A 72,089-nucleotide genomic window follows, 5' to 3' on the forward strand; every position below is an offset into this window, starting at 1 on the left:
GTTCTATGTCAAACACCAAAAGAAACTGTCCCTTTTCTTAAATTAATTCCAATAGAATTCTCAGATTGAATTAAACAGATAAATGTAATGCACAGGGATGGCCTGGTCAACCAGCTGCTCTTGCTTTCTGCTCAAAGACAAGAGTATCTGGGACTTTTCTCACAGCCAATCATTCAACACATTTTATAAATCGATCCAATCAGAGACGCCCGTTTGTAAATGAAGACTCTCAAATCACATCGCATTCAGAACAAACTTTATCACTTCTGTTACCTGTAATTAAAATAATTAAGCGTTTTTCCTGATTTGACACAAGATGAGTGCAATATTTGACAATTAAGTGTAGTGGGATGGGTCGGCAATGGCATGTTCTCCAGATTACATGTTTCTCCCATCCTGCGAACAATCTACACATTTGTGTGTGAATTGGAGAAGCGCGTTAGCTAGCTGGCTCAAGTTCCAGTGCAAGCAGGAAAAAGAGGCAAAAGAAACCCCAAAACACAACAAACAGATCTCAGAATCGATTTGATTCTACATTATCTTAAAAAGGGACCATTGTACTCGTTTATATTCCATCCTTTAAGGCCCATACAAAGCAGTTTTATACTGTTTATTTTGGATCAGCACTTTTACTCAAAGATCATTTTAGAATCATTTATTGCTTAAGCCCTAAGAAGTATCACGGAGTTAAATTCTCAAAACTCTGCCTGTTTGCGCCTCAGCACAGACGGAGGGGGGCAGGGGCGGGCGGAGCGTCTCGGTGCTGGTGTTACGTTGAGGGGCAGACAGCGTTTAGGATTTATGGAGACAATGCTGAAAACAGCGATATTAACGTTACTTGCACTTTACAGAGGCTAATTGCGTGCATATTTAATTAGGTCCTCGCGGTCATTTGTAAGGATTTTTCTTGTAAGACTCGGGCGGATGTGCGTCACGGTCGCCGTTTTAAAAAATGAGCGGGAAAGGTCAGACGCTACGCTTTATCGACTAACAGTACAGTCTGAAGCATAAATAATTCTCCTGGGTCAAACTACCTGCAAACTGAAGTCAGAAATATCATTTCGTTGGATATTAATGAAGTATATTACCTTATTTCGGTGGCTTAGGTGGTCTACGTTGCTTCACTTCAGCTCCCACAGCAGCGCACTGCGGCTGCGCAGAACCAAAACGTAACTCCATCCGAGGTACGCAAGCGTCATGACGTCATGACGCTCTCGTCCACAGACTCCACACCGCGCTGAAGAGCGTAGATCTGCAGTCTGAATAAGGTACTATGCTTTATTAATATCCAACGAAATGACATGTCTGACTTCAGTTTGCAGGTAGTTTGACCCAGGAGAATTATTTATGCTTCAGACTGTACTGCGTAGCGTCTGACCTTTCCCGCTCATTTTTTAAAACGGCGACCGTGACGCACATCCGCCCGAGTCTTACAAGAAAAATCCTTACAAATGACCGCGAGGACCTAATTAAATATGCACGCAATTAGCCTCTGTAAAGTGCAAGTAACGTTAATATCGCTGTTTTCAGCATTGTCTCCATAAATCCTAAACGCTGTCTGCCCCTCAACGTAACACCAGCACCGAGACGCTCCGCCCGCCCCTGCCCCCCTCCGTCTGTGCTGAGGCGCAAACAGGCAGAGTTTTGAGAATTTAACTCCGTGATACTTCTTAGGGCTTAAGCAATAAATGATTCTAAAATGATCTTTGAGTAAAAGTGCTGATCCAAAATAAACAGTATAAAACTGCTTTGTATGGGCCTTAAAGGATGGAATATAAACGAGTACAATGGTCCCTTTTTAAGATAATGTAGAATCAAATCGATTCTGAGATCTGTTTGTTGTGTTTTGGGGTTTCTTTTGCCTCTTTTTCCTGCTTGCACTGGAACTTGAGCCAGCTAGCTAACGCGCTTCTCCAATTCACACACAAATGTGTAGATTGTTCGCAGGATGGGAGAAACATGTAATCTGGAGAACATGCCATTGCCGACCCATCCCACTACACTTAATTGTCAAATATTGCACTCATCTTGTGTCAAATCAGGAAAAACGCTTAATTATTTTAATTACAGGTAACAGAAGTGATAAAGTTTGTTCTGAATGCGATGTGATTTGAGAGTCTTCATTTACAAACGGGCGTCTCTGATTGGATCGATTTATAAAATGTGTTGAATGATTGGCTGTGAGAAAAGTCCCAGATACTCTTGTCTTTGAGCAGAAAGCAAGAGCAGCTGGTTGACCAGGCCATCCCTGTGCATTACATTTATCTGTTTAATTCAATCTGAGAATTCTATTGGAATTAATTTAAGAAAAGGGACAGTTTCTTTTGGTGTTTGACATAGAACTGTCACAAATGGGAATGGGGCTAATTCTTTACTCTCTCCTTTTTACCTAGATGACCCCAGCTCCCACAGGTACATGCTGCTGTTGTGCCCTTGGGAAAGACACTTCCCCCACATTGTCTCCAGGGTCTGCACAACTAGAGAATCATCTCTAGCAACAACATCTTACTACATTGGAATTCAGTGATATGCACAAAGAAGAAGGTAAAGTGACTTGTGCAATAGTTGTGGGAAGGTTAAGTGTCCTCACCTCAGTATCCTGTTTGTCCATTTTACAAATACCAGAGAAGGTACTGTGATCTAAAGGCCTGTGAGGATGAAGACATGAAGGCTTTCCAGTATCCACCAGTATGTCGTGCATTATGCAGGGAAATGAAGCACACACTTTGACAAAGACTCAGTCAGAATGTAAGTAGATTTGAGTAAGGTTTAATTTGTTTACCTCTCATCTATGACTAAAGTATTTACACATGTGCATGTTGTTAAAAGTTTTGTTACAGTAGACCTGAGGCCGCTCGTGCACTGACATTAGAAGCGCCGTGTAGATTTGGACCATTTTCCATGTGACGATGAGAAGCATTCCCTGAAAGATTCTCAGCTCTTCACTTTAAAAGTGAGTAAATGTAATGCACTTGCTAAAGCTGTTTGTTATTTTAATTTCACTGAAGCATTTAGCTGGCTCTAGACAAACTTATTTGGGGGTTATTTTCTTTCATGTGGTCGCATTTACATGGACTAAGGCACACGTGTATACAAATTGGATCCTAATAATTTGTGAGTGTGTGACACAGAGGGACTAAATGTATAGTAGGAAGCACAAACTGTTGCCTAAAGCAGTGGTTCCTAACCTGGAGCTTTGCATTGCCATAGTTCAGGTGTGCACACGTTAGGAACACTCTCCTTATAGTTCACAGAAGATACATTTACGTAATGAAGCAGGATTAAATGTGATCAATTGCGATTACAATTGCAAGACCCCCCAACACACACACACACACACACACACACACACACACAAAATCCACTGAACAGAAATAAATTTGATAAGCTCAGCCATAAATAAAAAATAGTCTATGTATTTATGTGAACTTCATTACAAGTTTAAAATATAGAAACCTTTGCAACTAAAATTACATCTTCCACTTACATGTTTTAGGTCCTGCTTCCAAGAAGAGGCACACCGATGGGTCAAAACAAATGTAAGTGATAATGCTATCCACCTGCTGTTAGAACAGAATAATGTTCAACACGCAATTACTTTATAAACATTATGTATTGCAGAGGTAACCTTCACCTGTATCTACCCCGCCAGTGTGAGGACAACTGACGACTGAATGAAGTTCTAAAGTCCACAGTCCATTCGGTGGAATCGCAGGCTCCTCTCCTTGGCTACCAAAGAAAATAAGAAGCCTCAGAACCAGAAGAAGAATTGCTGTTTTTTGTTGATGGAAACCAGGCTTATGGACCCGCAGGCAGGATCTTGAGAACACGTTGTTCAGAGACTCCTGTTGAAAACTTAACCTTACTGTTAATTGCCCGTTATTTCTGGCTAAATACAGGTGTTGCAACTGGTAAGTCTTCGGACTTGCCATCTTTGTCTCGCGTGAGGTGGCCCGTGAGGTCCGTTAATTACCTGGTAATTACAAGTGTTGTAACTGGTAAATCTTGGAACTTTTCAGCTTTGTCTCGATATAGAATATGGCCCCTGAGTTCTGTTTAAGGGATTTTTCAGGATTTTTGACATAGGGCATAATTTCCTAATTTTCCAGAGTGCTGTTGATTTTAGCCCAGCACTAGCCTAGCACTACTAAACTCTTAAAATATAAGGACTGCTTGAATTAAAAAGTAAATATATCTCCAGAAATCAACAACACTCTGGATAACTAGGAGATGAGGCCCCATGTCAAAAATCCTGAAATGTCCCTGGTAATTACAAGTGATGTAACTGGTAAGTAATGCAACTTAACAGCTTACAAACTTACCTGCTAATTACCTGGTAATTACAAGTGTTGTAACTGGTAAGTCCTTGGTAGTTACCAGCTTTGTCTCGCTTTAGAATACGGCCCGTGAGTTGTGTTAATTACCTGGTAATTACAAGTGTTGTAACTGGTAAGTCCTTGGTAGTTACCAGCTTTGTCTCACTTTAGAATACGGCCCGTGAGTTGTGTTAATTACCTGGTAATTACAAGTGTTGTAACTGGTAAATCCTTGGTAGTTACCAGCTTTGTCTCACTTTAGAATACGGCCCGTGAGTTGTGTTAATTACCTGGTAATTACAAGTGTTGTAACTGGTAAGTCCTTGGTAGTTACCAGCTTTGTCTCGCTTTAGAATACGGCCCGTGAGTTGTGTTAATTACCTGGTAATTACAAGTGTTGTAACTGGTAAGTCCTTGGTAGTTACCAGCTTTGTCTCGCTTTAGAATACGGCCCGTGAGTTGTGTTGATTACCTGGTAATTACAAGTGTTGTAACTGGTAAGTCTTGGTAGTTACCAGCTTTGTCTCACTTTAGAATACGGCCCGTGAGTTGTGTTAATTACCTGGTAATTACAAGTGTTGTAACTGGTAAGTCCTTGGTAGTTACCAGCTTTGTCTCACTTTAGAATACGGCCCGTGAGTTGTGTTAATTACCTGGTAATTACAAGTGTTGTAACTGGTAAGTCCTTGGTAGTTACCAGCTTTGTCTCGCTTTAGAATACGGCCCGTGAGTTGTGTTAATTACCTGGTAATTACAAGTGTTGTAACTGGTAAGTCCTTGGTAGTTACCAGCTTTGTCTCACTTTAGAATACGGCCCGTGAGTTGTGTTAATTACCTGGTAATTACAAGTGTTGTCACTGGTAAGTCCTTGGTAGTTACCAGCTTTGTCTCGCTTTAGAATACGGCCCGTGAGTTGTGTTGATTACCTGGTAATTACAAGTGTTGTAACTGGTAAGTCCTTGGTAGTTACCAGCTTTGTCTCACTTTAGAATACGGCCCGTGAGTTGTGTTAATTACCTGGTAATTACAAGTGTTGTAACTGGTAAGTCTTGGTAGTTACCAGCTTTGTCTCGCTTTAGAATGCGGCCCGTGAGTTGTGTTAATTACCTGGTAATTACAAGTGTTGTAACTGGTAAGTCCTTGGTAGTTACCAGCTTTGTCTCGCTTTAGAATACGGCCCGTGAGTTGTGTTAATTACCTGGTAATTACAAGTGTTGTAACTGGTAAGTCTTGGTAGTTACCAGCTTTGTCTCGCTTTAGAATACGGCCCGTGAGTTGTGTTAATTACCTGGTAATTACAAGTGTTGTAACTGGTAAGTCCTTGGTAGTTACCAGCTTTGTCTCACTTTAGAATACGGCCCGTGAGTTGTGTTAATTACCTGGTAATTACAAGTGTTGTAACTGGTAAGTCCTTGGTAGTTACCAGCTTTGTCTCGCTTTAGAATACGGCCCGTGAGTTGTGTTAATTACCTGGTAATTACAAGTGTTGTCACTGGTAAGTCCTTGGTAGTTACCAGCTTTGTCTCGCTTTAGAATACGGCCCGTGAGTTGTGTTAATTACCTGGTAATTACAAGTGTTGTAACTGGTAAGTCCTTGGTAGTTACCAGCTTTGTCTCGCTTTAGAATACGGCCCGTGAGTTGTGTTAATTACCTGGTAATTACAAGTGTTGTCACTGGTAAGTCCTTGGTAGTTACCAGCTTTGTCTCACTTTAGAATACGGCCCGTGAGTTGTGTTAATTACCTGGTAATTACAAGTGTTGTAACTGGTAAGTCCTTGGTAGTTACCAGCTTTGTCTCGCTTTAGAATACGGCCCGTGAGTTGTGTTAATTACCTGGTAATTACAAGTGTTGTAACTGGTAAGTCTGTGGGGTTGCTGTATTAATTACTGGTTAACTACAGTCATTTGTACATGAAAGTCCAGGGATGTAAATACAGCTTATTTGCCTGTATGGGAAAACCTATTTAGGAGAATGTATACCAAAATGTAATAAATGTATAAATGTTTTTCTTGCTTTCTCTGTGTTTTCATCAAAATAAAGACACTCATGTGTTATTACATGTATTACTTTTTGTTTATTCACAAAGTCATCATAATCATAAGCAACCATCATATCAGTACCTGCTATCATAACCTACATAAGCCCATTCTTACTATATATCACTGATGGTCTAGGTCTTACCACTAAAAGTACCTAGTTGCTACCACTTAAGTTACCTAAACACACCTCTGTAATTACCAGGAATGTACCACTGCAACTACATAGTAATTACCTCTGTAAGTACCAGGGATGTACCACCGTAATTACCTGGTAATTACCTCTGTAAGTACCAGAGATTTACCACCGTAATTACCTGTTAATTACCTCTGTAAGTACCAGGGATGTACCACCGTAATTACCTGTTAATTACCTCTGTAAGTACCAGGGATGTACCATTGTAATTACCTGTTAATTACCTCTGTAAGTACCAGGGATGTACCACCGTAATTACCTGTTAATTACCTCTGTAAGTACCAGGGATGTACCACCGTAATTACCTGTTAATTACCTCTGTAAGTACCAGGGATGTACCACCGTAATTACCTGTTAATTACCGGGCCGTATTCTAAAGCGTTACCCATTTTTTTGTCATTATTTTGTCACATTTTTTTGTCAAATTTTTATCACATTTTTGCCATTTTTTTGTCACATTTTTATCACATTTTTGTAATTTTTTGGTCATTATTTTGTCACATTTTTGTCATTTTTTTGTCAAATTTTTGTCAATTTCTTGTGACATTTTTATCACATTTTTGCCACTTTTTCATCAATTTTTCGTCCCTTTTTTGTCATTTTTTTAATCACATTTTTGTAATTTTCTAGTCACATTTTTGCCATTTTTTTGTCACATTTTTTTATCACATTTTTGTAATTTTTTGGTCATGTTGTGACATTTTTGTGACATTTTTGCCACTTTTCCATCATTGTCTTCGTCGAGAAAACGTGCTCGGTTCAGGTGGGAGTTAAGCGGTTAATGCATTACACAACTTGAAATAGTGCCTTTATATATATTTTTATAGCACGTTAGCCTTTAGCTTCAAGACAAACTCTCAATCCTTCATGATCACAGGCGTCTCTGATCTGAACTTCATGATTTGAACACAGTAAATGATCGTCTACCGGGAACTCACCGCCCACAACATAATCTTTAGAAAATATGATTATTATTCCAGGAAATGAAAACAGACAGGAAGTCCAGGCGCTCACACCTTCAGGTCAGAGGAGCTAGCATAGCCGCACCGTGCAACAAGCCAATTGCCCAGTCCTAATGGAACTGCAGTATGGAGGACCGTGGCTGCAAAAGCAATAAATATATCTATAAATAAATATATAAACCAATGAATGCACTTATTATAATAAATGCATGCATTTCTTTGCCAATTTGATCTTTATTTTATTTATTTATTTATATATTTATTTATAGATATATTTATTGTTTTGGCAGCCACGGTCCTCCATACTGCAGTGACCAACACGCTCACTTCAATGAGGTTTAATAAGCACCTGGTTAATGTTTAATATCCCTGTAATAACTGAGCCGTCCATGCAAATAAAAAACGACACAAGGTTCCTCGTCTCTCCTATCAAACAGCGGCGGCGTTGTTGAATTACACGGGCGCGTTTGTTGTTGTCGGTTGAAAAGAGCGCAGGAGGGAAAATGGTTCTTATCTGATTTGTGCTTTTCGCAGACAGCCAAAGCTTGAAAGAACTTGAAGTAGGGCTGTGCAATTAATCGAAATTCGACTACGATTTCGATTACAACAGTAAACGATTACAAAATTAGCATAATCGCAAAAAATCGATTCTATATTTTGTTTTTCAATATTTTATTTTATTTTTTTTCAATTTTTTTTCATTTTATTTTATTTTTTTTCAATTTTTTTTTTTAACATTTTTTTTCTAATTTTCAATTTTTGGATTTTTGTCTTTTTTTTAAATGGATTTTTGTCTTTTTTTGATGGATTTTTGTCATTTTTCTGCTGGATTTTTGTCTTTTTTGATGGATTTTTGTCACTTTTTTGATGGATTTTTGTCTTTTTTTGATGGATTTTTGTCATTTTTTTGATGGATTTTTGTCACTTTTTTGATTGATTTTTGTCACTTTTTTAATGGATTTTTGTCATTTTTCTGCTGGATTTTTGTCTTTTTTGATGGATTTTTGTCACTTTTTTGATGGATTTGTGTATTTTTTTGATGGATTTTTGTCACTTTTTTGATTGATTTTTGTCACTTTTTTGATGGATTTGTGTATTTTTTTGATGGATTTTTGTCACTTTTTTGATTGATTTTTGTCACTTTTTTGATGGATATTTGTCACTTTTTTGATGGATTTTTGTCATTTTTTTTGATGGATTTTTGTCATTTTTTTGATGGATTTTTGTCTTTTTTCTGCTGGATTTTTGTCACTTTTTTGATGGATTTTTGTCACTTTTTTGATGGATTTTTGTCACTTTTTTAATGGATTTTTGTATTTTTTTGATGGATTTTTGTCATTTTTTTGATGGATTTTTGTCACTTTTTTGATGGATTTTTTTAAAGGCAACAAATAATCCTTTGAATAATCGTGATTTCAGTTATGACAAAAATAATCGTGATTATTATTTTTTCAATAATCGAGCAGCCCTACCTTGAAGTGGGACGGCACTTTGGACTCGTTTGACCTGCGTGAATTGGATGTGCCTATACTGACTTTGCAATGAAGGACTTGTTCTCACCTCTGAGTTTGAATTATTGTAAAAATTGAGTCAGTTACTTCACTTCTTCTTCTTTTTTGAGGTGCTGTGGCTTTGACGGGTTATTTTGGTTTTCTGGTCCCGCACCCAAAGCTTTGTAAATGGTCACGTAACCCGGAGACCCTGGAATGTTCTGTGTGCTTGTGTCCATCCTAAATTCACTTCTCCGTGGCTCTGGGAAAACACTTGTCATGGGGATAACAAGTGTTTTCCTAACAACAAGATCATAACTGGAAAAATAGCACTCATTTGAAAGTCTAAATACATTTGTCTTATTATCACATTTCCTTACTCGTTTCTGTTTCAGCTGATTTGTTTTTCTTATGCTCTATTGGCAAAATGCTTTTTATTTTAGGACTGCGAGGTTTGTGGATTCCGAATCACAATCAAGGGTTTGACTACTGCAATAAGCTAACCTCAAGAGGCTGATTTGTTTGTTTTGTTCTGTCTCTGGCATTTTGGTGATAGATGTTTGCCGGTCAGACTTGTGGTCTCAGGTTCAGCAGCAACAGATAAAAGTTTGTCTGAGTCTCCATGAAGCAGATTCTAAAGCCGAGGTCCCCAACTGGGTCCAGATCCGGACCTCCAGAGGCTTTTGTCCGGACCCCAAGGCCTTATTATTCAATATACTTAATTTCTAAGGCTGAATTAAACATTATATGAATAGCATGGAAATAAAATGTCCAAATTATTACTTCATTGATCAGTTCTGCTTTGTAAATTGAAGATCTGTGCCCATGTTTTAAAGGAATAGGCCACCGTTTTTACATACCGAGATATGTTCTTACCTCACTTTAGACGAGTTAATATATCCCCGTCTGGTCTTTGTCCGTGCGCTCTGTCAGGCAAACGGAGCACATAAAAAGGGGGACTATATTGTGAGGCGTAATGATACGAGGAGCAAAACGTCCGCGCAGTAACTCCTAAAGACTTCCCCGCTCACTTCCATCAATAACCTTTAGGAGTTACTGCGCGGACGTTTTGCTCGACTTAAGTGAGGTAAGAACATATAGAAACACATAGAGATGGTAATACAGTTGGAGATGTCAATGCAGCCACCAAAAGGCACTTTGCATGGGGATTAAATCATGGTGGCGTTTGGAGGCAGGAGGAGATCTTTGTATGTTGAGGAGACGGGCCATGCAGGCCTATTGTCTTTTAGGTGCGAAACGACCTTGCCCAGGATCTTTTGTGATGCTTCAGAGGACGGCCCACCTTGGCCTATCTTTCGTCTGGGGTACAGGAAGAAACCAGTCTGGTCACCCAGCAGGGAGCCAGGCCCTATAGGTTACTAGCTTAACTTTTGTCATAACAAAACTCAACAAAAATGTGACAAAAAGTGACAAAAATTAAACATAAATGTGACAAAAATGTGACAAAAATTCAATAAAAATGTGACAAAAATTCAACAAAAATGTGACAAAAGTTCAACAAAAATGTGACAAAAATTCAACAAAAATGTGACAAAAGTTCAACAAAAATGTGACAAAAGTTCAACAAAAATGTGACAAAAACGCAACTAAAAAGTGACAAAATTTCAACATAAATATGACAAAAGTTCAACAAAAATGTGACAAAAGTTCAACAAAAATGTGACAAAAACGCAACTAAAAAGTGACAAAATTTCAACATAAATATGACAAAAGTTCAACAAAAATGTGACAAAAGTTCAACAAAAATGTGACAAAAACTCAACAAAAATGTGACAAAAACGCAACTAAAAAGTGACAAAATTTCAACATAAATATGACAAAAGTTCAACAAAAATGTGACAAAAGTTCAACAAAAATGTGACAAAAACTCAACAAAAATGTGACAAAATTTCAACAAAAATGTGACAAAAATTCACCAAAAATGTGACAAGAATTCAATAAAAATGTGACAAAAATTCAACAAAAATGTGACAAAAATGTGACAAAAGTTCAACAAAAATGTGACAAAATTTCACCAAAAATGTGACAAAAATTCAACAAAAATGTGACAAAATTTCAACAAAATTGTGACAAAATTTCAACAAAAATGTGACAAAAATTCAACAAAAATTCAACAAAAATTCACAAAAATGTGACAAAAATGTGACAAAAATGTGACAAAAGTTCAACAAAAATGTGACAAAATTTCAACAAAAATGTGACAAAATTTCAACAAAAATGTGACAAAAACGCAACTAAAAAGTGACAAAAATTCAACAATAAAATGACAAAAAATAAAAAATAATAATAACAAAAAAGGTGAGACAACACAGCAACAACGGGGATATATTAACTCGACTAAAGTGAGGTAAGGACATATCTCAGTATGTAAAAACGGTGGCCTGTTCCTTTAACGTTTTCAAGAGCAATGACTGCATTATGTCTGGACCCTGGACACATGTCGGAAAAGTTTGCGGACCTCGAACGGATTTAGTTGGGGACCCCTGTCTAAAGTGTCACGTGGCTGTCCCCCAGAGGTACACTGAATGTCGGGGAAACTCCTCCAGAAGAGGGCGCTGTTCACATAAAACCAAACATTTTTGAAAGTAGATTATTGTGTGTTGTTGAAATTGATCCAAAATCCAACCCCAATCTGCACCAATGTGAAGAATCCCACTTTGATATTTGTCCAAACGCCTTCATACCCAGTAGAGGCATCACATAATTGGTGCAAACAGGAACAGGGTGCCCTGCCAGACTGGCCTGATTATAGGACTGGGAGTTGTAGTGCGACTGTAGCTCCATGCTCAGAGGTGCTAATGTGTTGGATAAAAGCTCTCTGGCTCTGGGTTTAGCTCATTCACAAAGCACGCTGTAACACTGGCTGCTTTGTTCTGTCTCTAATAAGTACTTTTCTGTTGTTCTATTAGAGATTTTGCTATGGCCAGCCAAAGAATAGAACTGAAACAGACGGCAGCTGTGGCACGCACTCAGCCGGACGTCCTGTCAGTGACTTTATTTATGCCACAACACCACAATATGAAAACAAGCCTGTTTACGGATCAACAGCACTATGCGTACATGCAAACAAAGAAGACACAATTACAGCAGATTTTTTAGATTGCATGTCAATCCTGGTCATCTGGACGGGTCGAAGGCAGAGGACAAGTTTCCCTGGAGGTCAATGTAGAGTCTAAAAATTCAAATATATCCAATTTTCGGACTTAAAAAATTAAGAAATGGGATTTGTTTGTCAGCAACATGATTAGTCTTTAATCAAGTTAGGCGTACTTGCTTTTATTTATGATATTACTGTAACATACCGCTGGGTAAATGTATTAGTCGGCTGCGGTTCTCTGCAGATCCTCACAGCCAAACCATCGCTACAGATTATATAATTACAGAAATATCGCTAAAAATAATCTGAGGTCACTTCTTCCCGCTCTGAGGCCACGCAAACTTATTCCCCATGAGCTTTATCCATGAGTTTTCCATTCATTTTAATTTTGTTATTCTCTTTGATGGACAACAATTGAAATCCCCGCTCACAGGAAATGCTATCGCTAACCAGAAATGCTTGTAGGCTAATGTAAAAGTGGGCGGGGCTGGGAATAAAGTGGCTAGAGCTCAACAGTCCCGCCCACCTCTGATGTGGCTGGTTCAGGAAGAAAAAAAAAATCTAATCTTTGTAAACTTAAAGGCACAACAAAGGGGAAATTATGCTAACGTTGCTAAAAAATATGTTAACTACTGATCAAAACCTGGATACGGTAGAATACGCCAACACATACTCTTACTTTTTACAGAGTTTTATGTTAATTATTTTCCCTAAAGGTCTGAACTGACTGTTCCCATGTAATTTGCTTCCAGAGAAATTATGTCAAAGTGTTGTCATTTATTTATTAATAAACTATTAGCATGTGTGTTAGCTGAATATTTTAGCATTTTGAGCTACAAAGTTTAAGTGCTATTGCTAATTTCCTTCATCCCCGGATCTATTGTGGGCCCTGTTCCCATGAAATGTCTCTCTCACAAAAAAAAACCAAGTTATTACCACTCACCTAATCATGAACCAGTGCCCGCTTTAAATCCCCCAATTTTTTATTTTTTTTAGTTATCTCAAGTTCAGCTCGGATGTTGCATAAGCAAGGGGAGTCTGATCTCTATGGAGACTTGATCAGCAATAGGATAGAAATCAACACACAAGCTCAGCGTCAGCAATTGATTGAAAGGAAGAAATGATCTCAAGGTTGGTGGACAACCTCGGAGTGAGACCTGCGGAAACACGCAAAACATCAAAATCATGCATACGTCACTCAACATTTCATAACTTCCCGTGCACCAGCGCGTTGTGCCGTGCTCAGCTGCAGACGTGACTCGGAGCAGGCTGGTTTGTGATTCCTTTTTCCCCACATCTATATTTCGATCATAATGCTGCTGAGGTCTTGTCTGTCGCTGGGTAGAGCACGAGGTCACAGGGGTCACAGGTCAATTCTTCTTGGTCACAGCAGGTCGTTGCTAGGGAGATTTGGCACATCTCCAGTTTCATTAACAGTAAGTTACAACAATTTCAACAAAGTGAAGTTATTGTAGCTTATTTATTAGCAAAACGATGATATTATGTAAGCTAGCCTCTTTTATTAGCATTTAGAGGTCCACATTTGTATTGCTATTGGCTAATTCCTGAACATACGCTAGCCCTTGCTTTCCAAAATCATAATTAATTTCAATTTTTTACTTGTATTTAGTGGCAACATTTTGATTACGTACAATAGCCACATTCATTAGCATTTGTTATAGTGCCAAATATGGTCAGTTTCCCACACATCCTGAACACACCATAGGCTGTAGGTCAGTTGTTTGGCTTCTGGCCTGCGTATAGATTCAGGACAAATGCAGCCTGAGCAGCTCTCTGGAGAAATCAGACTGTAATTGATTGTACCTTCAGCTTAATGGTCAGCCAGCCATGTTACTGCTGACCCCTCAGGACAACTGCATGATGGACAGGACTTTTAGTCATTTTAAGTAAAAGTATGTGTAAACAAACCTGAACCAGAACGCCCACACGAAAGTCCAATCTGTAAGCAGTGTATTAAAAGACATTAATGATATTATTGCCCATGAGCACATGCACAGGCGGCGGTGGTCATTGATTTCCAATAAGGCTGAGCTGACCCTATTTCGGTCACTGTTATTGACCGGACAAGGAAGAGACTGCTCTGTTGGGCCGAGGTCACACCAGGAAATACAAGAGAAGACCATATTATTATGACCAATATTAGAGTTATCGAAACAAATACGGTGTGATTGAAAATAGTGTTTGTCAAATCCCATTCGTGTTTTTCATTATTTAAAAATGTTTTTCAATCTATCATCTTGTAGAATTGAGGATGTTCTGCCTCTCACCGGAAGAGGCTTCATCAGCAACTAAAATCTCTCGCAGCAGGCTGGATTTCCTGTTCTAATCTCACCTGATCACTTCTTGCAGGGCACTCAGTACGCACTTATCAAATGTCTCCATGACTCAGAATTCATTTGTCGCCTTGTTTTGTGTACAGAGGTTTGACCGTCTGCACTGCTGGAGACAGCATGCTGTGACCGCGCCGAAACAATCTACTTCTCTGCTCGAGTGAGTCACTTCCCATCCACTACCTTTCTACGTATGCACACTCTGCTATATATTTATATCACTCTGCTATGTTTAGACCTCTCCAAATGTATGCAAAGTCACTCTCCAGTCTGTTGGACAACGGCTCCCAGTGGCTGTCCAGCCCTTTCCAAGCAGATCCCTGAAGACTTTCATACATGTTGAGTAGACCACAGGCCAGTTTTCTCTCTTAACAAAGGCTGAAAAAAGTAACAATCAACAATTTTCTCACACTCTGGAAAGTGGAAACAACATGTCCACCTACTGACGACAAATATTTCAGTCATAAGCTTAACTTTAAAATGGCTACAGTCCAAGAGGATTTCTTGATGTTATATTCTAAGCCTAACGATTCAAAGACTAGATTGTAGGGCTTGGACAAAACACTTTTGTCACGATCCAATACGTATCCTGATACTCAGAGGCCGATCTGATACGCATTACAGTTTGTAATTATGAAAAGTACTACCTTAAAGGGACTATAAGTTTAAAAATGTTAAAATTAAGTATTTTCCTCCCCCTACATGTTCCAGCCATGTCCTAATGTGTAGAATGAGCTCAGACCTGTTCACCACAACTGCCTCTAAAATCCTGTACGGTCACTCAAAAATGTGTCACTTCGGCCGAATCGGCCTGTTGCACAATGTGGCTACGCTAGTTCCTCTGAGCTGAAGCTGTGGGCGCTAGCACTTCCTGTTTGTATTCATTTCCATTAAGATTAGCTTAGACCTGTGAGTTCCTGGTAGAAATATTTCCATAGAGGAGAATTTTATGTTTGTGAGGATCAGTGAGTTTGTCTTGAAGCTAAAGGCTAATTTAAACTCTTAACTCCGGCCTGAAGCGAGAGGATCTTTTTCCTCACGTCATCAGATTTTTTTCCATCATTTTTTTGTTGGGTATTCAACTCATTTTTGTAACTGTTTTGTAATTTTTTTATCAAATTTTTGTCATTTTTTGTCACATTTTTGTCACATTTTGGTCATTTTTTAATCACATTTTGGTCATTTTTTGTCACATTTTTGTCATTTTTTTTGTCATTTTTTAAGCACATTTTTGTAACTTTTTTGTCACATTTTATTTTATTTTTTTTCATCAATTTTTTATCAAATTTTGGTATTTTTTTTGTCATTATTTTGTCACATTTTTGTCATTTTTTTGTCACATTTTTGTCACATTTTTGTCACATTTTTGTCATTTTTTGTCACATTTTTGTCACATTTTTGTAATTTTTTTGTCAAATTTTTGTCCTTTTCTGCCAATTTTTTTGTAATTATTTTCCTCAATGTTTTATCGCATTTTGGTCACATTTTGGTCATTTTTTTGTCACATTTTTGCCACTTTTTCATCAATTTTTCGTCACTTTTATGTCAATGTTGTCTCATTTCCATCATTGTTTTCGTCTCACTTTTGTTGCCATTTTCACACATGTTTCCCAGAAGCTTTTGGATTGGGGTAAAGCCAAACTGGAGAAAATGTGCTCAGGTGGGAGTTAAGGGTTAACGCATTACACAATTTGAAATAGTGCCTTTTTGATGTATATTTTTTTTATAGCATGTTAGCCTTTAGCTTCAAAACAAACTATCAATCCTTTATGATCACAGGCGTCTCCTCTGAACTCGTTACATCATGATTTGAACACACAGTAAATGATCGTCTACCGGGAACTCACCGCCCACAACATAATCTTTAGACAATATGATTATTATTCCAGGAAAAGAAAACAGACAGGAAGTCCAGGCGCTCACACACTCAGGTCAGAGGAACTAGCATAGCCACACCGTGCAACAAGCCAATTGCCGTCTTGCACGAGCTTAATATAGAAGGTGCAGTTACACGTATGGCCTGAGGTGGCAGTAGTGAGTATAAAATGGCGAACTTGCTTCCAGCCCCTTTAAAGGGAATCTATACAATTTGTATGTAAAAATAAAAGTCAATATTAATACGCAATTCTAATAAATAATATGTTTGCCTGAAAATGTGTAAAAAGTCAAGTGTCCAAAGTGTATTGATGTTTATTGAGTTGAGATTGTAACACAAAATGTAACAAAGTGCTGTGACTGTTATTGGAAAACAAAGGAGCAGGATAACAATGATCCAAACACGAGTATTGAAAGTGTTGCGATACTTGATAAAGTATCGATCTATATTGGTATTGCTCTAAGAAGCAGGATATCCATAATCTCATTTCAATGTGTTACTATTGCACTAGTTATATTCATAATGAAAAATTGGACCCTCAAATTGATATCTGTGAGTTTTTAGTTTGTATTCTTCATTTTACATGCATCTCAAGTGTTTTAAATATCAGGTCACATTTATATACGCGTTTTCTCCTTGACATAATGTACGTTTTAATGTAAGTAAGTCTTCTATACTCAGACAGACAGATGTTTGCCCAGACAAACGTCCTTGTGTGTAATCTTTATTGAGGAAGCAGACAGGAGCTAATGAGCTCTGGATAACCCTATCAACTGAAACCCCATCCCGCAGCCTGTGGTGAAAGACGTGCAGTAAAAGAAGATGATTGTTTTTGTCTCTGCTCCCAGGCCTGAAACATCATGGGAGGAGTGGCCCTGGACGTGGGGGGCCCCGCGGTGAAGGCCCCCGACGGCGGCTGGGGCTGGGCCGTGCTGTTCGGCTGTTTCGTCATCACGGGCTTCTCCTACGCCTTCCCCAAAGCGGTCAGCGTCTTCTTCAAGGAGCTGATCCGGGAGTTCGGAGTGGGCTACAGCGACATGGCCTGGGTCTCCTCCATCCTGCTGGCCATGCTCTACGGCACAGGTGCACCCAGACTCACCCAGACTCACTCAGACTCACTCAGACTCACACAGACTCACACAGACTCACCCAGACTCACCCAGACTCACCCAGACTCACCCAGACTCACCCAGACTCACCCAGACTCACCCAGACTCACCCAGACTCACCCAGACTCACTCAGACTCACACAGACTCACCCAGACTCACACAGACTCACTCAGACTCACCCAGACTCGCACAGACTCACTCAGACTCACCCAGACTCACCCAGACTCACCCAGACTCACCCAGACTCACTCAGACTCACCCAGACTCACTCAGACTCACTCAGACTCACTCAGACTCACTCAGACTCACACAGACTCACTCAGACTCACTCAGACTCACTCAGACTCACTCAGACTCACTCAGACTCACTCAGACTCACCCAGACTCACTCAGACTCACCCAGACTCACTCAGACTCACTCAGACTCACTCAGACTCACTCAGACTCACACAGACTCACTCAGACTCACTCAGACTCACCCAGACTCACTCAGACTCACCCAGACTCACCCAGACTCACTCAGACTCACTCAGACTCACCCAGACTCACCCAGACTCACACAGACTCACTCAGACTCACCCAGACTCACCCAGACTCACTCAGACTCACCCAGACTCACCCAGACTCACTCAGACTCACTCAGACTCACCCAGACTCACCCAGACTCACTCAGACTCACTCAGACTCACACAGACTCACTCAGACTCACTCAGACTCACCCAGACTCACTCAGACTCACCCAGACTCACCCAGACTCACTCAGACTCACTCAGACTCACCCAGACTCACCCAGACTCACCCAGACTCACTCAGACTCACCCAGACTCACCCAGACTCACTCAGACTCACTCAGACTCACCCAGACTCACACAGACTCACCCAGACTCACACAGACTCACCCAGACTCACACAGACTCACTCAGACTCACCCAGACTCGCACAGACTCACTCAGACTCACCCAGACTCACCCAGACTCACCCAGACTCACCCAGACTCACTCAGACTCACCCAGACTCACACAGACTCACACAGACTCACTCAGACTCACCCAGACTCACCCAGACTCACACAGACTCACTCAGACTCACCCAGACTCACCCAGACTCACACAGACTCACACAGACTCACACAGACTCACACAGACTCAACCAGACTCACCCAGACTCACCCAGACTCACCCAGACTCACCCAGACTCACTCAGACTCACACAGACTCACCCAGACTCACTCAGACTCACACAGACTCACCCAGACTCACCCAGACTCACCCAGACTCACACAGACTCACACAGACTCACACAGACTCACTCAGACTCACACAGACTCACACAGACTCACACAGACTCACACAGACTCACTCAGACTCACACAGACTCACACAGACTCACCCAGACTCACCCAGACTCACTCAGACTCACCCAGACTCAGACTCACACAGACTCACTCAGACTCACCCAGACTCACCCAGACTCACACAGACTCACACAGACTCACTCAGACTCACTCAGACTCACACAGACTCACTCAGACTCACACAGACTCACTCAGACTCACCCAGACTCACACAGACTCACCCAGACTCACCCAGACTCACCCAGACTCACCCAGACTCACACAGACTCACTCAGACTCACACAGACTCACCCAGACTCACCCAGACTCACCCAGACTCATTCAGGCACAGAGGGACGAGTGGGAGAGTGGGATAAAGAAGTGCAGAGGGTTGAAAACACATGCTGGCATCATTGTGTTCACATTACACAGCATTGAAATCAGGCTGCAATAATAATGGAATATGGTGGGGAGGTATCTCAGACATGTTGGCTTAGTCGGGCAAATATCTAAGAATAATAAAAGAAATGATACTTAATATTGGGGAGAAAAGAAAAACTGGTCTTGAGAAGGGCACATTACACATGCACTTTAAATTGGATTCAAACAGGCTTTACATCTCAATTTCTTTGAAAATCATGACCTTTGGGATGACCTACCCCTAAGTTAATAAGTATCTGAAAATACCAAACTTCGTGAAGCTGCGCACGCGGACCAGGTCGTCGAGGCATCTGCCCTCGACTGCCGTCCTATTCACTCCTCAAAAAAAAATCCAAATTACTGTTCATAGTCTCATCGTAGTCTCATCATGACAGGCAAGACAAACACAGCATTAGAAGGTTTTAGACCACGAAAGTGTAAATGACACCAGTTTACACGCTCTTCGAATGCCATGTTTACAGTTTTCAGCTGAAATGTTGGTTTAGAAGAAGAAGAAGAAGAAGATCTTTATTTATATAGCGCCTTTCACAGACATATAGTCACAAAGCGCTTTTACATGAGACAGTTGTACATTCACTCCATACTCGGTGGTGGAAAGCTACGTTTACTTCAAGTTTTGGACGTGTCGTCTCATCCAAGAAGCTTTTTCAGCAGCGTTAATGATCCTTATTGTTTAAGTGCTGCTGAAGAAGCGTCTTGGATGAGGGGCAAAAAGTACAACACTTAAAACTTAAACTACCAAGTACAGATGGCGGCTTTTGCTACGATAAATAGTACTGTGTTGGTAATATCCTTATCAAGTGTTGTATGTAAATTGAAGGGGAATGTACATTTTGGTTTTCTTTCCCCTCCCCCTATTGTAAGACCAGATGTCTGTTTGCCCTGCCATTGTGCTAACGTTTTAATTGCATAATAAAAACAATATTAAAAAAAAAAAAAAAGGTAATATCCTTATCACAATATTCAAGAACCTTTTCGACAACAGCACCCTGAGAAGCTTTAGTCTTTACTATTGTACGGTAAGTCACATGACTAAACATCCGCCCTCTCCACTGCGTCTCCCCAGGCCCTCTGTGCAGCGTCCTGGTGAACCGCTTCGGCTGCCGCCCCGTCATGATGGTGGGGGGTCTGTTCGCCTCCCTGGGCATGATCTTGGCCTCCTTCGCCACCAGCATCATCCACATCTACCTCTGCACGGGGGTCATCACCGGTACGGACGCCCTGCCACACGCCCTGCTCGGTGCCAGGCTCATCAATAAGTCAGACCGGAGGATTCGGTGACACACTCACCCCCTCCGCACTGGCACACAGGGGGGGGGGACAGGAGACAACAGGCAGCGCAACGAGAGAAGGTCGATTTAGACCATAGTCAGTGGTCTAGACTGGGCTGGAGGTTTAGAGCCACAGGAGCATTAACTTTAGAGAGAAGACTGACATATAAACTGCTAAACAACAATCACATGCTAGAAGAAGAAGTCTAAAATTCAGACCAAGAGCAGGTTCCCAAACTGTGGTACGCAGGACACCCCAGGGGGTTCACAAAGAAATATGTTTAGCACAATCTGATAAGAATCGACCCGTTAAACCCACCACACAGGAAAGTCTTCTCATTCAGATGGGGATGAGCTTGTTCTGGAGCTAAATTACCATCCACTCCAGAACCGAACCTCAGGGGGCAAGCTTTAATAGCCTAATAGCCTATCACCCGGAGAAGCCAGACTTGTTTAAATGCTGAAAACTTGAGCTTGAGTGCATTGTGATAATGAATGAAATATTTGATTGTGTGCTACTAGCTGAGACCCAGCCTTTGGCCGTCCCTCGCTAGTCTGATGTTCTGAGATTATGAGTTATTACAAAGAAATGTCCAGTACAGTCCCTATAACCCATCACTCAGCTGTAGACCAGTGGTTCCCAACCCATTTCAAAAACTATGGCCACTACAAATGTTTAAAAGAATGAATGCTAAAAATAATTTCAAACAAACTGCAATTGGAGTGTTTGATGCAGCCGTGCTCCTTTCTTATAAACTACAACCACAATATGTTCGATAAACTCAGGAAATAGAATTCAAGAGACAGTGGAATAATTATGGATAAATATGAGGGGTTCAGCTCTCACGGTTTGGTTCACGGTGCAGGACCCCGGTTTGGTGCATCACGGTGCAATCTAAAAAATAATAAGTAGGTTTTGAAATGAAATAGCCTAATGTTAGACAGTATTTATAATCTTAGAATACAATTGGCAATGCTTTCAAAGCTGCTTTATAATCAAATGTACCTCTGGGCTCACAATACGTGAAAGCAAAATAGAAAACAAATGGTACAGCAGCGAAGTAAAAAAAAAAAGAAAAAAGCATCGCAGTGCAGGCCATGCGCTCGTTAAGCGGTAGTTTCATTTTCGTTTTCCGCACACGGAGGCTGAAGCTCTCAGAGCAGCGCGTGTTATTTGAAGCTCGTGTTTGGTCAGTTGTTTGGCAACTTTCTGCTGTACTTTTTTTCGGAGACAAAGCTTTGGAGACGGATTATGGCCAGGATTGGATCTTACGCATGTGTCTGCACCTCTGACATGTCGCAGCACTGGATCTATAATGAAGCACAGCCTCGGTCACTGCAGGAGAGACTTAAACAAAGACACGCAGATGTGTTTTGGAGGATGTCACTGTACCAGCTGCAGTAAGTGAGTGACGATGACTCACATCGCTCTGTTTGGATGCGCACACGCACTCAGATCTCGTGCACTCGCGTTGTTGTGACGCCGGGTTGTCCTCGGACAGTAGTACCGCGGTCCATATGGACCCATGGCCAATGCCCGCGGCTGGTGGGACGGTCACGTGGGGCCCGCCCGCGGAATTCTGGGAAATAAACATGGCGGCGCCCTTATGGAGCTTAAGCCCCGCCCTACTCGCGATTGCGTTTTATATTATAGATAGATATTCACTGCGTTTTCGATCGCGTCAAAGTAGGGGGTTCGCGACTGGTCACCCAAAGCTCCAAAAGTTTGGGAACCACTGCGCTACACGATCGAAACATCAGCCTGGTCGCAACTGGCAAAGCCTTTTTCAACAACACGAGGCCTAGTGTCACGTCTAAAACTGTCTAATCCTGTAGTTTACACCTCTACAAACATGTGCTTCTCGTGTCAGTTCATCAGTGTTAGCGGGTGACCTGTCTCCACAAACGTAGCTGCTGCTGTTCTCTCGCCGAACGTTAAAGGAACTCTCTTTTTTTCCTCATCCTTGAAACCACACATTAGCCAAATTAACTACGGCAAGGACAGGGCAAGACATCCATTTCTGTTCCATCCATCAGAAACTGGTTCTACAAACACAGCAGATTTATAGTACGCACTTTGTTTATAGACACGGACTTGGCGCCGGGCCTTTTAGAAAGTATTTAGACCCTGTTTGCCTTTTTCTTTATCTGTCTGTTTATCTGATACTAAGATTTATCACCTACTCGGATTAGGAAAAAAAAGCAAAAGAGAAATGTGTATTATTCAGATGAACTTGTCATTAGTGCTGCATCACAGGGCTGGGCACCGTTAAACAATCCCAAGATGGGGTCGAAAAAAAGGTTTAGGTCAGGGGTGTCAAACATACGGCCCATGGGCCTGATCTGGCCTGTGAGATGATTTAATCCGGCCCCTGCCCTGTAGAGCATAAATTCCAGGGGCATTAAATTTTTAAAAAAGGAAAGAGTTCGACACGTGTCCAGCAGAGGGCACTGACATAATGAGAGCTCAGGATATGAACAACACATTATATAGCCACGTGGTAAATGGACAGTCTGCCCAAGGGCGGCTGTGGCTTCAATAACAGCTTACCACCACCAAGTGTGGAGTGAATGAATAATGTCTACTGCTATGTAGTACTTTGAGGAGCTTGTGACACAGGCTTGTAAAGTGCAATACAAGTGTATAGCGTTGTTATTAATGATGCTACAGTTAAGTTTGGGCTTTGACCAAATCACAGATTATTATTATTGGAAATTCTTTCTCTATTATACGCGGCCCACGACCCGCTGTGGGAGCTGAGTTTTGGCCTGACCCAAAATGAGTTTGACACCTCTGATTTAGGTTAGGGAGGCACCGATACCACTTTTTCTAAAACCGATACGAGTACGAGTACTTGGATTTAAGTACTCGCCGATACCGAATACCGATTCGAGTACAAGGCATTTTCTTCAACATTCTTTACTTTTCCACAGCAGATTGGTTTGTAATTAGTTAATTTACTCATTTACATTTCCTTAAGTAAAGTCGGCGACACATTTAAGAGCAGTTATTAGAATTGTGCTGATGCCATTTATTTATTTATTTTTATTTTCATTCAATATAATTGTTTATTTTTATGTCTCTGTCCATCACAGACAGAAAAGCCCATGTCCAAAAGCTCCCAATGCCTGAGCTTTATTCTTTTATGTGTTTTTATGTAACAATAGTATTGAGATGTTTCTTAAATGGTCTCTTTTCGTCTTTACTTCAGCTCCTGTAGATTTTCTCGTGTGTTTGTAGTAACTTAGCGAGAAGCTACAGCGTTTTCATTGTTCTGCTGCAGCTCATTTTCCCTCAATATAAACATGCTGTGTGTCTTTAATTTGGATTTTCTGAGGACTTTGTAGTCGCTGGGTTAGTTTTTCAGAAGAATAAACCCCTGGACATAAAACGGCGTCAGAATGGCCAAAACTGCGCTAGCCGCGAGTTAGCAACGTTAGCCTGTATGTTATAAACACTGCAGACGCTGCAGCGCTAACATTAAGCTCTGGTTAAATCCAGCTCAGACTCTGGTTTAGAGAGCGCAGTCTGTAATAAAGTCAGCTCTATGTGGATTATTGTATTTACACTAAACAATTCTCCAGTTTGTTGCTTCGTCTCTCCTCAGCTGAGAGCTGCGCCTCGTAGCTGCGCCTCGTAGCTGCGCCTCGTAGGTGCACTGGCCGCACGTCAAATGGTATCGGTTTCTGGTATCGGGACCTCATGAATGAGTACGAGTATGAGTACAAGCCTGTGGTTGTCGGCCCGATACCCGATACTGGTATCGGTGCATCCCTAATTTAGGTACTACTGGCATAAAAAAATAATATGAAAAAATATGAAAAGTTTTGATGCTGTTGGTCATCAAAAAAATAGGACAGGAGGTGGTCAAAATTTCAACGAAAAAATTGGGATTTTTTTTTGTGGGGAAAAAATGACAAAAATTCAAATTGGGGGAAAACGTGGGAAGACTGGGCAAAAAATTGACAAAATTTTAAAAAGAAAAGGGAAATGGGAAAAATTTGTTAAAAACTGAAATGAAAGTGAAGTGAAATTTCCCAAAAATGTGGAAAGTGTTTTTTTCTCTCCTTTTGTTGTTAAAGGAAGTTTCTTGGTTGTTTCACCTCAAATAAATGTCACAAGGGTAAAAGAAATTAAATGGAAGGAAATGAATGTATTCATTATCGTTAAAGTGCCGATATCTATTATATTTTTTTTATGGTGCCCAGCCCCACTGCATCAGAAACATGATAAAAGTAGCTAGCCTATAAATATTACTTTTATACATCTACAACCACTCAACCACATCATCATATAAAAGGCGTTTTTAAGTATAATGTTGATAATTTGACTTTAACAACAAATCGCCATCATCATTGTTGTTAAAGTCATAACCTGAGCTAACTTCTCGAGCGCATGTCGAGCCACATCTGGCCGCCGCGTCGTTGGGGGACAGCGGTTCCTGTGAGAGTTTGCACAAAAGCACGTGGGCAGAATCAGGAACGGTTCTAAAAGGAGCTGTTTGTCCCGCGGCAGACCCAGGAGGGCACCGATAACACTGTGCCACGCTTCACCGGAGTCACGTCACACATCCAGCCTATTATCTGCTTCATTTGACTTGATACACTTGACCTGTATAACCGCTGATTCAGATGGGCTCTGTTCAAAGAAAACACTCACGGGATATCATGAGCTCCAGCGTGTTTATGATATACTGTTCGTGCGAGCTCTCGGCCGCTGTGTTTTCAGAATTTATCTGTTTCTTCTTCTGCTGAAGCTCCGGTCTGTAATTCCTGGATTTTGTCATATCATAAAGCAAACACAAAGCAAGTCCTCTATATTTTTAAAGACTATAATCTATCACCGGACCAGTTCTGAGAGAGTTTCTTCCAGATATAGATTTAGTAACACAAGCGTAATTGTCATGTAAATCTATCAAATACTGAATGATGTATGAAAATCAGATTGAACTTTTGTATTGAAATTTTCATCACTGTGGCAGGGAGATATTGAACTAACTCAGAGGGGCGTTTGAAGTGTTAAAGTGGAAGGCCCCTCCGCTTTATTTCAAGTTGGTGCAGTCCAATGAGTAATGGAGGGAAGAGAAAAAGGAACGTAAAAGGGATTAGCGCTCAGTGCTATGTGCTAAGTAATATGCATTTTTATCTACAACTTGATGTTGACTGAGGAGTTGTATCAGGCTCAGACTGTGTGTAAAAAGAGATATTGCTAGAAGCTATAATAATAATAATAAGTAAGGATTAAACAACGAGGAGCCGCATTAGACGTTATAATGCACGACGCGGAGTCAAGAACACCACGACGCACAGCGGAGTGGAGTTACTCCGCGAAGTGCATTATAACGTCTAATGCGGCTCCTCGTTGTTTAATCCGCTTATACCAGGGTCCCACAAACGTAACATTTATAATAAGTATTTGTTTCATTTACTAAACTCACTAAATCTGCCAGACTACGGGACTATTTTATGTGGGTTATTAGCCGGTCACTGAAGGCTGGTCTCAGAGCGAGTCATTCTCCGCAGCTATTACGAGGATCTCAGTCAGGCTCAACGACACAACATCAGCACAGAATCACAACACAACAGGACTAACCCGGAAACACTTTTCCCTGGAAGGAAACACCGATATGCGGCACTCGTGGGCAGGAGTTATTTACCTTTTACAAGGTTTAACCTGAAGCTAAAGCTAGCTAGCTCAACCAGCTCAACTGTTTATGGAAACAGCTGCGGTGGAGTCGCTCACACCTGGGCCCCCCCAACTCAAACTTTTATGTTTGACTTTACTAATCCAGACAAATATGCTTCAATGCAGGATCATTTTATGTACGCCTGAAAATGATGAATAGCCTTAACCGTTTCCAATAGAAATGTAAAGCTCATATGTTATTAACAGTAGCTAACCTAGCTGCTCACTCTCCTCTACAAACATTTAGCAAACACTAAATCCATCTCATACGTTCCTGTCAGTCACTAATTACGCCTTTATCTGATTCAGCTGTGTCATGCGTTGCTATGGCGACGCCACAGCGGAGTGATATCCCAGTGATTTAACTACCGGACTACGTGTGCGGTTATACCAAAATAATGCACCAGCCAATCAGAATCCAGTATTCACCCAGACCATGGGATAATACATTTTATTTGTATAGCGCTTTTCAAGACACTCAAAGACGCTTTACAGAAAACAAGAATAAAATCACACATAAAATTAAGACATTCAAATAGAGGGCAGTTACTCGATATTAAAAGCCTTTTTAAAGAGGTGGGGTTTGAGTTCTTTCTTGAAGGTGGGGGGGTCAGAACAGGCACGGAGCGGTGGGGGCAGTGAGTTCCAGAGTGTGGGGGCGGCGATGGAGAAGGCTGGGTCTCCCCAGGTTCGGCGCTTGGTCTTACAGGGGAGGGACAGGAGGTCGGCGTTGGAGGAGCGGAGGGAGCGAGATGGAGTGTGATGGTGGAGCAGGTCGGTGAGGTCTGGAGGGGCCACATTATGGAGGGCTTTGAAGGTGATGAGGAGGACCTGGAACTGGATGAGGGACGGGGAGCCAGTGGAGGTTCTGAAGGACAGGGGTGATGTGTTCACGGGAGCGAGTGTGCGTGAGGAGGCGGGCAGCGGATAACTCCATAGACACATGGGCTGGTCTAAATCATTAGATGAGACCCCAGCAGGACCCTGCTCTCAAGTGTGCATACGTATGTCCACTTTAACCAAAGTAAAAGCTAAGGTATAATATGTTTTTCTCTGTAAATTGGAGTCTAGTTTTGGTAGGTTTTTGGTCTTATTGCTGGGTTGCAAGTTCTAGAATGTGATGATGTCACAGGACCCAGCGGGGGGCAGGAGCCAGTTTTTCCTATTAACAACATTACACTTTCACAAGTCTTAGCTAAAAAGAAAATATATGAATTAAAAAAATATCATTAATATCAGTCACAGTCATGTTCTCTCTGTACAAGTCCAAAAACTTCCTCAAAAACAAAATAATTTTCCCTCTATACAATAGTATAGGCCTTTAGAACGCTGTGATGTCACCTGCAACCCAGCAATATTGTACTTCCATGTGTGTCCTCTAGGTCTGGGCCTGGCCCTGAACTTCCAGCCCTCCCTCATCATGCTGAACCGGTACTTCAGCGAGAAGCGCCCGCTGGCTAACGGGCTGTCGGCGGCCGGGAGCCCCGTGGCCCTCTGCTGCCTCTCCCCTCTGGGACAGGTCCTGCAGTACAAGTACGGCTGGCGGGGCGGCTTCCTCATCCTGGGGGGGCTCCTGCTCAACTGCTGCGTGTGCGCGGCCGTCATGAGGCCCCTGCTGCCCCCCAAGGGCTCGCAGAAGGACGCGGAGGCCCCCTCCAGCGACGAAGCGGAGAACGTGCCCAAGAAGCCCAAAGCCAAACTGCTGGACTGGACCGTATTCAAAGACCGCGGGTTCCTCGTCTACACGGTGGCGGCCTCCATCATGGTGCTGGGTCTGTTCGTGCCGCCGGTGTTCGTGGTGAGCTACGCCAAAGAGCTGGGCTACGAGGACACCAAGTCGGCCCTGCTGCTGAGCATCCTGGGCTTCATCGACATCTTCGCACGGCCCACCTGCGGGATCATCGCGGGGCTGAAGTGGGTGCGCCCCCGCTGCGTCTACCTCTTCAGCTTCGCCATGCTCTTCAACGGAATCACGGACCTGGTGGGATCTCAGGTGAGGAGCGCTGTTTGGGCCGCTTTGCCTGTGTGACCATAGCTTTCCACTGTACAGTATGTGTTTGAGCCTGAGCTTGTTATTAAAGGTTTTAAAGGTGTCGAAGTTGCCGCGATCACAACTCCACCTGGGTCGCCTTGAGCCGCAGGGACACAAGCTCAAGCTGTCCAGAATTCAGACTGGAGGACAGGCGCTAGCTAGTATTAGCCTTTGGATCTGGTTTCCTGATTGGATGACCTGCTCTAGAACCGAAACTAAAAGTCTCTGCATAAACCGCTTTTACATCATGTGAAAAGCTTTTGTGATTATGTAGAACTCAGCATTGCATTTGTTCTGTCAGTAAAACCAACACTCAATGCAGAGAGGTTCACGTTTAGGAAGTCATTACAAACAAAATCATAGAGATGTCAATTTGAAAGCTACATTAAAAAAAAATAAGGAAATGTATTGTATTGTCACCATGACTTGTTTGCATTATAGAATTTAGGCTTTTGAAATGTCCAAAATGTCATATTTACCAACAACAAATACACCCATTTGACTTTATGTTCCTAATGACTTTAAATGCAAAGATATATTTAGTCTTTGAATATGTTAGATACATAAATAGCAGATAGCTTTATCAATCCCTAAATGGGGCAATGAAAAGGCCATGTATGGACTGTTATCTCACAGTACAAAATCGCATCATCTTTATGGATAATTTCCATGAGCTCTATCTGGCAACGTCCAGGGCTTGTTTAAATCATGCATCAGTGTGCTCCTGTAAAGTGACTGTTATGGCATTTTAGTATTAGTATTTAGTTAGTTAAATTGGTGACCACACTGGCGTCCTGTCTTGGGTCCCCTGCTGGGCCTTTGACTAAACCAGGTAGAGGGACCGGCCTTTCCTGGACCCCAGACGAGGCCCTCGCACCTTTAGACAAAGGTCCCAAATGGCCCATCTCCCCAACAGCAAAAGATCTCCTTCTGCCTCCAAACGCCACCATGATTTCATTCCCATGCAAAGTGCCTTTTGGTGGCTGCATTAACATCTCCAACTGTATTACCATTTCTCTGTGTTTCTGGGCTTCCCTTTGTTGTGTATGACCCCTGTCCTGCTGCTCTGTCTGTGGTGCCCACCTATAAAGGTAGTGCCAGGGCTGAGCAGAGTAGAGCTTAACATGAACTCGTGTCATGGGTAACTTCTCCGCGATGCATTGTGTAATAAAACTTCACATCTTGACTAGACAAACATCTCTTGAGCTTTATTAAGCAAGAAAATCCACAACATGACTCACTCATACTTGAGCTGACCTGTGTCTGACCGTCTGGGACACAGCGCGCCCAGAGAAAACAACTGCTCCCCGACATTAAGCTCATCACCATGTCCTCCTCTGTGGACCTCAAACAGGCAGAACTGTCTACAGTGATTGAACCCACACACAACCGGATGACAGCAGAAGCCGCTTAAAGCCATAATGTACAAGTGTGTTATTATCGGCTTTAGCTTGACTTCAGTTTGTAAAACATTCATGTTTTTTGTTTATGGATCAGCAATTTGTTAGACCTACTTTATATTAGCATACAGCAAATACAAAATAATCTGTCCAGGATTCTTTTGGTTATTTCTAAATGTCTTAATCTTAAAAACTATGCACTATTATAGATACAGACGACAACACATCATACAAGGGGGCGTGGCTTAGGCAAGGGGGATGAAAACCTCTCATCATAATCACACTTTTCACTCTTTTTAGACGTTTTCTGACAGACTGTTTACATATTTGTCACAAAGCCAACATCGGGTCCATATGGATGTTTTTTCACAGCAAATTGTTCAGAAGAAACGGAAAAAAAACGGCACTCGTTGGCATGAAGCTTCCTGGTTTTTAGGTTCTTAAAGCAATGGTGGAGAAATGGGAGAAAGTCAAGTTTTTGTTTTGTTTTCCCCTTCTGGCTGCTTCAGACATAGCCATATATGGGCATTTGCTAAGATGCCGTCTGTATCTATCCTAACAAATGCAGACCTTTACCATTGCTTTCTGTCCTTGCTGTGCTGTTTTTTTTTTTTAAGTAATAGCAGAACTGCCCCTAGAGGCCATAAGCACCACTGCAGGTGTTGGAGCATGTTGCGTTTTTTTTTAACTCTTCTTTTTTTTTCTGTACATTGTGCCACAACTCAATTACACAATGGAGATCATTTTTGTCACTCAAACTTGGCTGTAAATACGGCTAAAGTGCAGCTTAGCTTCTTCTTAGTGTGTATTGGGTCTCCGGGTCGGAGCAGGGAAAGTTGCAAGCATGGTTTTCTGGTCAGAGAGAGATAAAAGAACCCCCATCATCCCATCACCACTTGTATTGCCCCCAGAGGGACTTCGAAAAGGATTTATTAAGGTAAACAAGTTACTTAGTACTGCTTTAAGCTCTGTGGAATATTTTTAGGAATTAACAAATAGTAATTTGAAACCCACTCTTAAAGGGACTATACGGAGTTTAAAAATGTTAAAAGTAAGTATTTTCATCCCCTACATGTTCCATCCATGTCCTAATGTGTAGAATGAGCTCAGACCTGTTCACCACTTCACAACTGCCTCTAAAATCCTGAACCGTCACTCAAAAAGGTGTTCATTCGGGTCCGAAGTGCCGTCATGCACGAGCTTAATATGGAGACTGCCGTTCCACGTAAGACCAGAGGTGGCAGTAGTGAGCATGAAATGACCAACTTGCATCTAGTCTCTTTAACCCCTTAACTCCCACCTGAATTGACCACGAAAAAATGACCAAAAAATGACAAAAAAGTGACATAAAATAGACCAAAAAAATGACAAAAAATGACCAAAAAAATGGCAAAAATATGACGAAAAAAGACCAAAAATGACATAAAAAAGAAAAAAAAAGTGACGAAAATATGACAAAAAAAACAAAAAATGACATAAAAAAGAACGAAAAAAAAAGACCAAATAAAATGCCCCCCCCCCAAGAGAGATGGAAAAAATCTGATGACGTAAGGAAAAAGATCCATTTAGATGAGTTTTGTAGATCTTAGTTTTCAAATGAGGCATTACACTGGCCTACGGGATTTGGGTAAAGCTGAACTGGAGAAAATGCTCTCGGTTCAGGCGGGAGTTAAGATGTTAAGTAATTGAGCAGTCGGAAAACCAGCAAACAAAATAATTCCGAACACCGAACCATTCTGAAACGCGCGACTCTTTTGTGGTTTAATAAAAAACACATTTGGCAAAACATTATCATCACACAGCGGCGGTTGGATGTGATTGTGTTGTATCTCGATGTAATCTGATCTTGACGCTCTAGCACCCACTCCCTGTTTTAGCAGCCAGGTATTATGGGAGATTCAGCCCCCTGTGTACATGACGTTCCAAAGGGCACCTCAGGACACCAGCAGAGCAGACCCCGCCTTCTAATGATGTGCGCCGCTAATTATGTCCCCAGCGCGTGACAACAGATCACCGTCTGCAGGCTGGGTATGCTCAACGTTGGTTAGCGACCGGTGCAGCTCTGAACGCCCCATTTACGGCTAAAGATTCCTAAAAAAGTTCATTCATTAAAGCCACACTGCGTAACTTTTAATCCAGAATTTAAGTTCAAAGCTGAATTTCAATTGGCTTGTTGCACAATGTGGCTACGCTAGTTCCTCTGAGCTGAGGTTGTGGGCGCTAGCACTTCCTGTTCGTATTCACGTCCATTAAGATTAGCTTAGACTCGTTCGAATCATCGGATTTCCTACAGACTCTGGTGGACGGTGAGTTCCTGGTAGACGGTCACTTCCTGCAGGTGAACGAGTTGCTGTACAGAGTAAATATTTCCGTAGAGGAGACGTCTATGTTCATAAGGATCAGTGAGTTTGTCTTGAAGCTAAAGGCTAACATTCATTTAAAGCAGGGGTGCCCAAAGTGGGGCCCGCGGGCCAAATTTGGCCCGCCGGAACAATTAGGTTGGCCCGCCAGAGGGTGACCTACTTTTGCGCCGCATCTGGTCAATAACTCTCTCCCGTTCATTCTCAATGGCAAATATAGATGCAGTTCAGTTTTTGTCCACCAGCGTCAAATTGGGGGCGCTGTTTCACTCCTTTCACAAAATTAAGGAAACAAAAATCGTTGACATCTATGACTTAAAAAAGAATTTATGCTGAACTGACACTTTCAAAATGATATAATATGGCATTTTCTTTGACTCACTGTAGGTACTGCAGGTACAGGTGGTGCTGTTGTTTCCATTTTGCTCTATATTGCTACAATAATTGATTTTGTTCTACTAAAACTAGGCTTTTGTAGCAGGTTTAACCCCTTAACTCCCACCTGAACCGAGCACATTTTCTCCAGTTTGGCTTTACCCCAATCCAAAAGCTTCTGGAAAAAAGCTGTGAAAATAGCAACAAAACTGAGACGAAAACAGTGATGGAAATGTGACAAAAAAGTGAGAAAACATTGACAAAAAAGTGACAAAAAATTGATGAAAAAGTGGCCAAAATCAGTGTTAATTTCGTCGACTAAAACATTTAGTCTTAATTTTAGTCAAAGTGATATTTTTGACGACTAAAATTGGACTAAAACTAAATTAAAAGTTTCTCATGAGACTAAAACTGTGACTAAAATGTCCAGATATTTTAGTCGACTAAAATAAGACTAAATAAAAATGAAAAAAGGAGAGACTAAAATCATCCAAACTTCTGTTGACCGTCTGAAAAAGCCTCATATCTTTTAAATTCACTGCCAAATGAACAGGTTTGTGCTTTTTTCATGTGGAAGCAGCCCCATGAAGTCGAAGACCTTGATTAAATATGATTATAATGAATATTATAAATGCAAAGTCGACTAAATTAGTCTTAAATTTAGTCGACTAAATTGACATGCAATTTTAGTCGACTAAAACTAGACTAAAATTGAAAAGCTTTTTTTGACTAAATCTCAACTAAAATTAAATTACATTTTAGTCAAAAGACTAAGACTAAAACTAAAATAAAATATGTTGTCAAAATTAACACTGGCCAAAATGTCACAAGAAATGGACAAAAAAATGACAAAAATATGATTAAAAAATTGACAAAAAATGACAAAAAATTGATGAAAAATTGACAAAAAAATGACAAAAAAGTTACAAAAATGAGTTGAATATCCAACAAAAAATGCAAAGGTATACTAAAAAAGAAAATAAAGCAACTTTTATTATTTGCAGTTATGTGTTTCACGCTTGACATCGCCGTGTTTGGCCCGCGACCCACAGGCACTTTTTCATTTTGGCCCTCGGAGACAAAAAAGTTTGGGCACCCCTGGTTTAAAGCATTATACAATTTGAAATGGTGCTGTTTATTCAATTCTTTTATAGCATGTTAGCCTTTAGCTTCAAGACAAACCATCAATCCTTTATGATCACAGGCGTCTCCTCTGAACTCGTTACATCAAGGTTTGAACACACAGTAAATGATCGTCTACCGGAAACTCACTGCCCACCACGTAATCTTTAGAAAATATGATTATTATTCCAGAAAAAGAATACAGACAGGAAGTCCAGGCGCTCACAGCTTCAGGTCAGAGGAGCTAGCATAGCCGCACCGTGCAACAAGCCAATTGCAGACCCGAGTTATAACTTGGCTGAGCAGCACATTTGGTATCACGGACATGTTTCTTTATGTTTTTTGAGCGCCGTTACGTCTTGTTCTTGTTCATTTTCAGATTCTGTTGTGAATAGAAGAGAGAAATCTTCAAAGTAAACCCCCCCCCCTCCCCTCCCCGGTCCCTGTGCACATGACCTACAGGCTGTTTTGAGGGAAAGATGTCTCATTGGGCAAATTTATGGCACCGGGGATTGTGATTGGTAGGGGGAGGGGCCTTTTGTTGCGTTCCAGGTAATTGGTCACTGGGATTTTTCCCACTTGAAAATTACGACTTACAACCTCAGAGCGTTCCAGCTGAATTACACTGAATAAACCTGTATGTAAACAAAGCAGCTAATGCTACGAGAGTTAGCTAGTAAGATGCTAATACGATGCTAATAAGATGCAAACCAGATGCTAACGTTGAATGTTTCTTCACAGCAGATATTATTCAAAACATTCTGCATACCACCGATGCAGAGTTTTATTATTAGCTGCACCTCTGCACTGGGGGCGCCATAATTGTCTTCATCTTGTATCTGAACTCGGAGCTCTCTGATCATCTCCGAGTTTTCAAGTTGTAATTACCACTTTGAGAAGCATTCCAACGCAGTATTCCTTGTCGGAGGTCCGAAACGTACCAGTTACAAGTTGCAGCAGTAGAATACAGTATATATCATTATTTAATATCACTTGTACACAGGGCCGTAGCCAGGATGTAAAAAACAGTGAGGTCCGGATAATTCTTTAAACCGGGGGGTCTGGGGCTCCTCCCCCAGGAATTTTTTAAAGATTCAGATACAATTTCCTGTATTTTAAGTGATCAAAAACACTTTTGTCTCATCCTTGAGCCATTTTCAAAAATGTCTTTTTGTTGCACCGTTTGGGACCAGGAGCCTGAGTGAATGTGTGAGTGAGTGGACGGTGGTCGGACGTGCAGATGGCGCAGACTGGCCTCGCTTCCATCAGTCTGCCCCAGGGCAGGGGGTGCAGCCGTGCACGAGTCACGAACCCCCTACTTTGACATGATGAATATCACAAAATAAAATATCTATTTAACATCTATTTCATCCATTATTACTGTGAAGCAGGTTTTACAGTTTTACTCGCCTGAGTGAGAGGTAATACGAATGGCTTGTCCTAAATAAATACTGAAATATTAAATGAAAATTGTTTTGAAAACAAGGCTGTGGGTGTGAATGGGTAAAGCTGAGGGTTCTGCTTTGGCTCATTCTGAACATCAGACTCTGGTTTGGACTCTGCGCTCTGGCCCCGCCCCCTCTGCGTCGCCCTCTCTGGCCCCGCCCCCTCTGCGTCGCCCTCTCTGGCCCCGCCCCCTCTGCGTCGCCCTCTCTGACCCCGCCCCCTCTGCGTCGCCCTCTCTGGCCCCGCCCCCTCTGCGTCGCCCTCACTGTCAAACCACCGGCAGCTACAAAGGTGAATGCGCTGGTTTAAGCTCATTAAAGCGAAGATCATTTACACGCAGGACAATCTTTGCATGAGACAGTAACAAAGTGAGCAGCAGAGGAGGAGGCGATGATGAGGCGCAGACGCTTCTCCTTCTCCTCTCGCTCCTCAGATCAGAATGAGGAAAACTCCTGTTGTAAATCGAGGTCACCGTGACGGCGCGCGCACTGGCTCCTCCCTCTTTATGACAGAGAGCAAAGAAATTGCATCTGGATCAAACTTTGGCGCGGTTCATGCTGAAGGCGCTGCTGTTGTAGTGAGGCTGACGCACAGCCGCGCCCCCTCCCCCCCCGCGCCCCCGCAGAGTTTTACACACTCGGGTCCAAAGCACCTCATGAGGTCCAGTTTCAGAGTGGACACATTTAGGTTCAGAACAGGCTCATCCACGTCTGAACTAGAGGCTCTTCCGCCTGTAGAAGCGCGTCTTTACAACATTCATTTGCGCAGGATTCAATGTGTAAAAAAAATAAAATGAAAAAAAAGCTAAAATTTCCTCAATGGTAGATACGGCCATGCTTGTACTGATGGCAACACGTCATACTAGGGGCGTGGCCTAGCGAGGGGGAAGGAAGTCTGTTATGGAAGTCATTCTTTTTTTCACTCTTTTTACATACATAATTCAGCATTTGTTTGTAGTGGTGGAGTAGTTGGTGAAGGCCCAGACGGTCAATTATTAAAATCGTAATGCATTTCACACCAAGTTTGTCCTAATTAGTCTTAGTTTAGCTCTTCTAAAACCCCATTTTAAGCCTTGTCGTTGCTGTCTCCTGCCAGGCGTCGGACTACCCCACCCTGGTGGTGTTCTGCATCTTCTTCGGGATCTCCTACGGCATGGTGGGCGCCCTGCAGTTCGAGGTGCTCATGACCATCGTGGGCACAGAGAAGTTCTCCAGCGCCATCGGCCTGGTGCTGCTCATGGAGGCCATCGCGGTGCTCGTCGGGCCCCCGGGCGCCGGTCAGTGTCCAGTATGCACACCACAACTGTCAGGAGAGTCACAGCATTCCTTACAGATCAGGAAATCCCACGGTTTCATCACTAATCTTGCAACAGTCCAGTCCAGCTCGCAGTTCACTGTGGGAATCCTTTGACCTTACGTCCCTCACAACACACTTTGCATTGATTCTTGCTTTTAAATGAGCTCCCTCTGCCAGCTCCAGCCAAAGCCACAGCATTCCAGCATAATTACAGTAATGTGGGGCACCACTGCACCGCTGTCTGTCCATTTACACGGGGAAAATCTATCGAGCTCCGCCACTAAACGCTCAATGTCAAAGTGCCAGTGGAAATGAATGTGCTAGTGCTGAACAGTATGGAACCCAACCACCGCACAAAGCGGCTTGTTAGACTAAATGTTTTAAAAGCCAGAATGAAAATCTATCCACATTTGGCTTGTGTTAATGTAAACATAAACATCCATCAGTGTCTTGTTGATAATAGTCGTCTTTACGAGGCTTTTGAACCAACATTTGCTCAGAGAAAGATATACAGGAGGCAACGGCAGTAGTAAATGAAGAACTCAAAAACATAAAACATTGGTTTGATTTAAATCAATTAGTTCTCAATGTAAAACACAAGTAAGTAGTATTCAATGACAAAAGAAAAACGTAATGTAAGAATAAAAATAAACAAATAGACAAAGGTTAGAGAAACTAGATTCTTAGGAGTCATCATTCATGAGGAATGGAAGTAAAAACAAATTATATCAAATGAAAAGTGTCAAAGTCAAATTCCTCCTAAATCTGCTTCATTCACTTTATACAAAATGATTAAACCATCTTTAACTGTGTGGACGTTTGGTGCTCGACCGGTAAAACATATACACAGCCACTGTTCATTTACAAATATATAATATGGAGATTCATCAAAGCTGATTATAATATTCTTCAAATTTGTATAAAGCCAATAAAAATAATTCCAATGAACATCCATGAAAGAGAAAAGAGAAAGTCACTATTATTTGAAAAGAACAGACGTCTTTAAAATTTCAAAGCAAAGGTAAAAGAAGAAGAAGTAAAAGAGTCAGGAATTCTTCTAATGTCAGAGTTAGATTTGGACATAAATAATGTCAGATATTTGGTATGAACAAGCATCAAAATTATTGTTTTGTATTTGATTATTGTAAATACTGTACATGAAATTTGTTACAAAATAACAGATACAACAGGGTAGATGTCATTGGACTGCTCTCCTCTTCTGCTCCTTTTATTTCAGACTGTGTCAGATGTGAAGTTTATTGTGGGGAGTTGTTTTTATTGTGAAAAGTTTGCTGTTTTCTTCATCTTTCCTCTCTCCCCACAGGCCAACTTCTGGACCGCACCAAGAAGTACATGTTCGTCTTCCTGCTGGCGGGCTGCGAGGTCTGCCTGTCTGCCATCGTCTTAGCCTGCGGAAACTTCTTCTGCATCAAAGCCAAGGCCCCCGCCAAGGAGGAGGGAAGCCCCGAGAGCCTGGCCCTGGACCATCACCAGACGGGGAGCACCGCGGAGTCCACAGAGGGGCAAGAGGAGAGGGACAAGATGCTGAAGCAGGAGGAGGAGGAGGAGAAAATGGCGGCCCGGCCCGACAGCGTGGCGGTAGACTCGCAGGAGGTGGAGAAGTTCCTCAAAGAGCCGGAGAACAACGGCACTCTGTCGCCCAGTCCAGAGACCTGCCTGTAGAAGTGAAAGGCTGGGCTGCAGGATTCACCTATTGTTTGGATTGACTGGATTCCACACGAGGCGGGAGATGCAGAGAAACAGTGGGCTCAGAGAGATTTCACTGTAGGGTCAGGGCTGCACTTTGTCACAATACAAGGAGTTTTTGTAAAGGTTTTTCTCTCTGAGCGAATCATCAGCGTAACTATGAAAGTTGACTCTTGATTAACACCAACAGGGAGCAAATACAGGTTGAAAAGCACTGGGCCTAAGATCGAACCCTGGGGGACACCACATGCAAATTTGTTTACTCATCATAAATATCTGTGAGCTAGAATGTAAACCATTTGTGAACAGCACCAGAGAGGCTAATATAATAAATAAATGCTTAAATAAACGCAGACGGAAAATAATTACAGCAATTTATTCACAGTATTGATTTTAACCTAAAATGATATTAATATTTTGGCAGTTTTAGTCCTCCATAGTAATGCAAAATGAGCTAATTGCTGTTCATAGCCTTATCTTCAGTCCTTAATGCGGACCGTGTATACTTTCCACTCACAAGACTATATTTTAGGGAGAACTTAGGCTATTAATGTGTGTATTTACAACGTTTTTAAAGAAAGGATTGGGCTGAAGCAACTTTCTAGGATCATCCAATTCAATACTATCTCGAAAACTGGAAAAATGTAATCTAATTTTAATAAGGAGAACCATGTCTTTACACACAGGGAGACTGTCTCTAGGTCTCTACAACTAATAATAGATATAGAGACTGAAAGCTTAAAGAACAACTAACCCCAAAATCAACTTTTTTGTCTAGCTAAGTTGTATAAATGGGTATCTTATAGTGTTGTCTACATGTATCTGTCACTATTTTAACAATTTAGTGCATATTTGTTGAAATCCTGTCTTTGTGTCCAAAACCGTCTGTGTGGCGCCATCTGCACCTTATCGAGTGCATTACATGCTTTACTGTTGGTTTCCTTCGTGATTAGCTCTGAGCGGGGCGCTTACGTCAGCAGGAGGGCGCCGACGTCAGCGGCCTCTCTTCTGTGGAGTATAAAAGCAGCCCACTCCGCACACGCCCCCGTAGCGAGTTGGAGTTTGGAATAGCGAGTGTCTTTATATCGATTTTCAGGTTTGCGATTTATTAGCGTAGCTTTTAGTTAGATTTATTACATAGCTTTTAGTTAGATTTATTAGCATAGCTTTTAGTTAGATTTATTAGTTTGTCGTAGTTTAGATAGTTATTAGATTTAGTTGTAGTTTAGTCTTAGTGAGAGATTAGTAGCATTTAGCATAAGAATTAGCTAGGTTAGCTGTATTTAGTGTTCTGTATTGTGTAATATTAGGTGTAGTGTTGTAGTCTTGTTTGTTAGGATGGGGAGAAAGTGTAGTGTTGTAGGTTGTCATAGTTCTGTAGGTTTACATTACTTTCCTCAGGACTTAGAAATTAGGCGCCAGTGGCTGCGCGCAATTGGCCTGGGGGAAAACTGCGAACTCCCGCCTCGTGCTGGAGTTTGCAACCAACATTTTACTTGCGATTCCTTCGCCAACTCCTTGGAGTTTGAGCTGGGCTACAGTAAGGTTCTTCGTTTGAAGAATGAGGCAGTCCCCACCCTTGCTCTTCCACGACTGAGCCCACCGACACTGCTGCCCCGCCAGCAGGACGATTTCAGGCGCCAATCTGAGGTGAGTGAGAATAACAACAACCTAAAACTGCTACTAATGTCATGTAAGTAGAATTTCGATAGTGCACGTTGAAATAGATTGTAGTAGTGTCTCAAACAATGCGGGATCTGGCGTGTAAATAAACTATGCACTGGGTGAGGCTTGTTGCTGCGTGTGCTCCAAGCGGTGCGCCCCGCACTCGTTCACTTGACTTGGGCAGAGAAACAGCAGTCTGCATCCATCAGCTGCCTGGCAACTCCTCTAACCCCGCTCAAACAGAGAGCTATGAACCGCATGAGACGGTGAGCTGACAGTTACACCGCTGTATATTATGACATGTGAACTTTTATAGCCTTTTGTAGCTAGCGGGAGTGGCTAATGCATCAGTCTGCACAACAAAGTTACGCTGAGACCGCGCGTAATTGTGCTTGAGACTGAGCACCAAACTAGTCTACATTTTCGCGATGACAGTAGCTTTCATATTTGACAGCAGCTGCGCAAAACGTGAGTGCATCTACAAGCTAACCTATAAAGCTAACGGATAGCTAACATCTAATGTGTGGCTAAACTGACCGGGCAGGTGCCCGTGGCTCCGCGCGCGCTCGTGTGATATGTGATCGTGGTCAGTGAGGGGCGAGAGGGCTGACCACTCCAGGTGGACCGTATGGTTATTGGGTGCTCAGGTGCTGGGATCCATATGTTGGCTTACGTTCACTAATCTGCATTAGACAACAATGAAATGCACTAAGGAAATGTGACACATTACCCTTCTTCTGTAGTGTACATTTTAAAAATAATATGTATATTTACGTTTTCAGCCAGTGACCAGAGAATTTGGCTGCCAGACTGATCCAGTCATTGTAAGGCATGCAAGTGTCCAGGCCAATGTGAAGCCGAGCAGGCGAAGCAAAGGTGATATCTCTTTTTATTGTTTATACAGTCATTTTATTTCTAAAAACACTCTGTTTTGTGTAAATGATAATTACGGCCATTTTTAACATGTTTGTTTATTTTGTTTGTGTTTTGTACAGCTACTCAAGCCCGGACCGCTTACACAAGCGTCGGTTGTGGTACTGAGGACCTGATGGAAATCCCTCTTCCTGACAGTCCCAGAGCAGCCTCTACACCTTTAAAAAGGAGAAGGTGTGAGGTGTCAGCGTCTGACCCCAGCTTCCACATTGATGACAGCGCCAGCACTGTGAACTGTTCAAGGTAAAAAGGAAATCTAGCTTTTTAATAGAAAAAAAATATACAGCGTCCTGGTTTTTTGAGGGATGAAATATCCTTTATTTTATATAGCATTCCCACTGAAGTCCCTCCACACAAGGACAAAAAATATATTGTTCACGAGGACCAACTGCTGGAGCTGTTCAGGCGATGTCCTGTCTGCACTGGTCGCTGTGCTGTGGACACCATCACAGTCGGCACACTGCTGCGGGTCACTCAACAGTGTCCTCGCTGTGAGTTCTCCAGTCAGTGGTCCAGTCAGCCCATGGTGAACAACATCCCAGCTGGAAACCTACAGCTCTGTGCTGCTGTGCTGTTCACCGGCTCATCATTTAGCCAGATTTCAAAGGTACAGCAAAAATTATTTTGTTTGGATTTTGTTTCCATCTATTATCAGTTGATAACCTATTTTTTCCTTTTATAGTTCTTGGGGGCCTTCAGTATTCAGGGACTGTCAGAGCAGTGCTTCTACAGGCATCAGGCAAAGCTCCTCATCCCTACGGTCAACTGGCAGTGGAAGCTGGAGCAGGATGACCTCATCAGGGAGGCTCTTGAAAGCGGCTCTGTGTCACTGGGCGGGGACATGCGGGCAGATTCACCTGGTAAATACATTTCATTAACATTTATCAGAAGTAAAAGTCAGCTAATGTATAACTTGCATTCGTGTAGGACATTCGGCCAAATATGGCAGTTACACGATGATGAATCTCCGTAATAACAAAGTCATTGACATCCAACTAGTCCAGGTAATGGAATTCAAGGAATGTTTCAATATGTAATTTGGGATCACTCTGTGCATTTCAGCACCTAATTTATTTTTTGTCTTATTAGAGCAATGAGGTTGGAAACAGCGTGCGCATGGAGAAGGAGGGCTTTGTGCGGAGTCTGACTATGCTGGAAGAGAGGGGTGTCAGTGTGGAGGCCATTGTGACGGACCGACACACCGGCGTGCAAAAGTTTTTAAGGGAGGAAAAGAAGGAAATCAGGCACTACTTTGACCCATGGCACATGGGAAAGGGTATGCATTTGGGGAATGCTGTGTAATATTATGGTTATTCTGCATTTAGTAAATATGTATTTTAAACTCTAGGAATTGGGAAAAAAATTGATGAGCTCGCAAAGAGAAAGAGCACCCAGGACGCTGGCCAGTGGAGAAAAAGCGTGGTAAATCACCTCTATTGGGCAGCTTCGACTTCCTCCTCGGGACAAGAGGCTGTCGCTAAGTGGACGTCTGTGGCCAACCACATGCAGAATGTGCACACGCACGACAATGCCCTGTTCCCTCGGTGCCTACACGGGCCTCTGGTTGGGGAAGGGTCAAGAGTGTGGCTCAAACCAAGTAAGTTTTGCATTTGTTATCAGTAATACTGGCCCTCTACTCATTGTATTTTATGTACATTTCAAAAATGTAAGGTTGGCATTGTCATTCGAAACAAAAATTGCTTTACAATTATGTCATGGTAATTTACTCTGTAGGCACAGCAGCATGTGAGAGGCTCAGTGACATTGTGTTGGCTCCACGCTTTGTGAAGGATGTGGAGAAAATCAGCCCGGTGTACCACACGTCAACCCTTGAGGCCTTCCACAGCCTGATAATTAGGTTCTCCCCCAAAAGTGCAGGCTTCTCCTTCAGAGGAATGTTAGCAAGGTAATACATACATACATTAAAAAAAAAAAAAAGTTGTGTGAATCTGTACCTAAAAATGTTGTAGGTTGCAAATTGCTGCCCTGCACTACAATGAAAATGCTACAAGGTCACATGCTACAACACTTGAAGGTGTACTGCGGTATGCGATAGTGTACCCAAAGTACAAACGTGGCGACTACACCGTGCGAGCCCTGAAGACCAGAGCTACCTCAGGTATGTCACATTAAAAACAACACAACCAATGCTTTTACAAAGACAAATGTTTTGTGCTTTGTTTACAGTCTACATTGACCAACTAATGGCCCTGCTGTTTGAAAGTGTGGTGGAGGATCCTCTCCCATACCAGGAGCACACAGACAAAGTACCTGTGCCTGAACCACTCTGTGCCCAGTATGAGAGGCCAGACAAGTAGGAGGCTGTGAGCAGGCACAGGTCCAGATTTTTCAAGAGGACATAAGGTGAGCATGTTAAGTTTTGGCTTGATTATTTTGTGTGGCAAATATAATACGTAGATTACATAGCTAGTTTATAATGCTAGACTATAGTGCTAGTTTAGCAAATGTAGAATAAGTAAGGATTAAACAACAAGAAGCTGTGTATTACACAGGTTTACTGCACAACGCAGAGTCAGTTTTTTCAGATGATTTATCTAAAGCGACTTCCACAACAATAGTAGCTTAATTTTTAATCATTACTGTGGAAATTGCTGCAGTGGAGTGATATAGAAGATGATTTTCAGACGAACTGTGCGATTACAGGGAAATAATGCACCAGTTACCATTAGAATTCTCAGATAATTATGGATTGACTGTGGAATATGCATTATTATATTTTCAGACTGGCCTGGCAGTATGGAACAAAATCTTTTCAGAATGCAGACTGTGTTGCCTGAGAGAAGTGGCTAACCATGAACCAAAGTCCAGTGGATGAAAAAAGCCCGTGTATGAGTGGTTTTCTGGATTTTCCAGCTTGAGGTGTGTGCAAGACAGGACTGGCCACTCATTTGAACTGTCATAAGTACCTGTAGGTGAGCACATCACAATATTGCTCAACTCGCATTAAAATTCGAACAAATGTAGCATAGGAGTATTGTATTTTACACCAGTAAGTGGGAGAATCGTTTTTAGTGTTGACCAGTAAATGCATTTGTTGACACCTATCATTTTGTTTATATAACTATTTCCCCAAGTGGTTTATATTTCTTCTCATTGAAAACAGTTTTTTGCCTTATTGAGGACTATATTTTAAATGTAAATTAGAATGATGCTAACACATCTTGCACGCAAAAATGTATGCTGAGTTGTAACAGACTTTTCTTGTCCATGCAGAGTCAGAGGTGGAGAAAGAGGTGGAGAAAATGCATGCAAACCATTCTTCATGTCCACTGTATGTATCGGATCACACGGTGATGCATTTGATCAGTATATTGATGACAGACTTCCCTTTTAAAGTAATTCATGTCTTAGTGTGTGTTTTTTTTTTTAAATAACATTTCAATTCACATTTTCAGACGACCTCTCTATCGGGCAAAGAAAGAATGTTTCTGGAAATGGAGGCACATTGGACAAGGACAGTCGCCAACCACATATAGAACGATGGGAGTAAACATTGCAATATGAAGAATTCTATAAGCTGACATGCCACTGGACAACATAGTAGATGAAATCAATGTTCCATGCAAGATTTAATTGTAGACACTGATCAGCAATCCAAGAACAAAATGAAGCCTTTAGCTGTTTCTGTCAGATATTTCACAGGATGGTTTGGTGAGGTAGAACCAGCACCACTTTGTCTCTAGAAGCTGAAAACTTAATGGTGCATGTGTAATTATTTTAGTTGGTATTGCTGGGTTGCAGGTTCTATAATGTGATGTCACACTCCCCAGTGGGGAGGCAGGAGCCAGTTTTTCATATTAACTGCATTACACTTTCACAAGTTGCAGCCAAAAAAATAAATGTATGAATTACAAAAATGATCACTAATTTCAGTCACTGGGTCCATTATCTTTCTTATACAAGACCAAACATTTCCTCAAAAATGAAATAATTGTACCTCTATATAACATTATAGGCCTTTAGAACACTAACCTGCAACCCAACAACTGTATAGCCATAAGAATCAACTTTGTCTCCTGTGCATTGAGAAGACCTGCATGTATGCATGCATGCAGCATACTGTACATGAGCTACTGCTACTTCCTGTAGCTCAACTGTGGATGCAAGAATTCAGCTTTACTGCTATGTTTTTAATGCCTTGTCCCCTCAAAACTGTAATTATATCAATCTAAAAGGCGTATCAAAGTTTGATGGATGATCGAGCCACATTTAAAAATTCAGTTCAGTGTGTTCTAGTTCTGATTCCATAAATTAAGTATTAAACAGTCAAGTTCGATATTGTATGGCAAGTATTAATTTAAATTGTATTTGTTCAATTTGTTTATTGCACACATCTAGGTAGACTAAGTGAATAGAGTACCACATGCAGCTTGATCCTCAAATGAAATATAAACTGTCATTATTGATTGATTGATATTGTCGTAGTAAGATTAACAAAAGAAAAATTGCATTGGGTAATTGCAATGTTGTAAAAGCCAGGAAGTACAAAATTAAGTAAGAAAACTTACCAAAAAAATAAGATCTATCATTTTCACTATTTCAACTAAATAAGCATACGTGTAAAGACTTTATTATAGCCTTTACTCATCATTTAGTGGTAGTTCAGTGCGTGTGTTACATTGGTTAAACCTGTAATTCACTAAATGTAGTAATAATAGAAATGACTTTGTGGACCCAAGAGCCTAATGTTACAGACCCTTAGTTAAGCCTTTAGATAAACATGGATGATTTATCTGCTTTATCTTCAATGACCAACCGAAAACTATTTCTAGGACAGTGTTCTTGCACAATATTTTTTTTTTTATGTGACATGTTTTGTGCACTTTGCTGTGAGAGAAATAAAATAAAGCTTTGTAATACATATAATCAAGTCTCTATACCTCACACATTCTCTGCTTGGGACACTGAGATACATCTGCCATGCTTATGTAGACCACAGTGAAAAGTCTACATCTAAAATAGATTGGTATTGTAATGATCTCATGTTTATGTTCTCGTTTGTTCAAGTTAATTTACCCTGTGTTGTGGTTAACATTCTGGTTGTCATGATCTGGTTGTCATGACAACGCGAGGCAGCGTTGCTGGGGAGTGAGAGTTAAGTGACAGTTGAGGACAGGAGAGACATTTTTGGGGACTAAGAAGGTGTGTGTTGCTTTTGGCGTGGGTCACGGCCTACAGTGGCCCTTTTTGTTCTGTTGCCACTATTAAATAGTCAAGAAATACTACGGAGTCGTTTTTCACCGGATTGCTACACTGGTGTCAGAAGTATCGAGCCAACCTCCGTGTTACGTCTGGCAACTCCACTCAAAGATGTTTTCAACGGCTCATTCAAAGATTAAACAAGAGCAAGACGGTGATGATCTTCCAGATCGGTGGGACATAACTACTCCATTTTCGGCAACAGAGCACAGAGAACGGGTGAGAGACATGGCCAAACAGCTCGCAGCAGAAGCCGGTCTGAGTAACCCGCGCAGCGCTGTACGAGAAGCCACCGTGAGCGCGCAGAATGGGCAGGTCCCCAGGGGTGTGAAGTCTGACATCACCCCTCATGTTGAATTTTCTCCAGCTCGGGCTATAAAAACCCCAAGATATGACGGTAAAGCGGACTGGGAAGCTTTTCACGCACAGTTTGAACTGTTAGCCCAGGCAGCAAGATGGTCTACAGAAGAAAAAGCCCTCCAACTGGCTATGTGTCTCACTGGGGATGCGCTCTCTAGTCTCCTGCTACTGAGCCCCGAAGACAGGCGCGACTATGGAGCTTTAGTCGGCGCTTTAAAGAGGAGGTTCGGGCCCTGCTACACATCCAGTGTACTCCGCTCAGAACTGTGCAGTCGCCACCGCCGCCCGGGTGAACAGCTGAGAGCGCTCGCAAATGACATTGAGGGGCTGGTTCATCGCACCTATTCACACATGCCTCCTGCTATACAGTCGGAGCTGGCCCGAGACCACTTTCTGCAGGCTCTGTCACCCTCTGATCTCCGCATACAGACACTCCTGTCTCACCCTAAATCTCTACAAGAAGCGCTGGACCTGGCCACTGAGAGGGAACTGCTGAGCGCCCCTATGGTGAAGGAGCCCGTGCAAGTAAATATGGCAAATGTTTCTGACCTCAGCACACCAGAAACCTCCGAACTGGGTGAGCTTATTCAACTGGTGCGTGCAACCACATTAGAGAGGAGGCCGAGACCCAGGCCACGGCGTCAGCTGATCTGTTGGAACTGCGGACTGCCTGGACACATGGCCCGTGACTGCCCCGGACCAACACAGGGAAACGACCCGGGCACCGCATAATCGGGACATTGCGGGGCCCCGTGACACTGTCCCGACCTGGAAATGTTGTGGTAGTGGGCCGAACTGTGACTGGGGATTGCTGGTATGTGCCAATAACAGTGGGAAAGGTGAACTGCTCCGCACTGGTGGATACAGGCTCTTCAGCCACTCTTCTGAGGCCAGATGTATTGGACTGTACATCTGTTGTTGTGCCTACTTCTGTTCAGCTACAAACTGTGACTGGTGAGAGGGCTCCCATGGTCGGGGAGACTACAGTAACCCTGGGAGTGGGAAAGAACTCAGTTTATTGTCCGGTGTGGGTCGTGGATTTGGAGGATTGTATACTCGGCCTAGACACTTTGAGAGCTTTGGATTGTGTTATCGACACCAAAAGGGGCACCCTAACCTTCCCGGACAAACACACCGTCCAGATGCACAAACAGCTGTCTAGAAAGAGTTGCCCTGTATCCCAAACTGACACTGTGCCCACATTAGAGCCTCATTTTGACCAGAAAAGAGCGCTGGAGGTTGTGAGAGCAGTATGGGATAAGAACTGTGATGGATTGGATGAGTTGGAACGGGGCCAACTTTGGCAACTGCTGCAAGAATTTAAAGACAGCTTCTCCATATCGGAGGACGATATGGGCCAGACAAATCTCATCCAACACAACATTGACACAGGAGCTGCTTCTCCGATCCGGATGAGACCACGGCGGCTTCCCCTGGCAAGACAAGTGGCTGCAGATAAGGCCTTGCAAGAAATGGAAAAGGCAGGACTCATTGAGCCCTCAACAAGCCCTTGGGCCGCCCCAGTTGTAATGGTTCCCAAAAAGCAAAAGACTGATTGGCGCTTCTGTGTGGACTATAGGCCCCTCAATAATGTGACCAAGAAGGATCCTTACCCACTACCACGCATCGATGAAGCCCTGGACTCCGTGGCAGGGTCGAAGTGGTTCTCGTCATTAGACCTACGGAGCGGTTACTGGCAAGTCCCCCTTGCTCCAGAGGACCGACCAAAGACAGCTTTTACCACCCCTAAGGGGCTGTGGCAGTTCAAAGTTCTTCCTTTTGGTCTATGCAATGCCCCTGCGACTTTTGAGAGACTAATGGACAAGGTGCTGGCTGATGTTCCCCGCCAGGAGTGCGTTGTTTATCTGGACGACATCCTGGTGCATGGCGAGACCTTCTCATCTGCGTCGTTGGCACTCAGACGTGTCCTGGAGCGGGTTAGGGCAGCTGGACTTAAACTCCACCCCCAGAAATGCTGCTTCATGAGGCGCGAGGTCTCTTTCCTGGGCCACAGGATTGGAGAGGGAGGAGTGAGCACTATGGAGGACAAGGTGCAAACTGTCAAAGACTGGCCTGTTCCTACATGCGTCTCTGACTTGAAGAGCTTCCTCGGCCTGGCCTCATATTATCGGCGATTTGTGAAGGGCTTCTCCTGCATTGCGGCACCCCTTTTCCACCTTCTTAAAAAGGGGGAGATGTTTGTGTGGTCGGAGGAGTGCAGTGCTGCATTTGAAAAGCTACAGAACGCCCTGGTGAATGCCCCTATTCTCTCACCACCTGACCCTAACCTTCCCTTCATCCTTGACACTGATGCCAGCGGTGCTGGCTCTGGTGCTGTGCTTTCCCAGCTCACTGCCGAGGGGGAGAGAGTGGTGGCGTATTACAGCAGGACACTTAACAAGGCAGAAAAACGCTACTGTGTCACCAGACGGGAGCTTTTGGCTGTAGTGAGCGCTATACGCCATTTCAAGTACTACCTGGGGGGCCTCCATTTCACCGTCAGAACGGACCACGCAGCCCTTCAATGGCTCATGTCTTTTAAGGAACCGGAGGGCCAGCTGGCACGCTGGATTGAGGAGCTACAGGCCTACGACTTCACTGTGGTGCACAGACCAGGAGTGCGCCATGGCAACGCAGATGCTCTCTCTCGTCGGCCGTGCTATCCGAGCGACTGCCGCTACTGTACAAGGAAGGAGGCCCAGGAGAGCATGGAGCTAGAGTCAACAGTCAGGTGTGCAACTGTCGACTTTGGTGAACCAGCCTACAATGAACTAGTGGGAGTTGATGCTGCTGAGTGGGTCCGTCAACAGGAACAGGACTGCGAAATTAGTCCTGTGGTCACATGGCTGACCGACCAACGGCGACCTAATTGGGATGAAATTGCTGCCCTTCCCCGAGCTACTAAAGGACTCTGGTCGATGTGGGAGGCCTTACGCTTAATTGACGGGGTGTTGCAAAGGGGTTGGAAAGACCCAAGAACAGGGGAAGTGAGGTGGCAGATTGTTGTGCCTAGGGCCTTACGGGAGACTGTCCTCACTGGCTGTCATGGAGCTACAGGCGCTGGCCACTTTGGGATCACTAAAACACTTCTCCGACTGCGGCAAGGATTCTATTGGGGCCAACAGAGGAGAGATGTTGAAGACTACTGTCGTCGTTGTGACCGTTGCACATCCCACAAGGGACCCACTGAGAGATCCAGGGCTCTTCTCCAACAGTTTCAAGCCGGCTGTCCCATGGAAAGGATCGGAATCGACATTCTCGGTCCGTTTCCTCAAACAGAAAAAGGCAACCGGTATGTTCTCGCCGCTATGGATTATTTTACAAAGTGGCCGGAAGCATACAGCCTTCCGGATCAAGAAGCAGAGACTGTAGTGAATGCATTGGTGGAGGGATTTTTTAGTCGGTTTGGGGTCCCAGAGGTAATACACACGGACCAAGGCCGCAATTTTGAGTCTCGCGTTTTTGCAGCTATGTGTACAAAGCTAGGCTCCCACAAGACCCGCACCACCCCTCTACATCCTCAAAGCGATGGGCTGGTCGAAAGATTTAATCGGACCCTGGCCCAGCAGCTGGCTATGGTCACAGCCAAGCACCAACGGGACTGGGACACACATTTGCCCTTTGTGCTCATGGCTTATCGCTCAGCTACTCAGGATTCCACCAACTGTTCCCCTGCTCTCCTTATGCTGGGGCGGGAAATCAGGACGCCTGCAGAGATGATGATGGGACGACCGCCCGACGTGCCTGCTACTCCACCCGGACCGGAGTATGCAAAAAGACTTCAGGACCGACTAGACTCTGCTCATGAATTTGCTAGGAAGCAACTTCAGAATGCAGCAGTACGACAGAAGAGGAACTATGATGTGCATTCCAAGGGACGCCACTTTGCAGTGGGTGAGCAGGTATGGGTCTATAGCCCGCAGAGGAAGAAAGGCAGGTGCCCTAAACTGGACAGTAACTGGATTGGACCCTGCACTATTCTAGAGAGACTTGGAGAGGTTGTGTACAGGGTTCAGTTACCACCTAGAGGTCGCAAGGTGGCACTACACCGTGACAGACTGGCTCCTTACAACGGTGTGAGTGTTCCACCAGGACAGGATCTCCCAAGAGACACTGATGTTGCCCCACCTGTTGTAGACCCCTCTAATTCACCCAATGGAGCTGTTGTTCCCTTGCCTTCTCCACCCCAGCGTCCGAGAAGGGCTCGTCGACCCCCCACATACCTGGGTGACTTTTATGTGCCCCTCGTGGGCGAGGAACTTTGATAAGGGGGGGTAGTGTAATGATCTCATGTTTATGTTCTCGTTTGTTCAAGTTAATTTACCCTGTGTTGTGGTTAACATTCTGGTTGTCATGATCTGGTTGTCATGACAACGCGAGGCAGCGTTGCTGGGGAGTGAGAGTTAAGTGACAGTTGAGGACAGGAGAGACATTTTTGGGGACTAAGAAGGTGTGTGTTGCTTTTGGCGTGGGTCACGGCCTACAGTGGCCCTTTTTGTTCTGTTGCCACTATTAAATAGTCAAGAAATACTACGGAGTCGTTTTTCACCGGATTGCTACAGTATATTCTGAAAGCAGCCAGGACAGTTACGTTTGGTCCCTTAGCTGCGATGCTAACATCGATCTAGCTCAATGCTAAGCCGTTAGCTTTGTAAATGACAGCGGAATCACTAATAAAATAACCCCGCGCCTCAGAGCAGTCTCGGGTACAAGGCCACTGTCTGCCACGATGCCTGTCCTGTGTAAAGAGAGCTGTAGAGCTGTCTCACCATGTTGCTAAATAAGTTAGCTCGCTGTGCTCGAACTTTGTTTACGAGGAGCGTTCCGAGTGCATCATTGGTCAAATGACTCAGGCCTGTCAATCAGACCCCGAAACCCCTCCCACCCCTCACCCCTCCCGCGTGCCCCTTAGTCCTCCAGGCAACGCCCCTTTTCTGTTGAGATTTTCAAATCTGACACTCTCAGGCTGAGCCTCTGGAAGGGGGGGTTAGATACCCTTTAATGTCAATTCCTGGTTTACTCTGCACACGGTTCCCAACGCCTCACTCTTTCTCGCACATCCGTGGACTGGGCACATTCTCGCTCTCACCATGTCATTTCACATGGATCGAACAGTGTGTAGTGTTTTACTGCAGTGAGTTATATCGAGTTTGCGTGTGCAGGTTTTGACAACAAAGTCCACGTTTTGACAACAAAGTGCACTTTTGACCTCGGAGTGCAGTGACCTACGAAAACCGTGTGCCGTGTTTAGGGAAATGTGTGCTGTGTGTTACAGTGTTCATTTTGACAACATATTTTAATTTAGTTTTAGTCTTTTGACTAAAATGTAATTTAATTTTAGTCAAGATTTAGTCAAAAAAAAACTTTTCAATTTTAGTCTAGTTTTAGTCGACTAAATTTAAGACTAATTTAGTCGACTTATATTTATAATCTTCATTATAATCATATTTAATGTTCCTCTGCTTCATGGAGCTGCTCCACATGAACAAAGCTCAGAGCTGATCATTTGGCAGAGAATTTACATGATCTGAGGCTCTTTCAGACGCTCAATAGAAGTTTGGATGATTTTAGTCTCTCCTTTTCATTTTTATTTAGTCTGATTTTAGTCGACTAAAATATCTGGACATTTTAGTCATAGTTTTAGTCTCAAGAGAAACTTTTAATTTAGTTTTAGTCCTATTTTAGTCACAAAAATATCACTTTGACTAATAATAATAATAAATAATAATGCATTGGTTTTATAAAGCGCTTTTCTGGACACTCAAAGACGCTTTACATTGCATTATTCATTCACTCCATACCCGGTGGTGGTAAGCTACTACTTGTAGCCACAGCTGCCCTGGGGTAGACTGACGGAAGCGAGGCAACCAGTCTGCGCAATCGGCCCCTCCGACCACCACCAACCACTCACTCACTCACTACATTCGCTCGGCTTCCTGGTGTGACCAAACGGTCTCCCATCCAAGCACCGACCAGGCCCTTCCCTGCTGAGCTTCCAAGGTCTGACGGGATTGGGCAGAGCAAAGGCGGTATGACCACAAAATTAAGACTAAATATTTTAGTCGACGAAATGAACCCTGGTGTGTTAGTAACTTCACAAATGAGGGGGAAAAAAAGCTACAATTCAAAAGCTAGACTGTCGTAATCAAAGATATTAGACATCGTGCAGCCCTGTCCAGAGCTCTGAACTGTTCCCACGTGTCCTCTTGTCTTTCACACGTGAGTTGTGGTGTCTCTCACGCACATTACCGCACATTACCGCACATTACCGCACATTACCGCACATTACCGCACATTACCGCACATTACCGCACATTACCGCACATTACCGCACATTACCGCACATTACCGCACATTACCGCACATTACCGCACATACACCCCTCATACATGTCTGTGCGCTGGAGAGACTATTCATAAGTTATTGACACCAGCACTTTGGGTCCAAACGCTGGCATTAAACGTGTTTTTGTTGAAGTCTGTGAAAGACCAGCGCTGCTAACAGTGATTGTACGTGTCAGCGTTTTAAGTTCTATTTAATTATTCTAGTGAAGTCTTTAACCCCTTAACTCCCGCCTGAACCGAGCACATTTTCACCAGTTTGGCCTTACCCCAATCCAAAAGCTTCTGGAAAAAAGGTGAGAAAATAGCGACAGAACTGAGACGAAAACAATGATGGAAATGTGGCAAAAAAGTGACGAAAAAGTGGCAAAAATGTCACAAGAAATTGACAGAAAATGGTCAAAAATTTGATAAAAATTTGACGAAAAATTGACGAAAAATTGATGAAAATTTTACGAAAAAATGACAAAAATGTGATAAAAAATTTACAAAAAATGACAAAAATGTGATACAAATTTGACAAAAAAATGTGACTAAAATGTGACCAAAAAATGACAAAAATGTGATTAAAAAAAATTGACGAAAAAATGACAAAAAAGTTACAAAAATGAGTTGAAAAAAAAGCTGTAAAAGCTGTGAAAATAGCGACAGAACTGAGACGAAAACAATGATGGAAATGTGGCAAAAAAGTGGCGAAAAAGTGGCAAAAATGTCACAAGAAATTGACAGAAAATGGTCAAAAAAATGACAAAAATTTGACCGAAAAAAATGACAAAAATTTGATAAAAAATTTACAAAAAATTGACGAAAATTTTACAAAAAAATGACAGAAATGTGACAAAAAATTTGACAAACTGTGACAAAAAAATGACAAAAATGTGATACAAATTTGACAAAAAAATGTGACTAAAATTTGACCAAAAATGTGATAAAAAAAAAATTGACGAAAAAATGACAAAAAAGTTACAAAAATGAGTTGGAAAAAAAGCTGTAAAAGCTGTGAAAATAGCGACAGAACTGAGACGAAAACAATGATGGAAATGTGGCAAAAAAGTGACGAAAAAGTGGCAAAAATGTCAAATTGACAGAAAATGGTCGAAAAAATGACAAAAATGTGATAAAAATTTGACGAAAAATTGATGAAAATTTTACGAAAAAATGACAGAAATGTGACAAAAAATGTGACAAAATGTGACCAAAAAAGTGACGAAAATGTGATACAAATTTGACAAAAAAATGTGACTAAAATTTGACCAAAAAATGACAAAAATGTGATTAAAAAAAATTGACAAAAAAATGACAAAAAAGTTACAAAAATGAGTTGAATAACCAACAAAAAAATCTAAAGTCGTGAGGAAGAAGATCCTCTCGGTTCAGGCGGGAGTTAAGAGGTTAAGAGATGCACTATTTTGTTAGGAAAGACATTTAACACGACGTTTGCTATTGTTGTTGTACTAAAGCTTGGAATGCTCGATCTGTGTGCAGCTGTGGAAACGGTTCTGAAAAGGCTGCTGTTTCAGGGTTTGATGGCTTGGTACCTCTAAATTGTAAAACGGTTTTAAAGCCATACTGTGTAACATTTCGACCCAGCAAATAGGGATAGCGTGTTTTCAATGTTCCGATTTACCTCAAGAAACTTTGTGTCTTTACCACGAGCAGCTCCACTTTCCTCTGACCTTGAATCGCGAGCTCGGCTGGGGGCGGGACATCACCAGCTCGTCTCCATGGAGATTTTGCTTGTTTGGGTTTGACTACAGGCAGCCAAACATTAGACCCTCGACCAAATGCTTTCTTTTGACCTCTGCAATAAGAGATTTTTGTGTGGTTGCTTTCGTGCCGTGTAGTATCTATTAACATGTTCCGCAGTGTGGCTTTAAATTGTAGAAAAACCAATCATAAAACGTGAAGCGTTTGCTGTAACTGTACCTTTAAACGGTGTTAATGTGGCCTCCATCTGTTCACACCTGTGGTTCACATGCCTGCCATGCTCTGCCCATGACAACACCCTGCCTACTGCATTACTTACTCTTATTCTTACTATTCCAACAGTCTGGTGCTGTGTCTTAGAGATTGGATTTCTCACGTTCAAAGGTTTTCGGTAAAGAAATCCTGTCACGATAAAGAAGTAGACTAGACTGTCAAATGAATGTTTGCTTGAAAGTTTTGTTCAGGTCCGTCAGGTGCACACAATGAATCGAAGTTTTGTTACTCTCAAACCCTTGGTGAATTCGATACAGAATAAATAGATATGTGCTCAATGGAAGAAGTCCTTTAAAATCTTAATTATGCCTTGAATTGCACTAGTTCAGGTCGTTCTCGTATTTCAGATTTTTTTTGTCTCATATCTACGAAGGAGCATTGTAGTCAGTGAAAAAAAAAAAAAGTCTGTTTTAACGAGAAAAGTTCTGTTTTAACGAGAAAAGTTCTGTTTTAACGAGAAAAGTTCTGTTTTAACGAGAAAAGTTCTGTTTTAACGTGCAAAATAAATCCTGTTTTTACGAGAAAAGTTTCAGATTCAGAAACTTTCTCAGATATCCCCACCATTGTTCAATGCGCTGGTTGTGGTTACTTGAACCAGTTATAACATCTTTGGCAAAATCGATTCTGAGGAAGTTTTGCATTTGCCCCACAGTCCTCTGTGCCCAGATCCGAGCGTATTCGGGCGGCAGTACCTTTACGTGACAGCACCTCATTGATAAAGTATCCAGCGATTACTTTCGGATCAAAAATTAGATGAAAAAATGATAAAAATTAGATGAAAAAATGACTAAAATTAGACGAAAAAATGACTAAAATTAGATGAAAAAATGACAAAAAATAGATGAAAAAATGACTAAAATTAGATGAAAAAATGACCAAAAAAATGACAAAAATGAGATGAAAAAATTACAAAAATTAGACGAAAAAATGACAAAAATTAGACGAAAAAATTACAAAAATGAGATGAAAAAATGACTAAAATTAGATGAAAAAATGACCAAAAAAATGACAAAAATGAGATGAAAAAATTACAAAAATTAGACGAAAAAATGACAAAAATTAGACGAAAAAATTACAAAAATGAGATGAAAAAATGACTAAAATTAGATGAAAAAATGACCAAAAATGAGGTACGTGACAGCACCTCATTGATAAAGTATCCAGTGATTACTTTAGCTTAAACCCTACGGAATCTGCGTAAACGGGGCAGTGGAGGCTTTGCACGAATGGTAATATGGTTTACACGCCTATTCCACGAGTAGTGATCCGAAAGTAATCGCTGGATACTTTATCAATGAGGTGCTGTCACGTAAAGGTACTGCCACCCGAATACGCTCGGATCTGGGCACAGAGAACTGTGGGGCAAATGCAAAACTTCCTCAGAAAGAACATACAGACGATTTTGCCAAAAGATGTTATATAACTGGTTCAAGTAGTCTAACCACAACCAGCGCATTGAACAATGGTGGGGATATCTGATAAACTTTCTGAATCTGAAACTTTTCTCGTAAAAACAGGATTTAGTTTGCTCATAAAAACAGAAACTTTACTCGTAAAAACAGGATTTATTTTGCACGTTAAAACAGAACTTTTCTCGTTAAAACAGAACTTTTCTCGTTAAAACAGAACTTTTCTCGTTAAAACAGACTTCTTTTTTTTTTTCACCGACTACAATGCTCCTTCGTACATATCAACTGAAAAAAAAAAAAAAAAAAAATTCAACTAAAAGTTAATTTCTCTTATTTCAAGTGGCATAGTGTTTGTTTCATTGTTGTAATATCTTAGACCAGGGGTGTCCAAGTCCAGGTTTAATAATTCCACACGATTACAACCTCAAAAAGTAGCTGAGCTGGCATTATGGTTCCAAGCCGAAATAAAGGTGTAAACCTCTCCTCGCTGCAATAGCCACCGATCTTTGGCCCCCCACGCCATATACACTTCGATATGCGGCCCTCGATGAAAAAGGTTTGGACGCCCTTTCCAAACCAATTCAAAATCAGATCAATTTATTGTCTGCATTCGGCTCACGCTTATAAAAATGAATTAGAAAACTCACCCAACGTGAGGCAAAGAGCCGGGAGAGATGTTCCTCACATTACAACGCAGGAGCTGGCAAAGTGCATACGTGCTGCAGCCTAAACCCCTAGGCTAACCTGTCCAATCCTGACGTATTAGAAAAGCCCATGATGACGCAACACTCGATCCCAAAAGCATTGATCCAATTTTGCACATATCGATTTCAAGATGTGCCTTTGGGAAATCCCTTGATACGCCGCCATTTTGCAATCACTGAAAAGTCTCAAATTCCATTCCAACCCCCTTGCAATATTACGTTTTTTTCCAAAGTCCATTCCTTTGTGGGACCATGTCGATGCCAGGTGTGACCAAAGCCTCATCCTCTCATAGGCTAATGCTCGGAGTGTCTGTGTTGCTAAGTCGATGTTAGCTTTAGCTCACCCCGCCCACAATATGAGCTCATGGACCTATAGCTTTGTGTGTCTTCTCGATCTGTGCCCTGCCTCTGTGAGTGACTGTGATCCTACATCATGATCGGCGCACTAAGAATCGTCTCCGTCTTCCAGTTTCCGTGGCTTGTCGGTCGAGTACGTGTGATTTTGTGCGATTGATGATTAGTAATCGGCCTATACAGTGTAATGTAAACACATGCGAGCGTAAGAAAGAACTTCTTTGCAAGTGGCTTGTTGCACGGTGCGGCTATGCTAGTTCCTCTGACCTGAAGGTGTGAGCGCCTGGACTTCCTGTCTGTGTTATTTTCCTGGAATAATAATCATATTTTCTAAAGATTACGTTGTGGGCGGTGAGTTCCCGGTAGATGATCATTTACTGTGTTCAAATCATGAAGTTCAGATCAGAGACGCCTGTGATCATGAAGGATTGAGAGTTTGTCTTGAAGCTAAAGGCTAACATGCTATGAAAATATATATAAAGGCACTATTTCAAGTTGTGTAAAGCATTAACCGCTTAACTCCCACCTGAACCGAGCAGGTTTTCTCGACGGAAACAATGATGGAAAAGTGGCAAAAATGTCACAAAGAAATTACAAAAAATTGACGAAAAATGACAAAAATGTGACAAAATAATGACCAAAAAATGACAAAAATGTGATAAAAAAATGGACGAAAAATTGATGAAAAAGTGGCAAAAATGTCACAAAAATGTCACAAGAAATTGACAAAAAATGACAAAAATGTGATAAAAAAAATTACAAAAATGGGATAAAAAATTGACACAAAAAAACTAAAAAAATAAAAAAAAGTGACGAAAAATTGATGAAAAAGTGGCAAAAATGTCACAAAAATGTCACAAGAAATTGACAAAAAATGTGACAAAAAAAATTACAAAAATGTGATAAAAAATGGACAAAAAAATGACAAAAAAAAAGTGACCAAAAAAGTGACAAAAATGATGGGGAAAAAAATGTGATGACGTGAGGAAAAAAGATCCTCTCGGTTCAGGCGGGAGTTAAGAGGTTAAATTAGCCTTTAGCTTCAAGACAAACTCACTGATCCTTAAAAACATAAACGTCTCCTCTATGGAAATATCTCTACCAGAAACTCACTGGTCTGAGCTCATCTTAATGGAAATGAATACGGACAGGAAGTACTAGCGCCCACAGCTTCAGCTCAGAGGAACTAGCGTAGCCACATTGTGCAACAGGCCGAGTGAAATGTTGAAATTACATGGATTAGATGTGTTTTTCTGTTCCCCACATGCTTTGTACTGTTTGTGTAGCACCCAGAATGTATGAAAATTAAATATATTTTTAAATAAATATCTATGCTCCTGGTTTCACTTCTATCTCTTGAAATATATCTCGATGCAGTGTTGTTTTTTTACCTCCTACCTCCTGTCTGACCTGAGTGCACTTGCGCCAGTTCGGCTTTACACAAACGCCTCATTTGAAAGCTAAGGCCTGCAAAACTGATACTAACTTTTTCGCCACATTTTTGTGTCGCTCTTTTGTGTCTCATTTTTGTTGTGTTGTTGCTATTCTGACACGTTTTCGATGCCGCTGGGGCGACCCGTAAGGAGCAGTGGTCGACGGAAGTGCTGCGTCCGGGGACCCGTCTCCATAGATACAGACGGCATCTCTGGAATCGGCCATATATGGTCATGTTTGAAAACAGTTAAGGGGAAAACAATTTGGAGAAAAATCTAAACTTTATCTAATTATTGAAAAACGACTTTAACAAACGCTGAATCGGCGGCGTTCACGATTTAGAATGTGATGATGTCATAATGTCAGATGGAGGGCGGGGCCAATGCAACTCTATGGGAGAAATGCAGTTTTTGGAAGAAATCTCCAAAACGAAAATTGACAAATGTTTTTCCTCTTCAGTATCTGATCGTGATCGGATTCACAAACCTGTGATATTATTTTTTTGTCTGAAAGTCTTTTCTATTGGACAACGTCATGGTCATGTTTTCGCATATTGTCACCACTTTTTGACATTTTTCAGAGATAATAATTGTACATTAGCTCATACGAGCCGACAGAGGAGACAATGAACTTTGTGACAGTTTTTGTTTCATGTGGATTCCTCCAGTCATGACTGAGATATGAGCCAAAAAACAAAGACATAAAAATATGCATTTTGTCAGTTACCACCGTTACCATAGTTACCGTCAGTTGCTCCACCTCAATGTTAAACTATGGCTCTTTAGAATGTTGTGATGTCACGTGAACGCCGCCTATTCCGGTACTTTAACAGAAAATAGATACAGACGGCATCTCTGGAATCGCCCATAAATGGTCATGTTTTAAAACAGTTAAGGGGGAAAACAATTTTGAAAAAATCTAAACTTTCTCTAATTATTCAAAAGCTACTTTAGCAAATGCTGAATTATGAACATAGTTTCTACTAAATAATGATGCAAAGGCATGGGGAGGAGCAAAGAGGTTCAACAGCCCATAAATACATAAATAACGGAGAATGCTAACTTGATGCTACATGTTAGCATCGGGCTAATGCTAACGGTTAGCTAGCGCTAGCTACGACTGCCGTTTTTTCACTTCTACTGAACAATCTGCAGTGAAAAAATATCCAAATGGGCCCGATTTACACTTGACTTTATGCGTGATAAATAAGTTGATATTCCACCAGAAAATGGCTAAAAAGAGTGAAAAATTGTGTTTCTCTAAAGATTCTATTTTCCCCCTCGGCGAAGCCACGCCCCCTTCTATGACGAGATGCCGCCTGTATCTATGATGTGGAGCCAGGCTGATGGTCAGAATCACCTGGCTGGAGGATTCACCTATTGTACATGTTTTTAGTGGAAGGGGAAACCGGAGCACCCGGAGGAAAACCTACACAGACACGGGGAGAACATGCAAACTCCACACAGAAAGGCCCCCGTCCTGGTGGGAATCGAACCCGGGACCTTCTAGCTGTGAAGCCGAGGCGCTAACCGCTGCGTTGCCGATTAGCGGTTTGTTTCTTCTTTCTCGCTTTTTTTGTACTCTTTTGTGGCTTCTGTGTCACGTATTTTTGTTGCGTTTTCATCCCTCATCCTCGTTATCGTTGCTATATTGACACTTTTTTTCAACAAGCTTTTAGATTTGGGTAAAGCCAAACTGGAGAAAATGTGCTTGGTTCCGGTGTGGGGTCAAGACATTAAAGGCGCATTATGTAAGCAGTAAAAAAGTGAATATTGAAGCACATTTGAACTTTCAGTGACCTTTACTTTCTATCACAGTTGCCTCAGTGGTTTTTTGGGTTCAGGTTTTCACTGCTAATGGAACCGTCTTCATGGTCACACATACGCTCCAGCCAGAAACCCCAAAACAATTGATCCGAGAGCGTCCCAGAGGCCACTGTGATGGAACGAAAAGACACTGATGGAAACTTTTTTTTTTTTCACTTTAAAACATACAAAAAAGCCACACTGCGTAACATTTTATCCAATAAAAAGTATTGAAATACAAGCATTTATTAGGTAAAGAGCCGATAGTTTAACATTGAGGTGGAGGTCAACTGACGGTAACCATGGTAACGGTGGTAACTGACAAAATGCATATTTTTATGTCTTTGTTTTTTGGCTCATAGATACAGGCGGCACCTCGTCATAGAAGGGGGCGTGGCTTCGCCGAGGGGGAAAATAGAATCTTTAGAGAAACACAATTTTTCACTCTTTTTAGCCATTTTCTGGTGGAATATGAACTTATTTATCACATACAAATAAAGTCAGGTGTAAATCGGGCCCATATGGATATTTTCTCACTGCAGATTGTTAAGTAGAAGTGAAAAAACGGCAGTTGTAGCTAGCGCTAGCTAACCGTTAGCATTAGCCCGATGCTAACATGTAGCATCAAGTTAGCATTCTCCGTTGTTTATGTATTTATGGGCTGTTGAACCACTTTGCTCCTCCCCATGTCTTTGTATCTTGAGATGCGTCTGTATCTATATCTCAGTCATTACTGGAGGAATCAACATGAAACAAAAACTGTCACAAAGTTCATCGTCTCCTCTGTCGGCTCGTATGAACTAATGTACAATTATTATCTCTAAAAAATGTCACAAAGTGGTGACAATATGTGAAAACATGACCATGATGTTGTCCAATAGAAAAAACTTTCAAACATAAAAATAATATCACAGGTTTGAGAATCCGATCAGGCTCAAACACTGAAGAGGAAAAACATTTGTCAATTTTCGTTTTGGAGATTTCTTCCAAAAACTGCATTTCTCCCATAGAGTTGCATTGGCCCCGCCCTCCACCTGACATTATGACATCATCACATTCTAGAACCTGCAACCCAGCAATACCAGGAGTGGGTACGTGTCCAACTCGTTTCATTGGAGGTGTGACTAAAGTCAGCGGAATTTGGCATTTAAATAGGCTTGGTTCTCATGCAAATCAATTCTTTGCATTATCTGTGTTGAGCTGGTCATTCGGAGCATATTTTGTACTGATGTCAACAGAATTGCTGGGCTGCAGGTTCTAGAATGTGATGATGTCATCGGGCCCAGCGGGGGGGCAGGAGCCAGTTTTTCCTATTAACAGCATTACACTTTCACAAGTCGTAGCTCAAAAGAAAATGTATGAATTAGAAAAATGAAATAGAAATTAATATCAGTCACTGGGTCCATGATCTCTCTGTACAAGACCAAAAATGTCCTCAAAAACAAAATAGTTTTTCCTCCATACAATAGCATTGGCCTTTAGAACGCTGTGATGTCACCTGCAACCCAGCAATAGTCCAAAAAGTTACGCAGTGTACCTTTAAGAACACGTTTTGAAGTAAGGTATGTATGATTTTCCCCAGATCTGAGATAATCATATTCTGTTGTTGGTATACGTTCTAAAGTGAATGTATCTGAGTGAGTGGTGGGTTAAAATAATACATTACATGAATGACTCCCAGGGACCAGGTTGGAGCTTTCTTTGCTGCGTGAATTTTAGGAGTTTACAGAGAAGAGAGTTATCGTTTTGTAAATAATTTGGTAGTATTTTAGTTTTCGGGGGGTTGTCAGCAAAAAAAAAAGTGTCCCCAAAACGATCATGAAAAATTGGATGGAATCTTGCGATCACTGTCTTGATGACAGAAGTGACTGAAACCTGTTCATCGTTCTATTCTGGTTCACCAGTGACACGACAGAAGGCTCAGTTACCGTGGAGACGACATGTGATGGAGGAGGTGTCTGCATGTCCAACAGAATAAGAAAGAGAGAAATGTAAAAGAAAATGGTTGTAAGACGGCATGAAAAAGTGTCATGTTCAGTAGATTGAGGTTATCATTTGAGTTTTAATAAGGAGGAATTTCATAAAAGCCGTGTACCTGAATTTCTTCCTTTTTTTCTTTTTTAATTACAAACAATGAAAAAGGACGCCATTCAATTTAAATGATACTTGTGATCTGAACTCATTCCTAAAACTACAAAAAAATACAAATAAATCTAGAATGGTGCCTTTAATTACACTGGAGACTGTCTCTCTGAATCAACTGGGTGTAATTTCAAAACACTAACGCTTGAGGGCGACATTATCATAACAAACAAACCAACCCACAGCGGCCCAAACCAAACAGCGCATGTTTCCCGTCGGACACATTTAAACGTAGCGCAAAGCAAGAAATTGTTCCGCGAGAATCTTCTTCAAAAATCCCCGAAATTGCAGGTAAAGCAGCTTCGTATTAACCTTTCAGTCTCATGCGCGGACACGGTAGTGCCGAGCCGCCCTTCACCGGGACGGAGGGGCGCGGGGGGAGGGTTTTCCCCCCGGTTGTGGATGTTGTAGTGCGGTAGATCATGTGCCGCACGGTGCTACATGTCCACGGCACAGCTAGCACGTTAGCATTAGCTGCACAACTGTCAGAGCCTCTGAGTTCATGTTGTCACTGAAACTATATTATTGTAACCGGTTCATGATGATCTTTTAGAATCTTGCATTAACTGGGAAACAAATGGTGGGAAAGAACTTGGGAGGTTGAAGTATTGTTTAGTAAAAAGCATGTGAAGGTATGAGAAATATGTAACTTTATGGAAATAACAAAACGACTGACCGAGCATTTAGTTAAAGGGGGGGTATTATGCAAAATCGACTTTTTCAAGCTTTCCATCATGTTATTATGTCATTCCCTCATTAAAAACATGGCTGAAGTGTTGCCTTGGCACATTCTCGTATTTCTGAGTAATCTGTAAAAACTCTGATGGCGGCCATTTTAGGGATAGGTTTGCCTGAGTCCTCCTAGGAACGCCCCCACCTCCTGGAGACGCCTCCGAGCTTTGGTCACCAGCCGAGTAACCAACCACTGCTCGTCAGCAGAACCCCCTCCCCACTGATGCCACAGACAGCGTGTGGAGGGGGCGTGTCTCAAGGCTCAGAGGTTCTTAAAGAGACAGAGGCCTATTTCAAGACATTCACTACAGCCATTTTGAGAGAGACATTTTATACAAGGCAGTTATTCTGATTTACTGCATTTACAGACCAACAGAAGGTTTGGTCATCATTGTAGTGTGCTATAGACTGGTGCTATGTGATTGAAAAAAGCATAATACCCCCTCTTTAACATTTCAAAGGTCAAGAAATCCGTCAAATCACTGGCCCTCTGAGCTTTTTGTAGTTTTAACAAAGTGATATTGATATTGCATAAAGAAATACTTTTACTTTGCTGCCAGAACATAGGCAGTATTTACTATTTAGTTTGGTCTTGAGCATGTTTCACTTCGGGAGGTCATTGTATATGTTTTAGAGTGATTCTTATTGGTAATTGGATCATTATTATTGAATGAAGCCACACTGGTGAACGCTTTAATTCACTTTCATTTGCATTATTACCATAGGCAGTTTTTAAGTAACAATACTGTATTATAGTGAGGTGAGGCCTAACAACTAATATTGCAGATATTTGTTTGTTTGTCTGTTTGTTTTATGCAGAAGGCCAGCGAGGGGAAGAGGGAGGGGTTTAGGGACAGAGCCCTTGGTGAACCAGGAAGTAAGGCATTGACCATTTTTCACTAAGCTGCTGTTCAATATAGCATTTTCTAACCAGATGTGTGTGAGATCAAGGCTGCACAATATATCGGAAAACATCGTATCACGATATTAGGTGATGCAATCATAGACTGTAAAAAATAATGGACGTCTTCTGCTCACTCCTCCCCGTTTACCAGAATGACCACGGTCGAGGGGGAATTCATGGAGGATTTACAGACTCCCCCTCCCCAGCTCTGACAAAGCATGTTCCTAAAAAGGGCATAAGGGCAGGATCTTCACCGTAGACTCGGCCCTTGCGTGACGTGTAGCTCGCGCTGCTCCAATGCTAACAGTCCGAGCCTCATTAAGTACGAGATTTCTAAAATTCTTCTCACGAAAACCAGCCTGGTTTCATATATTGTGACTAACCCAGCGTTATCTCAGGAGGAAGATCGAGCCTAGTCTAGTGTTGAAAAAATTGAAACCAGGCGTTAAAGTTGTTTTTAAGGTGTCGAAACTCCAATGCTTTTCAATGAGGGACTAGCGGCGATATGGAGGTACTACAGCAATGGCGGAGCAATGACGGCCCCCAGTGTCGTGGTCATAAAGCAGAGCAGCCAGCGGCCATTGGATGCAACATCCGTATCGCAAGAAGCCACAACATATCGCAACATCACTAAAGTCTTCATCCCACTGAGATCCACACATTTTTTACAAACTCGGTCAAAAACAATCAATACATTGACCTTATGAATGTGTGTAAGTTCAGTTTTAGTTAAAGGGACTATAGGGTAAGTATTTTCCTCCCCCTACATGTTCCAGCCATGTCCTGATGTGTAGAATGAGCTCAGACCTGTTCACCACAACTGCCTCTAAAATCCTGCACTGTCACTCAGAAAGGTGTTACTTCGGATCCGAAATGCCGTCATGCACGAGCTTAAAGGGGGGGTATTTTGCAAAATTGACCTTTTCAAGCTTTACATCCTGTTATTCTGTCACTCCCTCATTAAAAACATGTCTGAAGTGTTGCCTTGGCACATTCACGTATTTCTGAGTCATCTGTAAAAACTCTGATGGCGGCCATTTTAGGGATAGGTTTGCCTGAGTCCTCCTAGGAACGCCCCCACCTCCTGGAGACGCCTCCGAGCTTTCGTCACCAGCCGAGTAACCAACCACTGCTCCTCAGCAGAACCCCCTCCCCACTGATGCCACAGACAGCGTGTGGAGGGGGCGTGTCTAAAGGCTCAGAGGTTCTTAAAGAGACAGAGGCCTATTTCAAGACATTCACTACAGCCATTTTGAGAGAGACATTTTATACAAGGCAGTTATTCTCATTTACTGCATTTACAGACCAACAGAAGGTTTGTCATCATTGTAGTGTGATATAGACTGGTGCTATGGGACTGAAAAAAGCAGAATACCCCCTCTTTAATATAGAAGCTGCAGTTACGTGTAAGACCTGAGGTGGCAGTAGTGAGTATAAAATGACTAACTTGCATCTAGTCTCTTTAAGTTGGTAAAACCTAGTTAAATTTGAGTCTTGTTTTGTTTATTATTATTGATATTTTGACATCTGTATTTTCACGATGAAATGTCCAGCCGGCCCCCACAGTCCCACATTCGGACTCCCCCTGACCGTGTTCCCTGCTCCGTGGGCGTCGAGGCGATGCCGAAGCTCCAGGGCTTTGACTTCTGGCAGCAGACGTTGAAGGCGGCGCGTTTCGTGGTGGCTCCCATGGTGGACCAGAGCGAGCTGGCCTGGCGTCTGCTGAGCCGGCGCCACGGGGCCCAGCTGTGCTACACCCCCATGTTCCACGCTCAGGTGTTCGTCCGCGACGCCAACTACCGGAGGGAGAACCTGTACAACGAGGTGTGCCCCGAGGACCGGCCCCTCATCACACAGGTCGGGTCAAGGCTGAGGGCTGCACCGTTTACTGCTTCAAATGAGTCACTTTAAAAACACGATGCTGCTGATGTGTTGCAGTTCTGTGCCAATGACCCGGAGGTGTTTATCCAGGCGGCGCTGCTGGCTCAGGATTACTGCGACGCCATCGACCTCAACCTGGGCTGTCCTCAGATGATCGCCAAGAGAGGTATCTGCACATACTGCCACAAGAACAGGCAAATAATGGAGATATGTTAGGGGTGTGACAATATATAGATTTTACGATATATCGTGATATTTTGCAGGACGATACGATACAAATACTTTTTCTTTCGATATTGAGACTTGCACATTAATGAGGATGAGTTACCCATCCATCCATCCATCCATCCATTTTCTTCCACTTGTCCGTTGCCGGGTCGTGGGGGCTGTTGGAGTTGCCCATATCACATTGCACCAGCCCCCATATGGCTCCTCCAGCTGGTGGTGGGTCCACGGAAGGACGGCCTCATGGTTCTGACCGGGCCTGTTGGTCTCACATAAGGGGCTTCTGAACCGCTCTTTGTCTGACCCGTCACCTAGGACCTGTTTGCCCTGGGAGACCCTACAGGGGCACGAAGCCCCGACAACAGAGCTCCAGGATCATTTAACCCCTCCACCACATTAAGGTGGCGGTTACAGGAGGGGAGGATGAGTTACGTCATGAGTATTAATGAGGTTGCAGAGCTCCTGCTGTCACAGTCAGTAGAGGCCAATAATGATCAAGAATTCAGTCAGACCGGTAGAGGGCAGCACTACAATTTCAGAGTTGGTGGAGTAGCCAATATTTACTCAAGTAAGAGTATTGATAGTTTAAATACATTTTACTCAAGTAACAAGTGGCCCAAATATTTACTCAAGAGAAAAATGTACTTGGGAAAAAGTGACTCGAGTACTGTATGAGTACTGAGTAACAACTTGAGCAAAAACGCTTTATTTATGTTTCTATATATATATATATATATATATATATATATATATATATATATATATATATATAACATTATCAAAACAATCCCATAAAAACAAATAAAAAGTCATCATTATGAAGAATTAAATAACAAAGCACTAAATACATCTATTTCATGTGTCAAAATGAAGATTTGCCACTCACAGTGGCACTAGTTACTTTTTTTTTTAAAGTAACTAGTAAGTAACCACTGTACTTTTTACTTCTTTTTAGAAGTAAAAAGTACTTTTTGAAAAAACTACAAAAATACAGTCACTTCAAAAGTTACTTAAAGGATCTATATCATGCTATTTTAGCCATTCCAAAGCTAAGTATAGGCATTTATGTGATATATTATACCTCTACCACTATGGAGCACTCATTTTTGTGATAAATATAAGTGTTTTCTGGAGGTATTTTTCAAACCCGGAAGACAAAACGCTTCGATTCAGTTAACTCCGCCCCCTCTCTCCGCACATACTTTACCGTAATATAAATAAACAGCAATAAGTGAAGATACTTCACGATGCAGTTATACGGAGTTGACATCTGCAACACAGCTTCATAAATGGCTAACACACAAGCTAATATGCTAACACACATGCTAATATGCTAACACACATGCTAATATGCTAACACACATGCTAATATGCTAACACACATGCTAATATGCTAACACACAAGCTAACCCGCGTTTGGACTGACTCACCCTCTGCTCCATCGCTGTTTACATTGTGGGACTCGCGTTGGTTATAAAAGTTAATCCACTTTGGTTCAGGTGAAGGTTCACCAAACATTCATCAGAGACAGTCACAGAAAAACTATATTTTGGTGAAAGTCGCTGAATCCCAGAGAAAAAAACAGCTGAGTGGCCTCTTCCTGAAAAAGGTTGAATAAACTCCTCGTCCTCGTAGCCAAACGCGCTTCTTTTTCTCCGTGACATGATCGTTAGTTAAGAATAAAGAACAGGTGTGTCCAGTTATAACGAGCTCCATCTTCAGCTGCAGAACAAACATGACTGATCTGTTCAGACGCTCAGGGTTTGTTTTGGCCACAGCTGACCTGGAAGCACCTCAGGCACATCCATTTTTTTTTCTCTCTTTGTTTCTCTCTTACGACAGAGCGTCCGTAAGCATAGAATTAAGACATTACATTACAGACGTCGAGCACTTCCGTTCCGCTGTGACGACACAACTGAACACTCAGTCGTTCACCAGGAGAGGGCGGAGCCTCAGAGAGCAGGAGGGCGGAGCCTCAGAGAGCAAGAGGGCGGAGCCTCAGAGAGCAGGATTCAGGAGGATTACTGAGAGCTGCGTGAATGAAGCCACAAACCACTCTGGGGGTGTTTTTGATAAGGAAATAGCAGAACAACATGGCTAAAAGCTCCAAAAAGTCGATGTTGCATGATATAGGACCTTTAAGCATATCTACATCAGTAAATGTACTTAAAGGGGTTAGTCATTTTATACTCACTACTGCCACCTCAGGTCATACGTGTAACTGCACCTGTGCATGACGGCACTTCAGACCCGAATTAACAGCTTTCTGAGTGACAGTGCAGGATTTTAGAGGCAGTTGTGGTGAACAGGTCTGAGCTCATTCTACACATTAGGACATGGCTGTAGGGGGAGGAAAAAGCATAATTTTTAAACTCCATATAGTCCCTTTAAGTAACATATACATTTAGATGTTAGATTTGCAATAGGAAGAATGTGCTCAGTCATGATTTTTATAAGAGTCTAAGTTAGTGATGAAGTCAGACATGTCAAACTTGCGGCCTGCGGGCTAAATCCGGCCCACAAGCAGCTCGGAGATTGTGCTCAACTATTGACATTCAGGCTTTCAGAAAACTGGATAATTTAGGCGGACTTGACATGATTTGAAAGCTCAGAACCTCCAGTTACTCTAAATATATTTTTTCTAATATTTCACTCTATCCTAACCTTAAAGTGCCAAAAGCTGTAATAACAGTGTCATGTTGAGATGTCAAAATGCAGTTCTAGGACTGGAAGTTAAAACAGTAAGTATTAACATGTACTATAAACAAAATAAAATCTTTGGGGAAACATGCAGTAACTAAAGAGAAATGAAAAATAATCCCATGATTTGCTATTCCTGCAGTTGTTAACGTTCTGTCCCTCGCGTGTGTCCAGGGCATTACGGCGTGTTCCTGCAGGACGAGTGGGAGCTGCTGGAGAAAATGGGTGAGTGAACACAAAACGTTTCTGCAGAGATGGATGAGAATTCCTCTTAATTTCCGATCTTTCCGTGTCCAGTGAAGTTGGCCCACGAGAAGCTGTCCGTGCCCATCACGTGTAAGATCCGGGTGTTCGATGACGTGGAGAAGACGGTCAAATACGCACAGATGCTGGAGAGGGCCGGCTGCCAGGTCCGCTGCTTCCAGAGACTCAATTGTATCACACGATTCTCTAACTCTAACCCTCTTCGTATCGTTTCCTTTGTTCTAGCTGCTGACTGTTCACGGCAGAACCAAAGACCAGAAAGGAGCTCAGACTGGGATCGCGAGCTGGGAGCACATCAAGGCTGTGCGGTGAGGCTTGTGTAGGATGGGATGTCATGTGTGTTTAAGGTGGTTTCAGAGTTGGCCCAACAGCTGGAGGGCGGTGCATTCACTGTCAGTGTGTTGCAGGAAGGCTGTGAAGATCCCAGTGTTCGCCAATGGGAACATCCAGCACCTGAGCGACGTGGAGCGCTGCCTGGAGGAGACCGGGGTGCAGGGGGTCATGAGCGCAGGTGCAGATCTGTCATTCTCTACTGGTCACGGATGTTGGGCTGTTCTGATGTTTATGTGTTCTCCTTCAGAGGGGAACCTCCATAACCCAGCCCTGTTCGAGGGCCACAGCCCCCCTGTGTGGGAGATGGCAGAGGAGTACCTGGAGGTGGTGAGGGAGCACCCACCCTGTACTCTGTCCTTCATCAGGGCACACCTCTTCAAACTCTGGCACCACACGTATGTACAGATACAATACTACAGGGATTAAAGTATTCCGGCCTGAGGCCTCTGGCGCAAGCAAAGTGTGTCAGACTGCAAATTATTTGTCCGGTTTTTCCGCGCATTTGTGAAAAACTCGCCTTTCCCGCACTTCTTACGGTCCATGAACGCATCTCACGCGCAGCCTCGCTGTTACGTGATCCCTCTGAAACCAAAACAACTGCCACGCGGATGCTGGAGCTACTTTTGTTATGGATTAAGTTTTGCCAAATGGACGCTATGACCAGACGAGTGAGAATCGGATAAAGTGTCGAAGAGCAGCAGGTTCTACGACTGATCCACAGTGAGTTTATTTACTGTTTCTGTGAGAACAGTCGGGCTAACGGGGTCGCATCACCCGTGCTAAAATAAGCACTAAAAGCCCCGCACGAGAGCGCGGTGTCGGACCTGCCCCGCTCCTGCCTCCTTCTGCAGCCGTGCGCGCGGTGAGACAGGTGTGCACGGTGAGACAGGTGTGCACGGTGAGACAGGTGTGCACGGTGAGACAGGTGTGCACGGTGAGACAGGTGTGCACGGTGAGACAGGTGCGCACGGTGAGACAGGTGCGCGCGGTGAGACAGGTGCGCACGGGAACGACACGCTGCTACACCCCCCGAGCTGCTGCCGCTAATCCGCTGTTAAAAGCGAAACGTAACGCCTACATATTGAACAGAGCCTCGCACTGTCACAAATACCCGATTCCAGTCTATTTGTCGGCGCACACAGTGGCGTGAACGCACTCACGTGTCAGTGCGGGCCGGTGTTGACCCACTGGACACAAGCTAAAGTGGCTTCAAGTCATTATTTTACAGCAGCCTAAAGGAAAACCTTTAGGCTCAGTCCCACGAGCTCCAGCCAAATCTAACCAACAGCCTGATTAACAAACATGTATGACACTTAATCCTTTACTTACTAGATTATTCTGAAAAATATTACACTTTGCACTTTGGTCTATACTTGTATTTTACCTCCCATATATTAAGTGTTTGCACAAATTGGAAATACATTAGGTCCAAATGCAGAGTAAATGTGTAATAAAAAAGTTTAACGTTTAAAAGTTTAACGTTTTTCTTTTTTCTTTTAAAGTACTGATATTAAAGTCCCGGATCGATAAGGAGTATCGATAAAAGTCCTGGTTGAGCCACAGAAAGTTCAGGCTCAGGATTTTTTTTTCACTTTAAGCCCTGATACTATCTACTACTACTGTTTACTCTCCAAGTTATGTATTCAAGTTTTCCACGATTAGGGCTGAGTACTTTTATTTCAATCCCAATACATGAACGATACATGGCTTTCGATATTGATACTAAAATTCGTCGAGAACCAGAAAACACAATAACTTGTGAAGATCTGCAAATGTACAATGTCGGGTTCATCTCCAATATCAGTAATTGTGTGGGAGAAGTTATGACAAAATTGTGTGATGAAAAAACACTTTCATCTGCAGTTTAGACTGAAATTGTACACAGTGCTTAGCTCAACAACATCCAATTTGCCTTTGAATAAATATTTGAGGAAATGTTTTGGCAATCTTCAGGAATAAAATATATATTTTTTTGCATGTGGGGCATTAAAGCAGTACTAAGTAACTTGTTTACCTTAATAAATCCTTTGAGTAGGGGTAATACAAGTGTTAATGGGATGATTGAAAAAGTCTTTCATCTCCCCCTGCTGTCTCTGGCCAGAAAACCACTATTGCAACTTGACTGCCACCGGACCGGAGCCAACAATACACACTAATAGAATCGTGAAGAAGAAGCTAGCAGGCTAACAGGCAAAGCTAACTGCGGGCTAACGCCACTTAAACAGTATTTACAGCCAAGTCTGAGTGAAAAAAATATGTCCATTGTGTAACTGTATGTACAATATCCCTCTGTCCCTTTTCTTATGGCTTCTAGGGGCAAGAGTAACTTAGTACTGCTTAAGAAAAAGTAACATTTCGGCAAACTAGTGAATGTGTGTTTTATTGTGCGCAGGCTGCAGATCCACCAGGACCTGCGGGAGGAGCTGGCCAAGGTGAAGACCGTGGAGGGACTGGCTGAAGTCAGTCTGCAGCTCAAGCTCCGCTGCCAGGTCAGACTCACTCGGTTTTCGATACACATACCTAGGGATGCACCGATACCACTTTTTCTAAAACCGATACGAGTACGAGTACTTGGATTTAAGTACTCGCCGATACCGAATACCGATACGAGTACAAGGCATTTTCTTCAACATTCTTACTTTTTTCACAGCAGATTGGTTTGTAGTTAGTAAATTTACTCATTTACATTTCCTTAAGTAAAGTCGGCGACACATTTAAGAGCAGTTATATTAGAATTGTGCTGATGCCATTTATTTATTTATTCTTATTTTCATTCA

At 42.4% G+C, this 72,089-nt stretch overlaps 3 protein-coding genes across 3 annotated transcripts in view; all 3 read left to right on the top strand.

The window, feature by feature from the left end:
* The first annotated feature begins 14,541 nt into the window (after positions 1–14,541).
* slc16a3a (solute carrier family 16 member 3a) lies at positions 14,542–38,032 on the top strand. Its single transcript, XM_079564251.1, has 6 exons — positions 14,542–14,631; positions 17,196–17,430; positions 20,298–20,441; positions 27,571–28,181; positions 36,019–36,199; positions 37,544–38,032. Exons 2-6 carry the CDS (start codon positions 17,208–17,210, stop codon positions 37,900–37,902), a joined length of 1,518 nt encoding a protein of 505 aa, XP_079420377.1. The 5' UTR covers positions 14,542–14,631; positions 17,196–17,207; the 3' UTR covers positions 37,903–38,032.
* A 3,965-nt stretch (positions 38,033–41,997) lies between these two features.
* LOC306969415 (uncharacterized protein) lies at positions 41,998–42,888 on the top strand. Its single transcript, XM_079565035.1, has 4 exons — positions 41,998–42,121; positions 42,259–42,430; positions 42,495–42,643; positions 42,712–42,888. Exons 1-4 carry the CDS (start codon positions 42,028–42,030, stop codon positions 42,840–42,842), a joined length of 546 nt encoding a protein of 181 aa, XP_079421161.1. The 5' UTR covers positions 41,998–42,027; the 3' UTR covers positions 42,843–42,888.
* A 19,625-nt stretch (positions 42,889–62,513) lies between these two features.
* Positions 62,514–72,089, top strand: part of dus1l (dihydrouridine synthase 1-like) — a gene marked incomplete at its 3' end in the record, with an annotated part of 13,440 nt that continues 3,864 nt past the window's right edge. Inside the window, exons 1-9 of the mRNA XM_079564742.1 lie at positions 62,514–62,564; positions 65,463–65,766; positions 65,848–65,956; positions 68,890–68,940; positions 69,013–69,125; positions 69,205–69,287; positions 69,387–69,490; positions 69,560–69,707; positions 71,705–71,801. Of these exons, the coding sequence (XP_079420868.1) occupies positions 65,530–65,766; positions 65,848–65,956; positions 68,890–68,940; positions 69,013–69,125; positions 69,205–69,287; positions 69,387–69,490; positions 69,560–69,707; positions 71,705–71,801 (942 nt within the window). The 5' untranslated portion in view covers positions 62,514–62,564; positions 65,463–65,529. The remainder of the gene's footprint in view (positions 62,565–65,462; positions 65,767–65,847; positions 65,957–68,889; positions 68,941–69,012; positions 69,126–69,204; positions 69,288–69,386; positions 69,491–69,559; positions 69,708–71,704; positions 71,802–72,089) is intronic.

This window comes from Gobius niger (assembly GCF_951799975.1).
Source record: "Gobius niger genome assembly, chromosome: 10".
In the NCBI taxonomy this organism is placed as follows: Eukaryota; Metazoa; Chordata; class Actinopteri; order Gobiiformes; family Gobiidae; genus Gobius; species Gobius niger.

Bases quoted from the DNA above. Each gene is read 5' to 3' on its own strand.
- slc16a3a (XM_079564251.1), top strand. From the start codon at position 17,208: ATGGGAGGAGTGGCCCTGGACGTGGGGGGCCCCGCGGTGAAGGCCCCC. The intron at 17,431-20,297 runs GTGCACCCAGAC...GCGTCTCCCCAG, and splicing joins GGCCATGCTCTACGGCACAG to GCCCTCTGTGCAGCGTCCTG. The intron at 36,200-37,543 runs GTCAGTGTCCAG...CTCTCCCCACAG, and splicing joins CGTCGGGCCCCCGGGCGCCG to GCCAACTTCTGGACCGCACC.
- LOC306969415 (XM_079565035.1), top strand. From the start codon at position 42,028: ATGCAGAATGTGCACACGCACGACAATGCCCTGTTCCCTCGGTGCCTA. The intron at 42,122-42,258 runs GTAAGTTTTGCA...TTTACTCTGTAG, and splicing joins AAGAGTGTGGCTCAAACCAA to GCACAGCAGCATGTGAGAGG. The intron at 42,431-42,494 runs GTAATACATACA...AAAATGTTGTAG, and splicing joins TTCAGAGGAATGTTAGCAAG to GTTGCAAATTGCTGCCCTGC.